This window comes from Theobroma cacao, chromosome 4 (genome assembly GCF_053813885.1).
Source record: "Theobroma cacao isolate CCN51 chromosome 4, ASM5381388v1, whole genome shotgun sequence".
NCBI lineage: Eukaryota > Viridiplantae > Streptophyta > Magnoliopsida > Malvales > Malvaceae > Theobroma > Theobroma cacao.
In genome coordinates this window covers 41,005,807-41,075,733 of record NC_142642.1, presented here as the reverse complement: position 1 = coordinate 41,075,733, position 69,927 = coordinate 41,005,807, and the positions used below count along the sequence as shown (strand labels likewise).

At 35.5% G+C, this 69,927-nt stretch overlaps 7 protein-coding genes across 17 annotated transcripts; 1 reads left to right on the top strand and 6 right to left on the bottom strand.

The window, feature by feature from the left end:
* Window positions 1-4,569: 4,569 nt before the first annotated feature.
* Window positions 4,570-5,440, bottom strand: LOC18603790 (SsrA-binding protein). Of its 2 annotated transcripts, none has more exons than XM_088805704.1 (2): window positions 5,245-5,440; window positions 4,570-5,104 (listed from the first exon to the last, which is right to left on the bottom strand). In XM_088805704.1, exons 1-2 carry the CDS (start codon window positions 5,333-5,335, stop codon window positions 4,983-4,985), a joined length of 213 nt encoding a protein of 70 aa, XP_088661830.1. In that variant the 5' UTR covers window positions 5,336-5,440; the 3' UTR covers window positions 4,570-4,982. The 2 variants fall into 2 exon arrangements, with proteins under 2 accessions (XP_088661830.1, XP_017974638.2); XM_018119149.2 differs by having other exon boundaries at window positions 4,570-5,125; window positions 5,245-5,438.
* A 29,656-nt stretch (window positions 5,441-35,096) lies between these two features.
* DHNAT1 (Thioesterase superfamily protein) lies at window positions 35,097-36,814 on the top strand. Its single transcript, XM_018118702.2, has 3 exons — window positions 35,097-35,377; window positions 35,500-35,691; window positions 36,472-36,814. Exons 1-3 carry the CDS (start codon window positions 35,246-35,248, stop codon window positions 36,622-36,624), a joined length of 477 nt encoding a protein of 158 aa, XP_017974191.2. The 5' UTR covers window positions 35,097-35,245; the 3' UTR covers window positions 36,625-36,814.
* A 4,942-nt stretch (window positions 36,815-41,756) lies between these two features.
* On the bottom strand, window positions 41,757-45,469 carry LOC18603786 (phytepsin-like). Of its 2 annotated transcripts, none has more exons than XM_007035961.3 (14): window positions 45,321-45,469; window positions 44,610-44,954; window positions 44,470-44,530; window positions 44,262-44,356; window positions 44,066-44,178; window positions 43,726-43,894; window positions 43,597-43,636; window positions 43,405-43,469; window positions 43,169-43,282; window positions 43,002-43,066; window positions 42,705-42,861; window positions 42,494-42,613; window positions 42,253-42,341; window positions 41,757-42,103 (listed from the first exon to the last, which is right to left on the bottom strand). In XM_007035961.3, the coding sequence occupies exons 2-14, from the start codon at window positions 44,934-44,936 to the stop codon at window positions 42,016-42,018; spliced, it is 1,503 nt and encodes a 500-aa protein (XP_007036023.3). In that variant the 5' UTR covers window positions 44,937-44,954; window positions 45,321-45,469; the 3' UTR covers window positions 41,757-42,015. The 2 variants fall into 2 exon arrangements, with proteins under 2 accessions (XP_007036023.3, XP_088662056.1); XM_088805930.1 differs by lacking the exon at window positions 45,321-45,469 and having other exon boundaries at window positions 44,610-44,649; window positions 44,748-44,904.
* Window positions 45,470-46,309: 840 nt separating this feature from the next.
* On the bottom strand, window positions 46,310-51,831 carry LOC18603785 (aspartic proteinase-like). 2 transcript variants are annotated; one of them, XM_018118656.2, is made up of 14 exons: window positions 51,672-51,831; window positions 50,638-51,002; window positions 50,490-50,550; window positions 50,282-50,376; window positions 50,081-50,193; window positions 49,776-49,944; window positions 49,652-49,691; window positions 49,276-49,340; window positions 47,937-48,050; window positions 47,781-47,845; window positions 47,542-47,698; window positions 47,337-47,456; window positions 46,803-46,891; window positions 46,310-46,651 (listed from the first exon to the last, which is right to left on the bottom strand). In XM_018118656.2, the coding sequence occupies exons 2-14, from the start codon at window positions 50,986-50,988 to the stop codon at window positions 46,567-46,569; spliced, it is 1,524 nt and encodes a 507-aa protein (XP_017974145.2). In that variant the 5' UTR covers window positions 50,989-51,002; window positions 51,672-51,831; the 3' UTR covers window positions 46,310-46,566. The 2 variants fall into 2 exon arrangements, with proteins under 2 accessions (XP_017974145.2, XP_088662062.1); XM_088805936.1 differs by lacking the exon at window positions 51,672-51,831 and adding an exon at window positions 51,370-51,512.
* Window positions 51,832-53,383: 1,552 nt separating this feature from the next.
* On the bottom strand, window positions 53,384-57,921 carry LOC18603784 (hydroxyproline-rich glycoprotein family protein). The gene is made up of 8 exons (XM_018120249.2): window positions 57,528-57,921; window positions 56,795-57,418; window positions 56,071-56,499; window positions 55,835-55,966; window positions 55,134-55,315; window positions 54,915-55,026; window positions 54,139-54,282; window positions 53,384-53,763 (listed from the first exon to the last, which is right to left on the bottom strand). The coding sequence occupies exons 2-8, from the start codon at window positions 57,374-57,376 to the stop codon at window positions 53,650-53,652; spliced, it is 1,695 nt and encodes a 564-aa protein (XP_017975738.2). The 5' UTR covers window positions 57,377-57,418; window positions 57,528-57,921; the 3' UTR covers window positions 53,384-53,649.
* Window positions 57,922-60,595: 2,674 nt separating this feature from the next.
* On the bottom strand, window positions 60,596-62,871 carry FTA (farnesyltransferase A). The gene is made up of 5 exons (XM_007035950.3): window positions 62,474-62,871; window positions 62,271-62,380; window positions 61,689-61,809; window positions 61,423-61,518; window positions 60,596-61,227 (listed from the first exon to the last, which is right to left on the bottom strand). Exons 1-5 carry the CDS (start codon window positions 62,777-62,779, stop codon window positions 60,796-60,798), a joined length of 1,065 nt encoding a protein of 354 aa, XP_007036012.3. The 5' UTR covers window positions 62,780-62,871; the 3' UTR covers window positions 60,596-60,795.
* Window positions 62,872-63,110: 239 nt separating this feature from the next.
* Window positions 63,111-69,503, bottom strand: LOC18603782 (HAD-superfamily hydrolase, subfamily IG, 5'-nucleotidase). Of its 8 annotated transcripts, none has more exons than XM_088805388.1 (18): window positions 68,883-69,486; window positions 68,539-68,636; window positions 68,049-68,168; window positions 67,828-67,917; window positions 67,567-67,682; window positions 67,144-67,243; window positions 66,559-66,630; window positions 66,430-66,477; window positions 66,277-66,354; window positions 66,066-66,185; window positions 65,635-65,740; window positions 64,982-65,145; window positions 64,566-64,700; window positions 63,974-64,104; window positions 63,663-63,725; window positions 63,513-63,591; window positions 63,372-63,419; window positions 63,111-63,207 (listed from the first exon to the last, which is right to left on the bottom strand). In XM_088805388.1, exons 1-17 carry the CDS (start codon window positions 69,118-69,120, stop codon window positions 63,384-63,386), a joined length of 1,794 nt encoding a protein of 597 aa, XP_088661514.1. In that variant the 5' UTR covers window positions 69,121-69,486; the 3' UTR covers window positions 63,111-63,207; window positions 63,372-63,383. The 8 variants fall into 8 exon arrangements, 6 of the variants coding, with proteins under 6 accessions (XP_088661514.1, XP_088661515.1, XP_017975232.1 ...); XM_088805389.1 differs by having other exon boundaries at window positions 63,111-63,175; XR_016025831.1 differs by lacking the exon at window positions 63,974-64,104 and having other exon boundaries at window positions 63,111-63,175; window positions 68,883-69,496.
* Window positions 69,504-69,927: the final 424 nt, after the last annotated feature.

The following is a 69,927-nucleotide window of genomic DNA, read 5'->3' as shown; positions in this document are numbered from 1 at the left end:
TCAAATTAAGTTCCTTCTGAGTGAGCAAATATTTTAAACTCTTGTGATCCGTAAATATCCGACAATGCTCACCATACAAGTAATGTCTCCTGATTTTTAAAGCAAACACCACTGCTGCTAACTCTAAATCATGGGTAGGATAATTTGCTTCATGCCTCTTTAGCTGTCTAGAAGCATAAGCCAAAACTTTTTCATCCTGCATCAGTACGCACCCCAACCCCAACTTTGAGGCATCACTACTGTAAAACCCAACCTTATAAATACATGTCATGATATACATGCACTGAGTAGCATGTTATTACGCTAGAAAAATCCTAAGAATAGACAAAACCCGGTATTGTACCTAACAGTACACTTGAGTTGATTTAACCTCGAACTAGTTTAAATAGGAATCGTATGATGAAATTTAATATTTTACAGTCCAGGAATGACTAAAAATGATTGTTCGGAGTTCGAGGGTTCATTAGGGGTAAAATTGAAAATTGTGATGTTTAAGGGTAAAATCGTCATTTTGCCACCTACGATAATAATTTGATAAGAGAGTGAAATTTTTTACCAAGATTAACTATTTGGAGTATAATTTAATGATAGGAAGTGAAAAAGTTTAATTATGGTGATTTCTGGAGTGTAGGGGCAAAATTGTAATTTTACCACTCGCGGATAAAATTTGAGATTTTGAGAGAATTTAGATCAAATTTTACAAATTGGAGAATGGTATGAGTATAAGGGATGAAAAATACGTCTATGGGCAATTTTTCAGTTTTTTGGGCAAAAATATAATTTTTCACTTTTACGGGGGTAAAAGTGTAAATTTCAAAACTTACTCCACCGAGACTTTGGATAAGTCTGAGAATTTTATCTAAGCTATGGATATGTGGGACAAGTGTATGGTGAAAATTTGGAAACAAATGGATGAAATTTTGAAAATGGGCCAATGGGAAAGTGACACGTGGCATTTTTTTAATGAAATAATATTATTTTAATGAAAAGTCAGCCCATTTAAACCTCATTTTAAGTGCTGCCCGGCCATAAGGGAGAACAAGAGAGAAAATAGAGAGGAAAGAAAGAAGAAAAGAAAAACCAAAGAGAAAAAAGAAAATTCAAAGGGGAATTCGCGTTTTTCGCCCGTTTACGCGTCTAACAGTAAGATTTTTCGACTTTAGCTTGATTTCTACATTTCTTATGCCTTTGTTTCCATTTAGCATGCTTGAGGAGAGAGATCAAAAAGTGATATCAAGGGCTGGACGAAATTCTAGGGGAGAGAAATTGAAATTTTTAGGTTTTGATTTTTAGTTAAATTGATAGTTTTAGTTAGTTAAATGTGTTTAGAAATTAAATTGGGTAAGAAAGCATTAAATTTTCACAATACCCACCCTTGGCTGAATCTGCAATGAGGTACAATGATGATGATCTGATTTTTATTCTAAGAGAAATGAAGAGAAAATGATGAAAAATGGTTAAATGTGATAGAAAAACAAAGTAAAAAATTAACCGAGTTAATGTCCCATTTTTGGCCGAATTTTCCAAAGAATAGAGTGAGCTGATTTTGGTGATTTTAGAGGAATATTGGCTGATAATTAATGGTTAGAAATGTTGGAGAGAGAATGGGACAATTTAGAGCTAAAATAGAGCGCGTTACCAATTTATCGAGTAAAGTGTCAAAAATAGGTTAATACCGCGTTTAAGCCATTTTTGGCTATTGCATTTCATACCATGCATTAGTATAAGATTTAAGTCAAATATATAGTGGTTTAGCATTAATGTAATGAATTGAGTAAATTTTTGCAATGTGTCTAGGATGAGAGCCTTTCGGTAAAGGCAAGGAAATCGTACTCGACAAGTAGTTATCGGGGCACCTAGAAAGCTTTTAGTTTGCACAAACGGTGAGTAAACCTATTATTATTGTGAATTATCTAGAGTTATTTTAAAAATGCTCTTTATGTATTTTATGAAACGAAAATGAGATTAAAACAGGATTTTTGATATTTTAGAAATAAATGTGACAAAAAAAAGATATATTGGGTTGATTATGAAATTGAGTAATTAGAGGCTGTTAACTGTCTTGAAAATTATATATTTTCCTATGAATGGCTTATGAGATAAGTATATGTGGCTATATTTTGTAAGTGCATTGAGAAATTTATGTAAGCTATTTTTACTATGCAGGCTGGATAAATAAATAAAAGCCACATTATATTATCGAAATTTTATTAAAATTGGTGGGTTAGTCACTGCAGTGACGAGTTTCCGTGGACTGCCTATTAGAGGGGCACGATAAACCCGGTTATATAGTTACTTCGGTAGTAGAGGCGAGGAGGGTAACTCCCGGGGTAGTATTAGAGCTCACTTCACGTCGAACCCCCACGTGAATGTGTAACTTGACCAAATATTAATATTTTAATATTATTTTATTTTGTCTCTTTGGTTCCCAAAGTTCCTTATTATGCCTCAATTCGCATCCGACCAACTTTATTTATCACCATATCAAAGTATGGGGCATTTCAAATCTGGACTTTAAAACAGAATCAACTTAGTCGACCAAGAAATAAGTTAGTCGACTAAGTCTACTAAAAGCATTCTGCTAGAAAATTTGAATCCTACATTAGATGACAAATTAATGGCTAGAACTGCAATAAAACTGTTTCCAACAGTCAGAAACTGTCTAACACACTTCAGAGCTAATTTTCTAAGTATAAAAAAGGGTTCCAATGGCTAAAAATGCATTAAAGGCTTCCAAAAACACAAAAAGAGCTGAAAAATCAGAAAATACTTGCTGCTCATTTACTGCACTCAACTCCTATCTTTATAATTGTGATATGCACTTCACTTTGTACCAATTAGATCAATTTTGTGATCATAGATACACTCTTATCACTTATCTCCTTGTATTCTTAGAGTGAGCGAGTCACTCTATGGGATTGATTCAAGCTAGGATTGCTTGATTGAGTATAGGTTCTAACTTAGCCTTGAAAAGTTAGGTGTTGAGTTTTAGTTGATCCCGATAAAAACTATTGTGAAAGGTTTTGGCTAAGCTTGATAAAAGCCATTGTAAAGCTTGGTGAAAGCTTGTAAATGTCACCATTCATAGTGGATTAGTTTGGAAAATCCTTGGTTGAATAATCAAGGTAGTGGATGTAGGTCTTGGATCGAACCACTGTAAATTTCTGCGCATTGTCTACTTTGTTTTTGTTTTCATTGCTTTTCAAATTAGTTTTTCATCTTGCTAAGAGCCAAAAAGTGCTATTCACCCCATTCTAGCACATTTAAACGGGACCAACATTAGCAACTCTTAGCATTTATTCATTATTCTAGCTTTGTTACCCTAATTTCAATTTTAAGTAATTTTCAAATTAGATTACTTGGATAAAATTAGAGTGTTGAATTTTAGTAATTAGAAAAAATTTAGATACGATTCCTTGTGGAGACGATCAGCCACTCATTACTATTTTACTTGTGTGACACGTATGCTTGTGTGTGTAAAATCATCAAGATGCAACTTCTGCATTATTCTTGAAACCTGTAGTTACCTATTTCTAGTAAAGCAGATGAATTCTAAATTCTCTTGGATTTCTCTATTTGGTTGCAGATTATGTGTTCAAGGCCGTTGATGCTCTACCTGTCTTAGCTCATCCAATGATCTAGTTTGCAACTAGTGTTATGGCACTCCAGGTTGATATATGTTCTAGACTTACATTCTCTTTTCATAACTATTATGTTCTGTAGTTAAACTTCTTTTTGTTCTTGTATGGTTATTAATGAATTTTGATTTTGCATAAGTTTAATTAAGTGAAGAAGTTAGAAGTTTTGGGTTATTTAGTTTCATTCATAAAAAATAAAAAGCAAGTCCTCATCCCCAATGTTTTTGTTGACTTGTTAATCATCTCATATTGGTGAGATGAACAAGATGACTTTTGACAGCAACTGTTCCACTTCAAAAGTCTACGAGCTCATTGTTTAAATGCATTCAATTTAAGTATTTTAATACATAAAACAAGCTGGGTTTCGACTAGTTTTTGGTTTGCTTAGGAATAATTCTCAATTAAGTAATGTTTATTAAAAAAATTATTTAACATAAGTGGGCTTAAAAATAAAAGAAGAAACCAAAGTTGCATAGGCAGGAGCCCACGATCCCCCTTTATCCTTAATGGGCTGCCCCTTTCCCCTCTCTTCTTCTTCTTCCCATTTTTTAATGGGTCTCTCTCTTATTTTCTTCTTCTTTCCATTTTTTACTTCCATTTGCTAGACTTCCCTTCTTCTTTTTAGCTTCTTTGCCAAAACGACGTATTCTTTCTTTTCCTAAAAACTAACCTCACCCTAGACATAAATGCCTATCTTTCCGCTGTTTTTCATAAATGTATCTCAGAAAGAGACGTACGATCAATCTGACACAGATGCATTTATCTCATTGACAATAGTAAAGAAAAGTTTATTTTATGGATGCACTAATGCTTCGTCCATCAAAATCTTTTCATTTGAGAGTATGCACAAATGATTACACTATGTCATAATTTTTTGGTTTGGCAACATACTATGATATCCTCATGCTGAATATCATTTCATCTGTATAAATAGACGAGATTAGCTTATCATCATTTAGAGGCATTCAACCTTGTTCAAATCCAATTCACCATCATTTAACAGTAAACATATTTTCTAATATAAAAACAATTTCAAATAAATATACAAAAGGCCATTAAAAATCTCTCCATTGATTTCATTTAATCACGGGGATTCCCTATAAAATAACATCTTAATTCTTCGACTCATAATTTCTAATTCCAACCTAATCCCTATTCAACTCAAAAGCATCCTACGATCGGCCGCCGACGCGATCTCTACTAGTCTCGTCCATCACTTGAACACGATGAGATGATCAATCCCGCCATGCACATCATATCTACAAATGTCAATACATGCAAAACACCATCGGCGGGAAGCGGGCCATATCATGGATGATGCGAAACTAATTGAACAAAAAAAATTCAGGAATTGATGTGGCAGGCTGTGGACTTGGACTTGCCGAGAATCGACCACATGACTTGGACATCCTCATAAGCACATGCCTGCACCTCCCCATGTAGATCCATAACACGGTTTTCATGCCCTGCACCCACAAAATAAGTACCTGTATATATATATATATATATGTAAGCTTGTGACTGATGCTGATGCAAATACATGGGAATGGATGGGGTGGACAACTGGAACCATAGCCAATTAATTATATACATAACACAGACATACCTCTTTGTGACTTCTTATCCCGTGGTTGCTGATTGAAGAAAGTGCAGGCTTTTTTGAACTGGGATGTGATGGTTTTCTTCCAAGAAGCCATAGATTCCTGCGTGCTAGTTTTACGAATGGGATTGTGCTTTTTGTTTTGCTTTCTGCTCCTTTCGGCAATATGACTGGATTTCACTCACTATTGGCCCTTTTTAATTTGGTCAAAGGCCATTATATAGGAAGGCGAGAGAGAGAGAGAGAGAGGGGCAAGATCCGTGAGATGAGCTAAGAGGAACATCACTCATTTTTTTATGTTTTTTCCTTATCTCAAAGGTTCTTCCATCTCCGCCGACCGCACCTAAGCACATGGTGCACGCTCCCAAACACAACTCTACACGTGAATGCCTTTATTTTTTTGAATGTCACGTCTAAAAGTGACCGCCACCCGCCCCCTTGATATGCCTCCCTTCCCTTAATTACCTGCCCTCTATGCTCGTTTGATGTGACAATAAGTTAGGGCATGCCATTGTTCTTATTGAAACGGGTACGCGGAGAGGCTGCTTCACGTACCCGTTAAGGAGAATGATCCTCTCACTCATCCAGGTTGCGCTCCCATTGGTTATCCAGCAAATAAAAATATACAAAGCTGTTATGGCGTGACTCGCATTTCAATATTGACTAACAGGAAATAACAGTATGCCTTTTCGCAAATGCCCCGGTCCTCAATTTCTTCAATGCTAGCCGCTACTGTGACCATGACTTTAGTTACTCCTCTTTTTTGAGATAAAAAATAAATCATGATCGTCTTCATCCTTTGCAAAGTGGAATTATTTCCCTAGATCCAGTTTTTGGGATGAAAACTGACAATTTTCTGCATGTCAATATGCATTCATTGTCCCCTGTAGTCCTGCTCATCCAATGCATACATATTGCCAAGAAGAGGCATTGAATATGAGTCACAAGCACTGCTGGTCGTCCATTTCCATGGGGGGAGGGGCAGGCAATGGGCATGTGATGTCCACATGTTTCAGTGGGAATGGTAAGACTCAGTAAGACACCCATATCAATGTGGGCCCAAACTTCAACAATATTAATTTACTATCCAATCCAAAATGTTATTTAACTCAAAGGTTCACACTTTTTTTTTCCTTGTTGGCCAATAAAAATTAATTCCTTAAGGGCAATAAGATTTAGCTATCATTAAACAAAAAATTTAAACTGATGTACAGTTTTTGGTACATTTAATAGAATTTAATGAGAAAATGAATATATATATATATATATATATTCGTGTAAAGAATTAATTAAAAATAATATATTTATACAAAATTAAATCAATCATTGTTGAAATTTTTTATAATATATAAATTACGACATTTATTTTAATATATATAACATTAGCATGTTTTCCGAGCTCGTTTAACGTCACAGATGCGGGTTCTTTAATTACCCATACATAATTAAGACCGTCCTCCTTTTCCATACATATTTAATGACAGTACATTAGTTCACAATGCTATTAACAATCATGTGAAACGACTCTGCATTATTAATTAAGGTTAATTCCCTTACTTTGATGCGGTGATAATAAACACTATGGTATGTGATATATAGTTATTTAAAAGTACATAATTAGGGTTCATCTTAAAGCAAGGCAAAGCTTATCCAGTTACGTCGGAGGCAATGGTTATATAATACAATAAGACATAATTAATACTTGATGTAATCTTTTGTCTTCAGCATCTCTCTGAAACGCAACAGTGAATCCCCTTTCTATCCTGCCTGCTTGCTTCTGTTATTTCTTGTTCCCACGCAACATATGCAAAACTCACAGCAGATCACTCATAAATCATTGTAATTTGTTATATAAACAAATAAATATGATTGGTAATATGCCTGAGTGCCAGTGGTTTCACATGTTTCAATAAAATTAACTATGGAATCCTCGACTCGATATCAAAGATTCCTTTGTTACTTTCAACCACCAAAGAGTTACTATAATAAGCAGAAAATGAAGACATCAATTTGATGGTCGGTTTCTTTATCGGTCCAAAGGGAAGTTTTTTCTTGTTTATGTATATATATATATATATATATAAACATACATACATGTTCAACCGGCCTTTTTAAGTTTGTTTTTTTTTTTTTCTGGGCAATTACCATGTAACTGAGTTTTCAGTACTTGATATATACTATGTTTCTTTGTTAGAATCTCATAGTGGTTTCTGTGATTCTGTGCGTGTACCTACTACATTCACGGCTAGCAACAGGCCTCCCATACATAAGGTACCACCAGAGGCGCTTCAGATAACCTACTCTCCCTCTTATCTTTTCATTCTTCCTTACCAGTAATACTAACTCGACCGTCCAACGGTTTGTTTGGAAACCTAGTGTCCTCATTGTCATCGTCTTTGCAGAGCCCATATATAGGTTGCTCAGTCTAGCAATCATCTCCCCCAGTTTTATCTTCCACAATACTATTCCTGAAAATTATCTCAGGCTCTTTGATGTTGAAAGATAAGAAAAAATAAATAAAAATTGTCTGTCGAAATATGGAGGAGGTGAGGGGATTGCACCCACTTGCAAGGAAAGTTATCACTCGAGAAATTTATTCAAGCTATATATGTGCATGTAAGCATACGGTCATTTTTTTAAAAAAAATGGAAAAAGTTGTAGTAAAATTTTTAGTCCTCTAGAATTTTTCATGTAATTGCTGAAGATTAACGTATTTGCGATTTCAATCTCATTTTTTACCCTACATGCAATGTTATGTTCACCAGCTCCATAATTAAATATGGGGCTTTTGTTTTTTTTTTTTTAAAATAACTATGAAGCTTTTACCTAAAGATGTAAAAACGGATCAATGCCAGTTGCTAAACACAAATAGATACTTATATGGAGTTTTAATATTTTGAAAAAAAATTCCCCTCATCATTGAAAGTTGAAATGAAGAATGTTAAGCCAAGTTGAAGTACCAAACGTACAAAGGATAAAAGAAGAGGAATAACAAAATAATAGATGAGATTATAAGCTACAGGATTGATCTAGCAACTAAACAGCAAGAGTTTGACGCTCGGGGTCGGAAACTCGAGTTCTGAATCTGTCAATGAACGCTGAGGCTTTGCGGTCGATACCTGGTTCTGCCGTCCAACGTCTTCCATCTTCATCGCTACGCCATATCCTTCTTACGTAGATACCCTCCTCGCTCATGTCGTCCCCTCCATTTGAACAACAGGATGTGAATATACTGAATATAGAGAAGGAAGAATGTTTTCTCTGCTTGGTGTAACCTGAACCCATCACTCTCTTCTCCTGGCTACTGGCTAGGTTGTCTTATTATTTGTTAAGGCAACAAAGTGGACTGTGGGCTGGTGGATCGAGCACTCACCTTTTTAAGTCTTTCACGCAGCTTCACTACTGCTCTTTAATTATGCAGGCGGGGTATGCCATGGCATGAGACATCTCTCTTGCATTTATACTAATTAAGAAGAAAGGAACCACTTACCTTACGCATTGGATGGGGACTCTCACGAAGTTGTTGGATGGTCGAGATTCACTGATTTGACGTGCTAATTAAGAATGCATATCATGGCTGTAAATCTTGAACAAAGCATATATGTTATAGTCCTCTGCTTTTGTATCGACCCAAACAGTTCTCTTTCTCTTTCTTTTTCTAATTTCTCTGGTTGGAATCGTATCCTCTACTAACTTTTACTACTTACTGCTATTTCTCTCCTTTCATTCATAGTTTAATCACAAAAAGCTCCCCCTAACTGTTTCTCTAAAGTATTCCCTACGGCTACCACACTTGCTTCCATCACTAGTTTATTACTTCTTTCTTTCTCCACTTCTCTGCTCAGTTTTCTTTCCTTTCCTTTCCTTTACTCCTTGTCTATTTATTCTTTTTTTTCTTAATTATGTGGTGGAAGTGGTTCACATAGAATTATATATTTAACTCGGTCATAGGAAACATGAAGGAAGCACATGAGACATGGCTAATTATGCAACCTGTTTGGACTTAATTTGGAGTACTCGGATCCCTTGTATTACCATACTGATTAGAGTACACATATGTATCTACTTTATGAGTTTGATTATTATATCAAAAGTAGATTTCGGAAACATCCACGAACTTGGATAATTTAACTGTAAAGAGCCCCAAGAGAAAATTTGCAAGGGTCTTGTATATATCGTGTGTCAAATTATTAACATAGCAAGGTAATAACCTGATTTTTTAAGATTTTCTCAAATTAACACCACTTTACTTCACAGTTCACCCTTATCTTAGCTATATATCAAACTCCTTAATATCATTGTATTACAACAACTTGCAAGTAAGAATTTGGCAAACAAGTTTAAACATAGGACATGTTTTATTTGGCATTTGATTTAAAGATCTCTTTTCCATTTTTTATTTTCTCCAACATATATGATTACAGCTAGTAACCCATACTTTTGTTTATTCTACTATTCAGCACATATGGACATGTTTGTAATAAAGTTCAGCCGGTACTTTGTACTTGGGGATATTTTTGGAAAGGAAGAGGAGGAGAGTTTTTAACATAAAAGATGGAATAACAAAATCCCAACAAACAAGCTTCTGGGTGTTCGGCAGATAGCTTTCTTCCTTTTTCTTAAAAGATAAAATAAAATAAAATAAAATTTGAACTGCACTTTTGGGATGGCACTGGCTGTAATGGCCAGGATGTTTCCATAGAAAGTTCTTGTCCCTTATCCCAGCAGTGCATTCAAGCTGTCTACCTTTTTGGCACCTGAAAATGCATCGGCTGGAGCCAGAGTTTGGTATGCATATCTAACATCTTATACATACTTTAATACAAGGCATAATAATATCCTTCTCTTTTCCTTTATTATCAGTTTAATCAGTAGCATTATACGATTTCTTGATGATCGCGTCTTTAATATATTATTTTCTTTTTTCTCTTCACCAGAACCAAAATCAAAGAAAAGCCCATCAGTGTTAGGTCCACGGCTAATCCACGAGGAAAATATCATAGGCGGTAGTGTACTCAAATAAAGTGCTTTAGTTGGATTTGGTGAATTATATAACGAAGGAGCATATATGGTAATAGACAGACGATTTGGTAAGCTTCCACTTGACTTAGGTAGGCACCAATGATTGTCCTCCACAGATTCTCTACAATTACGTGTGTCACATTATTGTACCTTGTCAAACTGATAATAAGCTCACAGGATTCGGCAGCCCATTTTAATTCATTATATCCAACCTTACTATTGAATTTGTTGATCAGGTTAATTTGTGACTTGTGAGGGGATTCGCTTGCGCTGAAACGAAGGGAAAATTCCTTTTTTTTTTTTTTTTCTAAACGAACAAAAAAAACCCTCCTCCTTATAAATATTAAAACACCAGAACTTCTACCCTGTTACTTGAAAGTAAATCTCTGTGTCGGGTCCATATGCCGCACTTATTCCATAAACTAACTTCTACCTTGTTACATTTCCCAAAAGAAAAAATAAATTTAATGAAAACAGAGCTGTAGTTCTGGCGCTTAAAAACAATTAGTTTACACTCCTAATTATTAAAACATTCTGCTCTTGCTTGGTTTGAGGTAGATACAAGGCTTCTGCTATATGAACTAGGAAAAGACAGTTTGAAGTATCATCATGAGGCTTACAAATTTAAGTTTATCCGGATCCTGCTGCGGAGCCAGAATGAAATAAAAATTAAAGACATAGAGTAGAGATCAGTTGCCTCACAAGCATGAAAAGGTTATGCTACAATTATTCAAGCGAATTTTATGAGCATGGGAAATTAAACACGGCCTACTCCAGATACTGTAAATGCATGGCACATGATCAAGTTGAATTCGGCAAACAGCAATATTCATACACGGGATTCGTGAAATCTCTTGATGAAGTCAGAAGCTCTCCTGTTAATGCCAGGTTCAACTTCCCAATAAATAATGCCTTGATAGTCACCCGCTGCATTCACAGCATCATCATCTGCTGTGTCATATGATGATCTCCTGCAGGAATTGAAGATGTTGAGGAAGATAAAGCAACATGATAGCTTTCTCCCTCTACAGCGCCTTGTGCTACTTCCCAGGGTAAAAGTATTGTGGATACTGCAACTTGCTAGCAAGTGCAGCTAGCTGTGGTTTGTGCGCTGTGAATGCCTTGCTCTCCGTTGTGGCCGCAATATATACAACGCATAAGGACAACCCTTGGGGGAATCCTTCTCAAAACAGCCCAAGCCATATACTTTAAAACAAGTTAATATTTGAAAATTCACAATTTTGTTTTTAACCAATTTAAGTTGCCACCTAAGAAAAGATTGCTTGCACGGCAAATGAAAAAGAGTTCTCCATTTATTTATCAATAATAGTGATTAGAAAATGTTAAAGTTAAAAACATGGGTAATCAAAACAGAAAAATTTTAATAAACTTAGAGTAGAGTAATCATTGATGTAATTTATTCAATATTTTGTTTTCTTAATCAAAAGCACCTTGAAAAGAAGCCAATAAAAATATTTAAAGTTGACAAGCCGAAGTAAATGTGGTTAATTAAAACGTGTCATTGAACAACACCAAATGCAACAAAATATTGGACACTGTTACCACAATTTTGTTAGATATATGTACAAGGATAATATAGGTGGAAACTACATTGAAAAGGTTTCCTTTGTCCATATGATTTGGCTACTATATTTACTGTGACTGGGCAGCCCATGCCCACTACCAAGAATGTCTAGTTTTCTGTTAGAGATAAAGAGTGAAGAAGACCCACATATGTGAAGCGTGTTGAAGTTAAGCACGTGATAAATTACGGACTTAAGTTAATTGGTCTAGTTAGTGCTTGTTTGGTTTGATTTTTTTTTCAACTTATTTACCTCTTAAAAACAAAAGTTAGGCCAAAGATAAATTTTGAAAAGTTCTTAAAAAAAGTAATTTTTTTTAAAAAATAAAATTTTGAAAAAAGAGCTTAAGGAAAAGCTCACGTAAATAACTTTTTCTTTTTTTCTTTTAAAAATATAAAAAAAAAATTATTTTTGTTTCAAAAATATTCACATTTGTTAAAAATAATTACAATATTACTCTCTAAAAAAAAAGAAATACCATTTATGATAATTTTAACTAAAATTATAACTTATAAAAAAAATTTAACAAACAACTTTAGTTTAATTTTAAAAGCTATTATTTTTTATAAAAACTTCATAATAGCTTTTAAATTAGAAAAAAATCAGACCAAACAGGCTCTTAGTCTCTAGTTAGTGTTACATCCTTATTAGCTACCCAGAGTTAGCATTTTGTTCTTGTATATTGAGCAACACTGTAACAAAATGGGTAATGAGATGAAATATCCCTTTTTTTAATATTACCTCTGTCACATTTTAAATTCAAAATTTTAAAATTTAAACGACATTATGTATACATGAGATGAATTTTATAAATATGTAAAGTAACAATACTATTCTAAACTAAATATAATATTTTCAAAATCTTCCAAATTTACACTTACAAGGCCGCACGTCCATGACAAGAAATCAGCCTGCAATCAATTTCCTCAACTCCACAATTTTGGGTAAGATTTTGGCATGCTAGTGAGGACTGTTGAATTTTGATGCATCAATAACTCTTATACGGAAAAACCCATTTTGGGAAGTAAATTTTTCCAACCTGATTCATCTGTCTCTTTCATAACAGTATAGTTTCGATTCAAATTATCAATTATCTTTGATAGGTGTCTAAAGAAGAAGACAAGAAAGGTTAAAGATTCATTTTAGGAATGGACATGTCAACTTAATTAAAATGCCACGCCAGCATTCTTAATAGTTAAATATAATAGTATTAGAGTTAGGGGTTAAAATTAATAAATTGACAAAGTATAAAAATTCAATTTATACAAATTATTATATAAGGACTAAATCCATACTTTTGTAAAGAACGGGGAACTAATTATACATACTATACCAAATCTAAATTCACATTGAAGTTAACTTTTAAGATGTGAAAACACAAAAAAGATATATCAACTCACTTACTTGATTTGATAAAAACAAAACAAAATGACAAGAATCAAAATCGTCCCTAAGCTTATTAATTCAAAATACTCAGAATTAGAAACCAACACAACTAACTTATCAAACAAACTATGACTCCCTGTTGGTCCTTTCAAATCCAATGCATTTAAGGTGTAGCACCTCTTTGGTTATTTAAAACTAATTTTAAAATATTTTTCAACATTTAGATTGCTTTTCTTTAATAATTTATAAATACATAAAATATTCAAAATTTAGAAACTATATAATTCAAATTCAGTAACAAATATGAGGTTTTGTGAAAATATATCAAATACTAATTAAAAACTTAAGACATAATATTTTAAAAAACCCCCTAAACTATTCAGAAAATTCAATAAGCATTTATATATTTATTGCATTCAATCAAGTTTTTATACTTTTATTTTGAGCTAAATAAGGTTTTATATTTTTATTTTGAATCAAATAAACCCTTAAGATTGATTATTACCTTAGTCAAAATGTCATTTGTCTATCTTTGTCGCGTAATGCTGACGTGAAATGTTAACATATCATAATTGATGATAATGTAATATGTCGATATATCATAACTAATGATAATATGACATTTTAATTTAACATCATGTGGCATTTTTCACCCTCCACATCAACGCTATATGGATATAAAATGACAAGTGGTATTTTAACAAATAATAATTAGTCAATTATTAGTTATAAGGGCTTATTTGACCCTAAATATAAGTATAGGGACTTGATTAAATACAATAAAAGAATAATGGCATATTTGAATTTTCTTTAACTTTTGCAAATTGTTAACAACTTTTTGGAAAAGTGTCAATTTAAAAATAATTTATTAATTAAATATTTATTCATGCAAAAATTTACAAAAATTCAAACAATTCAAATTTCTTAAGTTTCTATCAAAATAGGTTGACTATTGCTCAAAAATAATTTTCAAAATAATTAAAAATGAATTTTCATAAATTTTGAAATTTTAAATTTTCATGGTCATTTGGTCTAGTTTAAGCACTTATAACTTAAAACCCTAAGTTGAAACCAGAGGTGTAATTTGTACCAAATTGAACCTTACGTATCATAATTTAATGAACAAATTCATTTCAGTAGCAAAGATCATAAAAAACACAACTTTCAAAAGCCAAAATTCAAAAAATCATCATTGAAATACTCAAAATTTTTTAATTTCAATTTCAACTAGACAACTTTGAGCCTTTAATTCTCTTAACATCAAAAATGTCTAACTAAACCATTAAAACTAAAATGAAGAACACTTTTCATACTACAAAAACCCTCAAAGAATCAACTCAAAAAGTTACAAGAATGTGAAGTTCTAGTGATTTAAAGTTGGATTGTTTAAACTGTGAAAAAATAGATTTTTAATTAACTTAAAAAAATTTTATCTCCCAAACTACTCAACCAAATGAGGTACTACAAAAACTATAAGAAATATCTTTTCAAGACCTTTTCATTAGTACCCATCGTACTATTGAAAAATCATCAAAGTAATACTGATTTTGAACAAAAATTGAAGAAATATAAGCTCAACTTTCATATTCTTAAAAAAAATGGACTCTTTATGTTAAATCAAGCTAATTAAACTACCCTTACTATATATATATTTTATAATAAGTCCCTGATATAAAAATATTCTAATATAAGCCTAACTATTTATAAATGAATTCAATAATGAACTTATTGTCACATTTTGAGGTTTTATAGATGTTCTAATGGAATTGTATTTTGAGTTAGGGTATTACATGCTTTATCTTTGTTGGGTGTCAGTTCATTGTGAAATAAGGAAATTCATTTTTCCCTTTTTCTAGATTCCTTGGTTTTGATCTCCAGTTCTCTATTTCTGATCTTTCAGTTCATCAATTGATTCTTCAATGGTACATTCTACTTCAAAAGCTTCAACCTCACTAATAGAAGATATTCAATTGCGATACTACATCTATCATCTCGACCATCATTGTTCAATAATGATAAACCCTAAATTGACCTCATCAAACTATACATCCTAGAGCCATTCATTTCTTCTGGGCTTATCCATTCACAATAAATCGAGTTTTATAGATGGATCTATTTCTGTGTCTGATGAGCGGTTTGTCCCTTGGAGCAGATGTAATAATTTAATTGTAGCTTCGCTAGTTGAATCGCTATCACTAGCAATTGCAACGAATGTCTTCAACATGGACTCGGCACAGGAGATATGGGTGTAGACACTCAACTTTTAATAGACAATAAACCAAAAATTAATTGATTTGATAATTAAAATATATATAATAAAACCATTAATTAAAAAAAAAAAGATACTGGCAGGGATGCCCCTGCCAGTACCAAGCAAGCACTATAGTGCCAAACGTGAAAATCGCATCTGGCAACGTAGTGGGAGGACGCCTCTACTAGCACCAAACAACCACTACAGTGCCAGACGCGAAAATCGTGTCTAGCAAAATAGTGGGAGGACACCCTGCAAAAGCCAAAAAGTGTGAGTATAAAGCAGAGCCAAAAATCGACAATCGGGGGGGGGGGGGGGGGGGGGGGGTAGACAACAAAAAAAATCAAAAATCCTAACTTTCTAGGAACCTAAATACCTAGCCACAACAAATACCCTATATTCACTAGCAACCGGGGAATTTAGAACCAAAAAAAAGATACAAAAAAAGGGATTTTGAGGTTTGGGTTGTGTCGCTGGTCAGAGAGAGAGAGAGTTTGGGTTCTTTGTAATGTCTGTGGGGCGTTTAAGTCTGGGTTTTGCTGTCACCGGATAGGAGGCTTGGTTTGTTGTGCCACCGGTGAAAGGAAACCGACGTCGACAGTGAAGGAAAGAAAAGGATTCGGGTTTCTTAGATCTGAATCGCCGGCGGGGAAGAAAGTGATAGCTGAGTTTGGTTTGCCGTCGATCGGTCATTTCGGGGTAATCGATCTGAGTTCTGGTCATCGAGAGAGAGAGAGAGAGAGAGAGATTCGAACGGTGGGCATAGGAACAAAGAGAGGGAGAACCGGTTGGGCAAAGAAAGAATAGATCTAGGCGGCCGGCCGGCGAAGGGTTTTGGAGAGAGAAGCCGACACCGGTGGTGGGGTTCTTTTTAGAGTTAGGTTTGATTTTTAAAGAGAGAAAAGAGAGAGATCCGACGGTAGAGAGAGAAAGTGAGAGGGGAAAATGAAAAGGGAAGAAAGAAAAAAAGTTTAAATAGCTAGGGCTGAAGCATTAAATGGCGTCGTTTTGGCCAGTAAGAGGCAACTGAAGCAAGGCACTAAACGGTGCGTTTTGGTTGGAGGAGGAGTGGGCTTCTAGAGCTATTGTGGGCATCCGTGGGTTCAGTTTTGGGCTAGTCCAAGCCCGACCTTGGTATGTTCTGGGCTCTACAATTATTGGGCTTGAATCCTTGATGCCTATTGTGAATGCTTTGTCTTTTTTTTATTTTTATTTTATATATTTATTTATTTTAGTTATTTTTAAAAAAATGAAATTAAAATTTTATATACAAGAAATGGGATAAGGTAAAAATATAAGAATCTATACATTTAATTATATAATAGATAATAGCAAAATTTAGGTAAAAAAAAAAGAGAAGAGTTACATAGTTATAAAAATAGATCCAAAAATAAAAATGAGTAGGAAAATAAATGAACATTTAAGTAAAAAATAATAACAAGGTAAATAGGCTTAGAGGGATATTGTACATGGAAAAGAATAAGAAAAAATAATAAAATAATAGAAATAAAAAATATAGTATAATAAAATATGTAATTGTCAAAGTATTTAAAAAGATAGTTTCATAAATGAAAAAGAATGAGAATGGGACAAAGTGATGAGTTATTCGATAAGTAAACATTGCCGATGATGGGATAATCGATCGGGATACGAGAAGTCGCAATCCCAAGCCGATATTCCCTAGGTTCGGAATTCGAATCAAGACTCCAACAGTACGATAGGAGAGCCTCGATTTCAAGATTTTGAAATTCTTAATAAATAAAGAGTTTGACTATACCAAAAAAATTATTTGATAAAAATAATAAATAAATAATAAATGATAAAAATAATAATAATTCAAACATATAATAAATAATTAATTTGTGAAAATAAAATATACATGACATTAAATAAATAATAAAATAATAAAAAACAACTGATGTAAAATTAAGTATTGAATATTAAGTGGCATAAACTATAAAAAATGTAAAAATAAAATAAAAAATAAAAAAATAATAAATATATATATAAAATAAGATCTTAGGCATTAGGTTTGAATAAAAGATTGCTTATGAAAAATATAATAATAAAAATATAAAAATAAAAATAGTATAATAAAAAATATATAAAATTTTTGTTCACTAAAATAACATAGAATTATAAACAATTTGTCTAATTATAAATGAAAAACATAAGAACTTAGAACAAAAAATGTAAAGTATAAAAAATAATAATAAGAAATAAGAATAGAAAATATGATAATAAAAAATATAATAAAATAAAAATAATAATTAATTAATAATAACTAAAAAATATAGATAATTGCATTAGCATAGCATATATATATTGCATCAAACATATCATTGCATATAAATATTTCTATTTTCGAGTTTAAGCCCCGATGATGGGATCTTCCAAGGATCTTGCGAAGGCGGGTATTCCTTGAAAAGTTTCTTAGGTGAAAAGGTGTCCCCGGGTCCCACCAATATGATGAGAGGGCTCGAGAGACATCTTTAATAAAAGGCTTTCATTCGAATTAGGTTCATTATACACGAAAACATTATTTTTAAAGAAAAATGTACGATAACTCTGATGATGGAAATTATTCGTCAAATTTGCGAAGGTGAATTTCTCGGATAATTCCCTAAGTGAGAGAATACCCCGAGTCCCACCAGTATGATAGGCGGATTCGAGAAAATATCCTCGATAAAAAGTTATTCGTCTGGCATTTTTTTCACCCCATGCATCTTGCATCGCATTTGCATTCCATTTTAGGTCAAATATGAGATAAAAATAAGTGAATAATAACTAAGAAAATATAGCTAATTTAAAAATTAAAGCCTAATAGGATAATCTAATAATGGTACCGTTCATGGAACGAGCGTCCTAGGAGTGCTAATCTTTTCCCGAGCATAACTGTAATCCCGAGCCTAAATCTAGAAAATCGTAGGCCAGTTTAAGATTCTTTTCGGTGGGCTTAAAATTAATTTAAGTTTTCATCGATTAGAATCAAGTTAATAGGTGGCCAATTGCACCTAGTAAAAAAGATTGGTGGCGACTCCTAGTTAAATTTGTTAGTGAGTTTTCACATCGCGTCTGGCAGTCGAGTTACCGGACCCGCACGTTACGACAGATGGCGACTCCACTGGGGAATGCCGAGAGTCGAACCATTAAATAATAATAGGTTATCCAAGGCTTTAAATAATTCAATATTTCCTTAGTGTTAATGATTTGTTCTGTATATTTTGTTTAGTGCATTAGTTTATTTCGCATTTATTACTTTATTGCTTTTAATAATTGTGGGGATTTAGGATAGAGGGATGTGAGATTGTTACTCCAAACTCGATGTTTTCCTTCACACACATAGCACATTTTGTATTCATGCATAAACCCTTTACCCGGGTTATGTCCTTTTTAGGAGAGAGTTTAGTAGCTACGCTCTCGTGAGGTGATAACCTCCGCACGGGCTAGTGAAGACTCCCACTCAAATCGAACCTAGTCCGTTTGAAGCTTGTAATGGGTGAGGACCGGGGTGCCTTACTAGTCCGCGTGGACGACAATGAGGAACGATTTGGGAACCTTAGCTCTGTCTATAATCCCAACCCAGCATATAGAATACCGAGAGTAGTTTAATCCTAGGTAGGGCCATACCCGTGAGAGTATACCCTATAAATAGGTACACATGAAGGAATTTCTTCCACTCCCTCTATTTTAAATTTTGCCACTAGATAATAAAGTATCGTGGAGTAGACAATAATACCCATGATATTGCTTATTATTCTCTCATTATTTTTAACACTCTATTCTTTCTTTTTACCATACTAACTTAAGTTTATTTTGCTTGTCATGCGCATGTTACATGTTCATTTGCATGCATCGTAATTGCATATAGGAGAAATATTGGCTACACAACATTCAACCTAAGAGATCCCGGTTATATCCATGGCATCGTCATCGACAGGTCCGCTCAATATATACAGAAATGACTATGAGATAGAGTTACAGATGGGGCAGATCCAACAAGAAAAAGGAGACTGTTTGACCCAAGGACATGTCCCAACTTTACTCGAGAGAGTTCACTTGGACTTTCAGTAGAATGACTTCACAGAGATGATAGGAATTTGGGAACAGTGGAGACATGCTCACCGAGACAATTTTCAGAATAAGTATGGACACATTGCATGGCTCCTATATGTACCTGTTGATGACCAGATGCTCCGAGCCATCGTCCAGTTTTGGGATCCCTCATACCGTTGCTTTGTCTTTAACAAGGTGGACATGACCCCTACCATAGAAGAGTACTCCTCTCTACTCCAGATAGATCACATGCAGCCTGACAAGATCTATTGGAGGGCCCAAAAGACAGGACATCGACGAAAGTTGGCCAAGTTGTTAGGAATGACTACGGTAGAAGTGGATCAGCATTTGAAGAAGAAATGAGACACATAATGCCTTCCGTGGAGTTTCTTGAACGAATATATTAAAAAACACATGGAAGATGAACAAGGTCTCTTAGCTTTTGCGATGGCAATCTACAGCTTAGTGGTCTTTTCGAAGGTTCTAGGTCATGTGGAGGTGTCAGTCATAAACTTCTTTGATCAGGTGACGAGGAGCATTAACCCGGCCCCATTTATCTTAGCTGAAACCTTCAGATCCTTGAATTTCTATCGACGCAAAGGCGAAGGACGATTCATCGGATGTGCCCAACTCTTAACTATATGGGTCAAAAGCCATTTCGAATGTAAAGAGAGCAAATTCTGAAAGCCTTATCAGTCTGTAAGTTGCCCTATCCTCGAGTTCTTCGAAAGTGTATGGCCCGACTACAAGAGGAAAGAAGAGTGGGTCACGAATCTCCGGAGGTTAATGAGCGTTGAAGTAACTTGGAGAACTCCTTGGATGTCGTGAATGCAAGTGATGTATAAATGCAGAGACAAGCCGTGGGTACCGCTGATGGGACCATGGGGAGCCATTAGCTATGCACCGATAATGGTACGGAGATAGTTCGGATCTGAGCAATTCGTCCCCATGACTCACCAGCTCAACCAGTTAGAGTTTACATATGGAGAGCCGAAAACGCTAAAAAAAATTGAGAAAATTACACAAGATTGAAAGAAAACTTGCCGAGTGGATCAGAGAAGGGTTACTGATGAAGTCACCACAGGGTATCATACTTGGCACGACCAAAGGGTGAAAGATGTCATATGCCAGTCGAAAAATCCATCAAAACATCCCATAAACCCAGAACCTCAAGATGTCCTGCTGAAGAGTGAGTTGACAAGAAAGAAACTTGAAAAGGAGATGATGAATATGAAGCGGAGACATGAGGATGAGCTAGAAGAAGTGAAGAAAGAGACGGCAAGAAAGGTACGGATGGCTTTGGAAGAGCGAGATGAGTGGCAAAGCAAGTTTGAGGAAGTGAGCGTGGCAAATTCTTCTCTGATAGCCAGAATGCAAGAACTCTAAAGTGCCAACAATGCTTTGCAGCACGAGGTACAAAGACAAGAACAAACTATCCAAGGGTTGAAAAATGACTGTGGCTTGTTGGAAATTGCCATGGAAGGCTACAAGGCACAATACAAAGCAGTAAGGTAAGAATATTTCTAAATGAGGGAAAGAAATTATTTGTGCACACAAAGCCTTCAAAGGAAAGAAGCTGAAATGCGATGGATATTGAGATAGATGAGAGAAATGGCATTTATAGCTCGAGTGATGGCAGACAAGATCGAAGAACTCAGGCGAAAGATTCTTTCCAAGGATGAATTGAGTGAGCGGTTGATCGATCACCTCAAGATGGTTAGGGACCAATATGACAAAGTTGGTTTTTCGTTTTGATAGTTATGTAATGGTTTTAAACAATGATGTAATCGGATATTTAAGTTTTATGGATGCGGATTTTCTTATGGTAAATGTTGGATGGCCAATATTTTTCCTATTTTTTCTTTTCAATGCATTTCATTTGCATCATAATTGCATGATTTAAATGAAAGTAATAAATAATAATGCACTCAACATAAAATTCTAACTTATTCCTTGAACTAATAGAACAAAATTTTAGAAAAATAAATTCTCCACAGATACAATACAAGAGCCCATTCTAAGATCATGGGGGACGAGCATTCAGAGAGGATGGATAAGATTGAGAAGAAGCAAGAAGAAATCATGGGTCAATTATCAAAAATTTTGGAGTTAATATCTACAGATAAAGGGAAGAGAGTGGCAGGGAGTTCTGGTACACCAGAAGACATTCGACAGACAGAAACCATTACAGACCTTGTGTATCCACCAGGATTTACACCACCACCTGCAAGGAATGCGTCTATTCCCATGCCATCAATGAGTCAATATCCATTTTTTGGGATGCCAATAGGGCCACCACCGACCTATGCTGAACAAAGGCCAATTGGAGGGGGCAAGTCCATCAGATCCCATCTTTGTACCTGATCTGGATGATCCAAAAGAACAAGAAAAGCTCAAATATGGATCCATTGAATTGAAGGATAATCCCGATACCCATCAAAAATTTAACCTTTTTGAAGAAAGACTGCGCATGATAGAAGGAATGGGAATGTATTGTTCTATGGATGCAATTGAACTCTGTCTTGTCCCAGATGTGGTTATGCCCCCAAAATTCAAAGTTCCAAACTTTGAGAAGTACGATGGAACCAAGTGCCCGGTCACACACATCACCATGTATTGTAGAAAGATGGTCGTATATGCTCATGATGACAAACTCTTGATACATTGCTTCCAAGATAGCCTTACTGGTGCTGCAGCAAAGTGGTACGTCTAGCTGGACCGTAATCGAATCCACACGTAGAAAGACCTTGCTCGAGCGTTTGTAACTCAGTATAAGCATGTTACAATTATGGCTCCGAATCGCCTTTCTCTACAAAACATGGAGAAGAAACCAACTGAAAGCTTCAAAGAATATGCTCAGAGATGGAGGAATGTGGCCTTTCAAGTTCAGCCATCATTGACTGAGAAAAAGATCACTGTAATGTTTGTTAACACCCTGCGGGCCCCTTACTATGAACAATTGGTTGGTAGTGCCACAAAGAACTTTGCTGATATAGTGATCTCAGGAGAGACGATAGAGACTGCCGTTAAGCAAGAAAAGATAGAAGGAGGTGATGCGGCACACACAAAGAAAGGCGAAACTTTTAAGAAAAGGGAAGGAAAAGCCCAAGCCATCACTTCAAGACAACACCGAGGAGGAATATACAACCCTTACCAGCCATACCCACCATACCCCTATTACCCAGTTGTGAACAACACTTCACAAAGCCCATACCTATACCCACCCATGCCAAATGCCTTTTCTAACTTGTACCCATATACTCCCATCCAACGGACATCTTACCCCACAAATATTCACCCACCTACTTCCACACCCGTTACAGCTTCAACCACACAACAAAAAACACCTTCAAACAACCATACTGCCGGTGAATCAAGAGGATAGCGAAACAAGCAAGAAAAAGTACAGTTTGACCTAATCCCAATCCCATACGCCGAACTCTTTACTCAGTTAGTTGCAAACCATCTGGTGGCACCTTTATACATAAAGCCATTAAAACCTCCATTCTCGAGATGGTATGACGCTTTCGCCCACTGTGATTATCATTATGGAATCGAAGGTCACTCGATCGAGAATTCCACGACATTCAAGCATAAGGTGCAAGGGTTGATCAAGGCAGGAATCCTGAATTTTGAAAAAAAGCTAGAACAGAATATTAACAACAACCCATTGCCAAATCATGCTGGGGCAAGGTTAAATGCAATCGAAAGGGAGGTGCATGTTAAAATAAATATTCGGGAAGTGGAAACCCCCTTGGAGAAAGTATTCGAAGCCTTGGTAAGGGCTAATATGCTCGAGGATTGGCCGAAATGTTCTGATATGAATGATTCGGAAGGTATCCAAAGACCATATTGCTTGAATCACAAATGATGTGTGGGGCATTTAATCCAAGATTGTAGTTCTTTCCGGAAGGAAGTGCAAAGAATGATGGACGAATCAAGGATTGAGTTTTATGTGGAAGCTTTAAAGCCAGCAGTAAACATGATATCTAAGGAGTCCACGCACCCAATGAAGATAAAACCTTTAACCATTTTTTATGAACCAAGAAGAGAGTTTGTGGAGGACAGAACCCATGCCAAGATGACCATCGAAGTCCCTAAACCCTTCCCCTACAAAGATGACAAAGTTGTCCCATGGAACTACAACTGCAGTGTACAAGTTCCAAAAGCGGAGAAATGGATAGTTGAATCTCAAGATAATGCTACAAATATAACTGGTGTTGGAGGGATTACCTGCAGCAGACGTTGCTATTCACCGGAAGCATTGGAGAATCTCAAGAATGAAAAAGGAAAGGAAAAAGAGCAAAGTCCGAGAGAAGAAAAGGTATAACCTTCGAAAATGACAAATGGCTCAAAAGGCACGACGTCGAAAAAAGAAGCGACCGAGTTCCTCAAGTTCATCAAACATAGTGAGTACAATGTGGTCGAGCAATTGAACAAGTTGCCCGCTCATATTTCACTACTATCTTTGCTCCTCAGCTCGGAACCACATAAGAACTCTTTGATGAGGATTCTGAACCAAGCATATGTGGATCACGATATCTCAGTTGAAAATTTAGACTACATCATTGGGAACATTTTGGTAGGTAACATAATATCCTTTAGAGATGAAGAAATCCCTTCTAGAGGTAGAGAAAATTACAAAGCCTTGCATATCACTACCAAGTGTAAAGGTTGTACCGTCGCAAAGGTACTACTTGACAACGGATCGTCCTTAAATGTGATGCCCATGAGGACCTTGGCCCGTTTACCCATCAACATGTCCTACATGCGAAAGAGTCAAATGATCGTGAGAGCCTTCGACGAAATAAGGAGAGAAGTAGTAGGGGACATTGAGATACCGATAGAAATTAGCCCGTGTACCTTTACCATTGAATTTCAGGTTATGGATATCGCTCCTTCATACAATTATTTATTGGGAAGACCTTGGATCCATATGGTTGGGGCCATACCTTCATCTCTTCATCAGAAGGTCAAGTTCATCGTGGATGCAAAGATTGTCTGTGTTAACGGGGAAGAGGACCTACTCATAAGCAAGCCAGCAGATACTCTTTACGTAGAAGCGGCAGAAAAAGTGTCTGAATGTTCTTTCTAATCCTTCGAGTTTGTTAACACCACATATGTTGGAGAAGGAACCACACCGCCTATTTCGAGGCTTTTCAAAACCACTAAGATGGTTGTCAGTCAGATAGTAGGGAAAGGATACCGAGCAGGGGCAGGACTGGGAAGAGAACTACAAGGCATTAGAAGGCCCATACGTGCTACTAAAAATGAAGAAAGGTTTGGCTTGGGGTATAAGCCAACTAAGAAAGAAAGAGAAGAAATGATAGTCGAAAGAAGAAAGGAAAGGTTGGCTCGCTTTAAGAGGCATGAGTTGGAAATCCATGGAATGACATATCTTCATCTCTATGAGACATTTCGATTTAGAGGTTGCATCTTTCCTGAATCACTGACCGTTCGGAGCCGAGAATCAGTGTCAGCTTTAGGGGAAGTCTTTTTTGATTTATCAATATGTGCAACGGAGGAAGGTGAAGAACAGTCATGAAATGTGGATAGGATTCCTACTACGTACCTCGAGCCACCGAATCTAAAGTTGAGCAGCTGGACCACCATGAATTTACCAGTCACTTGTGATTTAATTTCAAAGTAATGCAAACTAAACATCCATGCTTATGTCCAAAAGCATTGGAATTTTATGTATCGGGCTTTTTTATCATTTATCATTCTAATAAATGGACATGCGTAGTGCATTTCTCATATCTCTTCTCATGATTAACCATTTCCATTCGTGTCATTTCATCCCTTTTATTTTAACTGTTTATCTATACAATAGCTCTACATATTTCAATCCCTTTTACCTTCCAAGATTCCAAATAATGAATGCGAAGATGATAATGACAATGGTTTTGAAGTTAATTTCGAAAAAGGTACAAGTGTCAGTGAACTTAACGATACAAAAAACGTGAAAGATTATGATTTAACTTCAGACTTGTTAAGACTAGTAGAACAGGATGGGAGACAAATTGTCCCACATCAAGAGACACTTGAAACGATAAATTTGGGAAATGAAGAAAATAAGAAAAAAGTTAGAATTGGTATGACGTTGGTGCCAATGGAAAAAGAAAAACTAATAAAGCTACTCCATGAATATGTAGATGTATTTGCATGGTCCTATCAAGATATGCCAGGACTTAATACAAACATTGTAGCCCATAAACTGCCTTTGAAACCCGAATGCAAACCGATTAAGCAGAAGTTGAGAAGAATGAAACCAAAAATGCCGTTGAAAATTAAAGAAGAGGTGAAAAAGTAGTTCAATGCAGGATTCTTGGAAGTAGCTAAGTACCCTGAATGGGTTGCAAATATTGTCCCCGTACCTAAAAAAGACGGAAAAGTGATAATGTGTGTGGATTATCGAGACTTGAATAGAGCTAGCCCAAAAAGATAATTTTCTTATTCCCCACATTGACACCCTTGTCGACAATACTGCCCGTCATTCCGTGTTTTCCTTTATGGATGGCTTTTCAGGGTATAACCAAATTAAGATGGCACCAGAGGATAGAGAGAAAACTACTTTCATAACTATGTCGGGGACATTTTATTATAAGGTAATGCCATTCAGTTTGAAAAATGCCGGGGCAACTTATCAGCGGGCTATGGTGACTCTCTTCCATGATATGATGCACAGAGAGGTTGAGGTGTATGTGGATGATATGATTGTAAAAGCTCGCAAAATAGAGGACCATGCGACCAATCTTGAAAGATTATTCAAGAGGTTATGAAAATTTCAGCTCAGATTAAATCTGACAAAGTGCACTTTTGAAGTCACTTCAGGAAAGCTATTGGGTTTCATCGTCAGTGAAAGAGGAATAGAAGTTGACCCGGATAAGGTTCAAGCAATTCGTAATTTGCCTCCTCCCAAAATGCAAAAAGAAGTTAGAGGATTTTTGGGAAGATTAAATTATATAGCCCGGTTCCTATCATAACTCACACTCAAATGTGACCCGATCTTCAAACTCTTTCGCAAACATAATCCTGAGGCATGGAATGAGGAGTGCCAAGTTACTTTTGACAAGGTTAAAGAATATCTGTTGAGTCCGCCAGTATTGGTACCACTTGTGGTCGGGAGACCCCTCTTCTTATACTTGACGGTAAATGAAAGATCCATGGGATGTGTGTTAAGACAGCATGATGAAACTGGTAAGAAAGAAAGGGCAGTTTACTACTTGAGTAAAAAGTTCACTGAATACGAGTCCAAGTATTCCTCGTTGGAAAAGATGTGTTGTGCTTTAGCATGGACGGCGCATCGACTCAGGCAGTACATGCTATATCATACCACTTGGCTCATTGCGAAGTTGGATCTTATTAAATACATTTTCGAGAAACCCTCTTTATCAGGTAGAGTGGCAAGATGGCAAGTGTTATTGTCTGAATATGATATTGTGTATGTGTCCCAAAAAGCTATCAAATGAAGTGCAATCGCAGATTTTCTTTCAGAAAGGGTGGAAGAGGATTATGAACCAATGGAGTTTGAGTTTCCGGATGAGGACTTGATGTCAATATGCCAAACAAGTGGGGAGGAATCGGAGAAAGAGAATTGAAAGATGTTTTTCGACGGAGCTTCGAATGCCTTGAGGCATGGCATAGGGGTCGTGTTAGTGTCACCAGAATGAGATCATTATCCCATCATAGCTAAACTCAACTTCTATTGCACCAATAATGTGGCTGAATATGAAGCTTGTGTCACGGGTCTTCAAGCAACAATCGAGAGGAGAATTCACATTTTGGAAGTGTATGGGGACTCTGCTTTGGTTATTTATCAGTTGTGAGGAGAATGGGAGACACGTGACTCGAAGTTAGTTCGATATCACAAGTATGTTTCAAAGCTAATTGAAAATTTTGTTAAGATTTGCTTCACCCATTTGCCCCAAGAGGAGAACCAAATGGCCGATGCATTAGCCACGCTGGCGGTAATGTTCAAAGTTGGTACCAATGTCAAGATTCAACCCATCATGATTAATCTTCGAGAGTGCCCCGCACATTGCTCCAGTGTAGAAGAAGAAATAGACGGGAAATCGTGGTACCATGATTTGTGCATTATCTCAAGTTTCAGCAGTACCCGGATCAAAGCTCAGAAATGATAAGAAAACTATTAGAAGGTTGGCAATGAATTTCTTCTTGGATGGGAACATCTTATACAAGAGAAGTAGGGATCAAACGCTTTTGAGATGCGTGGATTCAGCCGAAGCTAGGAGAATAGTTGAGGAAGTTCACGAAGGAATTTGTGGAGCACATGCAAGTGGACATAAGTTGGCAAGATAGGTCATGAAAGCAGGGTATTACTGGCTCATGTTGAAAACGGATTGTATAGATTTCGCTCGAAAGTGTCACAAGTGTCAGATATATGCGGACAGAATCCACACCCTTGCTAATTCACTGCATGTATTGACATCACTATGGCCATTCTCAATGTAGGGCATGGATGTGATTGGGTTGATAACCCCGAAGGCATCAAATGGGCATCGGTTTATTCTGGTGGCAATTAACTACTTCACTAAGTGGGTAGAAGCAGCATCTTATGCCAATGTGACCCAGAAAGTAGTATGTAAGTTCATCCAAAAAGAAATAGTATGCCGCTATGGTCTCTCGAAAAAGATCATCACGGATAACGCTAGTAACCTCAATGGTTTGATGATGAAAGAGGTTTGTGCCAAGTTCAAGTTCAAGCATCACAATTCAACGCCTTATCGCCCAAAGATGAATGGAGCGGTAGAAGCAGCCAACAAGAACATCAAAAGGATAATTGAAAAGATGACAGATGTATACAAAGATTAGCATGAGAAGTTACCTTTTGCTTTGCATGCTTATCACACAACAGTCCGAACTTCCACGAGAGCTACACCGTTCTCTTTGGTGTATGGGATGGAAGCAGTTTTGCCAATTGAAGTAGAAATCCTTTCCCTTCGGGTCCTCAAAGAAGTACAGTTGGAAGAAGCCGAATGGGTTAATGCTCGATATGAGCAATTGAATCTCATAGCAAAAAAAAGGTTGACGGCACTTTGCCATGGGCAGTTATATCAAAAGAGAATGATGAGGGCATATGGCAAGAAGGCACATCCTCAACAGTTCCGAGAAGGAGAATGAGTATTGAAAAGAATTCTCCCGAACTAGCATGATCCTCGCGGGAAATGGACACCGAATTAGGAAGGACCATTTGAGGTGAAAAAAGCTTTTTCATGAGGAGCACTAATTTTGGCGGAGATGGATAGAAGGGAGTTTTCCAACCCAGTGAATGCCGATGCTGTCAAGAAATATTTTGCATAAAAAAAAATTTCAAGTTAAAAACCTGAAAAGGCGGCTTGAATCTGGGAGTTTGTTTAGGGCGAAAACCCGAAAAGGCGGTCTAGACACGAAGGAGGTCCAAGTACTACAAAAAGCTTAACACAGAAGGGGTGAAGATCATGATCCGAGATGTTCATACAAAAGACAAGGGAGCTGACAAATGTGCCTATTTCAGGATAAAATTTCGAGATTACTGTCAATATCAATCGAAACAGTCATTACGAAAGAACTATATCCCTTTTGTATTAATCAATTTTCCCCTGTTCCTTGTCATTGTGCTTGATTGTAGAAACTCATCTTTTTTTTAATGAAAAGTAGCCTTTCTACTCCCAACAATGCCATCATTTCCATTCTGCCAAGAGAGGAGATATGAGTACATTACATTGCATTTGTCATAAAATTGGAATGATACTTAATAAAGAGCATGATAAAGTAAGAAATGTTTGCAATATTTTGAAAAAGGATCGTAATTGACAGGGAATGAAATGGAGTCTGGTAATGTAAGAAAAGAAAAGAGAAAAGACTAAGAAAAGAAAGAAAGAAATGGAAATAGCAATAAAATGGAGCACAGTAAAAATGTGAAGAATGATTAGACCATGCATATGATAGAGGAAGAAAACAGTTATGAGCAATGAATTAGGGAAGACGAAAGATCGGAAGCGTGATCGATTCATCCCCCATTGATCAAAGAGAAGGCTCTAAAAAACCTAAAAAAAATGGAAACTGATGAAGATGAATTGCGATGTTCAAAATTTTAAAACAATTGAAAAAGAGGAAAATTCATCTTTAAAATCATAGAACTTCAGATGAGGAGTTGATTATTTTTCACCATTCCAAAAAAAGAAAAAAGGTTTTGTTGCCTCAAATTTTGAGGAGTTCATTTTTAAAAGTTTTGTTGCCTTAGCTTTGAGGAGTTCACTTTTAAAAGTCTTGTTGCCTCAGCTTTGAGGAGTTCAATTTTTTAAAGTTTGGTTGCCTCAGTTTTGAGGAGTTCATTTTTTAAAGTTTCGTTGCCTCAGTTTTGAGGAGTTCATTTTCAAAGTCTCGTTGCCTCAGTTTTGAGGAGTTCACTTTTAAAAAGTCTCGTTGCCTCAGCTTTGAGGAGTTCATTTTTTTAAAGTTTCGTTGCCTCAGTTTTGAGGAGTTCATTTTTCAAAGTTTCGTTGCCTCAGTTTTGAAGAGTTCATTTTCAAAGTCTCGTTGCCTCAGTTTTGTGGATTTCATTTTCAAAGTTCCGTTGCCTCAGCTTTGAAGAGTTCGTTTTAAAAGTTCCATTGCCTCAGCTTTGAGGAGTTCATTTAAAAAAAAAAGTCTCGTTGTCTCAGCTTTGAGGAGTTTATTTTTAAAAGTCTCGTTGCCTCAGTTTTGAGAAGTTCATTTTTAAAAGTCTCATTGCTTCAGCTTTGAGAAGTTCATTTAAAAAAATAAAAAAAAATAAAAAAAAAGAGCTTTGATAAAAGAATTAATGAATCAGATCAAATACAGTGTCTACGTCTTTGCACTATTTTGGATTACCGAAATGTGCAAAGAGGGGCAACTGTAGACACTCAACTTTTAACATACAATAAACCAAAAATTAATTGATTTGATAATTAAAATATATATATAATAAAACCATTAATTAAAAAAAAAGGGTACTGGCAGGGATGCCCTTGCCAGTACCAAGCAAACACTACAGTGCCAAACGTGAAAATCGCGTCTGGCAACGTAGTGGGAGGACGCCTCTGCCAGCACCAAACAACCACTACAGTGCCAAACGTGAAAATCGCGTCTGGCAAAGTAGTGGGAGGACACCCTGCAAAAGCCAAAAAGTGTGAGTATAAAGCAGAGCGAAAAATCGACAATCGGGGGGAGAGGGGGGAGACAACAAAAAAAATCAAAAATCCTAACTTTCTAGCAACCCAAATACCTAGCCACAACAAATACCCTATATTCACTAGTAACCGGGGAATCCAGAACCAAAAAAAAGATACAAAAAAAAGGGATTTTGAGGTTTGGGTTGTGTCGCTGATCAGAGAGAGAGAGTTTGGGGTCTTTGTAATGTCTGTGGGGCGTTTAAGTCTAGGTTTTGCTATCACCGGATAGGAGGCTTGGTTTGTTGTGCCATCGGTGAAAGGAAACCGACGCCGACAGTGAAGGAAATAGAGGGATTAGGGTTTCTTAGATTTGAATCGCCGGCGGGGAAAAAAGTGAGAGTTGAGTTTGGTTTGCCGTCGGTCGATCATTTTGGGGTAATCAATTTGAGATCCGGTCATCAAGAGAGAAAGAGAGATTCAAACGGTGGGCATAGGAACAAAGAGAGGGAGAACCGATTGGGCAAAGAAAGAATAGATCTAGGCGACCGATCGGCGAAGGGTTTTGGAAAGAGAAGCCGGCGCCGGTGGTGGGGTTCTTTTTAAAGTTAGGTTTGATTTTTAGAGAGAGAAAAGAGAGAGATCCGACGATGGAGAGAGAAAGTGAGAGGGGAAAATGAAAAGGGAGGAAAGAAAAGAAGTTTAAATAGCTAAGGCTGAAGCATTAAACGGCGTCGTTTTGGCCAGTAAGAGGCAGCTGAAGCAAGGCACTAAATGGTGCGTTTTGGCTGGAGGAGGAGTGGGCTGTGAAGCTATTGTGGGCATCCGTGGGTTCAGTTTTAGGCTAGTCCAAGCCCGACCTTGGTATGTTCTAGGCTCTACAATTATTGGGCTTGAATCCTTGATGCCTATTATGAATGCTTTGTCTTTTTTTATTTTTTTTATATATTTATTTATTTTAGTTATTTTTAAAAAAAATGAAATTAAAATTTTATATACAAGAAATGGGATAAGGTAAAAATATAAGAATTTATACATTTAATTATATAATAGATAATAGCAAAATTTAGGTAAAAAAAAGAAGAAGGGTTACTTAGTTATAAAAATAGATCCAAAAATAAAAATGAGTAGGAAAATAAATGAACATTTAAGTAAAAAATAATAACATGGTAAATAGGCTTAGAGGGATATTGTACATGAAAAAGAATAAGAAAAAATAATAAAATAATAGAAATAGAAAATATAGTAGAATAAAATATGTAATTGTCAAAGTATTTAAAAAGATAGTTTCATAAATGAAAAAGAATGAGAATGGGACAAAGTGATGAGTTATTCGATAAGTAAACATTGCCAATGATGGGATAATCGGTCGGGATACGAGAAGTTGCAATCCCAGGCCGATATTCCCTAAGTTCGGAATCCGAATCAAGGTCCACCAGTACGATGGGAGAGCCTCGATTTCAAGATTTCAAAATTCTTAATAAATAAAGAGTTTGACTATACCAAAAAAATTACTTGGTAAAAATAATAAATAAATAATTAATAATAAATGATAAAAAATAATAATAATTCAAACATATAATAAATAATTAATTTGTGAAAATACAATATACATGACATTAAATAAATAAAAATAAATAAAATAATAATAAAAAACAACTAATGTAAAATTAAGTATTGAATATTAAGTGGCATAAACTATAAAAAATGTAAAAATAAAAAAAAATAATAAATATATATATAAAATAAGATCTTAGGCATTAGGTTTGAATAAAAGATTGCTTATGAAAAATATAATAATAAAAATATAAAAACAAAAATAGTATAATAAAAAAATATAAAATTTTTGTTCACTAAAATAACATAGAATTATAAACAATTTGTCTAATTATAAATGAAAAACATAAGAACTTAGAACAAAAAATGTAAAGTATAAAAAATAATAATAAGAAATAAGAATAGAAAATATGATAATAAAAAATATAATAAAATAAAAATAATAATTAATTAATAATAACTAAAAATATAGATAATTACATTAGCATAGCATATATATATTGCATCATACATATCATTGCATATAAATATTTCTATTTTCGAGTTTAAGCCCCGATGATGGGATCTTCCGAGGATTTTGCGAAGGCGAGTATTCCTCAGAAAGTTCCTTAGGTGAAAAGGTGTCTCCGGATCCCACCAGTATGATGGGAGGGCTCGAGAGACATCTTTAATAAAAGGTTTTCGCCCGAATTAGATTCATTATGCACGAAAACATTATTTTTAAAGAACAACGTACGATAACTCCGATGATGAGAATTATTCGTCAAATTTGCGAAGGCGAATTTCTCAGATAATTCCCTAGGTGAGAGAATACCCCGAGTCCCACCAGTATGGTGGGCAGATTCGAGAAAATATCCTCGAAAAAAAGTTATTCGTCCGGCATTTTTTTTCATGCCATGCATCTTGCATCACATTTGCATTCCATTTTAGGTCAAATAGGAGATAAAAATAAGTGAATAATAACTAAGAAAATATAGCTAATTTAAAAATTAAAGCCTAATAGGATAATCTAAGAATGGTACCGTTCAAGGAACGGGCGTACCGGGGGTGCTAATCCTTTCTCGGGCGTAACCGTACTCCCGAGCCTAGATCTAGAAAATCGTAGACCAGTTTAAGGTTCTTTTCGGTGGGCTTAAAATTAATTTAAGTTTTCATCGATTAGAATCGAGTCAATAAGTGGCCAATCGCACCTAGTAAAAAAGATTGGTGGCAACTACTAGTTAAATTTTTTAATGAGTTTTCACATCGTGTCTGGCGATCGGGTTACCGGACCCTCACGTTACGACAATGGGAGGCGTTGAAAAGCAGCTTTTCTCAACGAAATGATTCAAGGATTTGTAGTCTTTAGTTTCAGTTGGGCAACATCATGCAAGGCAGGCACGGGGTCGATAGATACTTGGTTGAGTTATATTCTATTTGGCAAGAATTAAGAAAATTCAGGCCCATACTCGTTGTAATTGTGGAGGTTGCAAGAATAACAGTATGCTGATGAATACAAAAATTAAGGATATTGACTTGTGTTTTCTCAATAGTGTGAATGATACTTTCTTAGCTTTAAGATCACAAATAGTGATGGTTATACCTTTCCCTAGCTTAGATCAAGCATACAATCGTGTAACTCGTGAAGAAACATAGAGGTCTGTATTCATTCAGTCACAACCTTTAATTGATGCTAGAGATAAATAGTGAAGAAGACCCACATATGTGAAGCGTGTTGTTGAAGACAAGCACGTGATAAATTGCTGACTTAATCTAGTTAGTGTTAGATCCTTGTTAGCTAACTAGAGTTAGCATTCTGTTGTTATATATAAATAGCAACATTGTAATTAACAGAATGGGCAATGAGATGAAATACCAGCTTTAATTTTAATTTTCCCTCTCTGTTTTTCACTTTCTTGTTAGTTCAGTTTCTCTCTCGCTTCTTTTCATTTTCCAAACTATGTATCACTTTAACGCAAGGTAGAAAAGAATGGAGTGGAGATGAGAGTGGTTTTAAAATTGATGATTACATTTACATTTGGATCTAACATTTATGTCAAACCTAATTTCAGCGGTCGGTCAATATTTGGCAGTTGAAGCAAACTAAGATTATTAAGGTGGAAAAGAAGAAAAGTGCCTTTGCTGTTTGGACTGGAGGCATAATTAATACAACTCCATGACAATGTAAATATTTTTCATTCTTTCGCTTTTTTTTCATTTTGCCAATAATTTGAGTTTTGATAACTTCTTATAAAAAGAACAAAAGAGCTTTTCCATAAAAAAAAAAAAGAATAAAGGAAAGCCTTTAATTGAAAGATAGAGCTAGGCATGGCAATAAAAAATATTTCTATCTCTTATTAATTGCGTGAAACATTTATAAGTATTACTAATTACTAACTTTCAAAAAAAAAAGTATTACTAATTACTACCACAGAACAAGAGCATATCGAATCTAGAAAAGAAACATTTTTCATTAATAGAATCTGAATTAACAAAAATTGATTTCATTGGTTAAATTGTTCATTTTGACAATAAATAATCTAGAATTCAAATCTTATTAATGAGTTAAAGTAATATTTAATATATTTATATCTTAACTTGACATTTAGAATCATGTATTTATGGCTTGAGCCACTAGGAAATGGGTCCAAGTTTGAAGCGTTAGCCGGTGGCAGGGGCGCCAAGTGACCCATTGCGATGGGATTGGAGCTACCTAACCAAACCCCCAATTTTGGCCTACAATATATGAACAATTCTTCATTTCCCACGAGGCACACCTACCACCACATAAGCAGCTATGCTAATATACCAAAACACCCCTTCTCTGCTCAACTCTCAGGCCTAATAAGAGCGATGAAAAACAGAAAGCAATGTCTAGTAGATGACAACAAATTCACACCAGCACCCGCACTTACCCAAGCCCAACCACACGCCACCATATCTTTTTCCAAAATCCTAGTTTCTCAGACACAAACGACCCAAGTTCTAACCCCTTAATTCTAACTATCTGTCCCTTGTGTGCTTACAGTTCACTGCTAATGGATGACCCATCATCTTCGGCAAAGACAGCTAATCTGGACGCTCCCCTGCATGTATTTGGGTTTGAATTACAAGATTTGTCCCCCACCAAAGTCACCGGACGCCTTCAAGTCACCCAAAAGTGCTGCCAGGTGAGTTCTCAGATTGTATATTTTTTGTCTTTTTGATGCCTCGATGGTTCCAACTTAGTAATCTTTTCCAGTTTAAAAAATTAATTAATTAATAATGTTGCGATTGGCTATTGCCAAAGCAGCCATTCAAGGTGTTGCACGGTGGAGTTTCGGCTCTGATAGCGGAGGCGCTGGCTAGCATCGGGGCTCACATGGCTAGCGGTTACCAAAGAGTGGCTGGAATCCACCTTAGCATCAATCATTTGAAGCGCGCCGAACTGGGGGACCTTATCTTCGCTGAGGCCACCCCGGTCAACGTTGGCAAGACCATTCAGGTAGGTGATCTTGAGTAGCCACTAGGTACCCAACTTTCTAACCACTATTACTACTTAATTTGCATATTCATTTACCATTTCCCAATGCTGCAATCTAGATGTAAATGTATAAATGCTCTGTAAATAGCTGGACGGTCTTCTATTATTACTTTATTAATATCAAATTTTACAATTTTAAAACATGCAAAACATTGGTCTTTCCACCCCATCACCAAAATATATATCACGTGATTGTCTGTAGATATTTGATTGCAGCTACTTAAAAACACAAATTCTTTGATTTCCTACACTATTGATCACTTTCCTTTTTTAACATATCATAATACAATAATTCCCATCGAGGTTGAAAATTTTTATGACCAAACCACAACCCTTTTGGTTGCCCAATCTGATAAGCTTCACGCTAAAATATGTGCATCATTCTATATATACTTGTGTTGTTTGCTCCCCATCCAACAACAACGAGGCATACGATGACAGTGTTTCACGGTTTCAGTTTTAAGTATCCCTTCCTTGTCCTTGCTGTTGATTCTTGCTAAGTCTCATTTACCAAATCAACTAATTGCCATTAATACCACTGAGCCAGATCTTTACATTTGCCAAAATGATAGAAAAAGCATGTTATAATTTCTAGTGGAAAAGCATTCAGATCGAAGATCAGTATGTACTGTTTTGGTCTTAAATGCCAATGCACCATGCCTTAAACAACGTTGTTGAAACTATAATTATGATACTAATCACGGCTGTTTCACAACGCTGCCAAATTGTAAATTTCAACAGGTATGGGAGGTTCGACTATGGAAAACAGACCCTTCAAGCTCAGGGAGCAGATCCTTGGTATCCTCATCGAGGGTTAGTCTTCTGTGCAACATGCCTGTGCCAGAGCATGCAAAGGATGCTGGAGAGAATCTCAAGAAGTTTGCCAAGCTATGATATTGGACTCGGTTCTGTATTTTTTTTTATTTTCTGAGATATACTTGGCTCTATATTTGCTGTAATGACAGCAACAACAAATTTAACAACGAATTCCAGATCACCTGTACACATGTACATCCCTTGGTTAATTGAACAACAATTTCTGCAATGTTATATATATCTAATCCATCATATATATTTGCTTAAATCCTAATCTTCTGCTTAGGTAAGTAAAAGAATATTGTAAGTCCGATCTGGTGGAAAAAAGTGGTGGCAATGATCAATTCAATTATGTGGAACATGATTATAAACGAGCTAACCATGAGTCCAGCTTCAGCAGAAGCATGTAATCAAGGAAAGGTGTATTCGAAATGGCCAGTTGTCGGTGGCTCAACATCAACAACAACCTCAAGTAAGACAAGAATTCTAGAAATCCATGATAATGATGACAGTAACTACAATTTTGTTTCCTTTTAGCTAGTTTACTAAGCGAATCCCCTCATCTAGCAGAAAAATAAAATGCTACGGGCTACAAAATCATAGAGCAACAGTTGTTATTTCCTGTCAATTGAACACCAACTCCATTTATCTTGAATTAAGGTATATATACTTGAGGTATTGAAAATAGTAATTACTACTAGAGTAAGATATCGATAAGCAGATAGCACATTGTAGACAGCAAGTGCAGGAATTTTGGCGGATTAATTCACGAGTCATACAAATGATACGAAATGCAGTCCTGAATAAACAGAGAAGTCAGTAGCAGTTGGCGCCAGTGGAAGGAGAGTGTTTGTTCGCAGGTGGAGTTGGGGAGACTTTTTGCCTGGTAAAGTGGAGATGGAGGATTAGAGATAGAATAAGAAATTGAAGATGTATTTGTTAGGCAATGTGATGAAGGATAAGTCCAGAAATCAGATTAAAAAGTAAAGAAGCCAAAATGCAAACTGATGAAGACAGCAAAACGCAGAAAGCTGGAAATGAAGGAAAGAATAAAACGCATCATTTTAACAGGATTTAAACGCACCGTTTCATTTAAGGCAGCATCAAAGCACAGCCGTTTCAAATCTACTGTTTAGGTGTTTCAATGTTAGTTGAACTTGTAATTAATTAGAATAAATTTAATCTTTTGATTTTGAGAATTGTATCAATTTAGTCCCTTCTCCTAACGGCATCCAATTTTATCATTAAAGAATTATGTCAGCGATGACATGTTATATCTTGATGATATAGCATGTCACATGGCATCGAGTGGTGACGTGGTAATGCCACGTGACACTATACGATGATGTGACAGTGCTGATGTAACACTGACATGATGTCGTGGTAATGTCACATGGCACTATATGATGATGTGGCAGTGTCACGTGGCAAATCAAAAAACTTTTGAAAAAAAATTCTACCATGTCATAAGAACTAAATTGAATAAAAATATATAGTACATAGATTATACTGAATAAAATTGAGATGTTGAGGAACTAAATTGAAAAAATATTTAAAAAGTACAAATCTTTAAGTAGATTATTGATATGCTTATCAATAAGCCAAATATTTAAGTGTAAAAGATTTTTAGTATTAAAAATATATATAAATATTTTATTATTGGATTATTTGATTCTATAATATGTAATTAATTTATCTTTTTTACAAAAATTAAGTTTGAATGGTCTTTCTATAAAAAAAATTTAAAAAAATTTCATACCTAGAGTCAAATTTAGATGAATAACTTGCTTTCGTTAAAATAAAATAATATAAAATGACTAAATATGTTGATTTAGTTATAACTTTCACAATTTACAAGTATACATTCTTTTGAAATTATTCAACTCTTACCTAATTTACCTTTTATTTAAATTTACTCAAATTAGCAAAATATATTGATTTAGTTACAACTTTCACAATTTACAAATACATATTCTTTTGCAATTATTCAACTCTTACCCAATTTATCTTTTTTACAAAAATTAAGTTTGAATGCTCCTTTTACAAAAAAATTTTAAAAAAATTTCATACCTAGAGTCAAATTTAGATGAATAACTTGCATTAGTTAAAATAAAATAATATAAAATGACTAAATATGTTGATTTAGTTACAACTTTCACAATTTACAAGTATACATTCTTTTGAAATTATTCAACTCTTACCTAATTTACCTTTTATTTAAATTTACTCAAATTAGCAAAATATGTTGATTTAATTACAACTTTCACAATTTACAAATACATATTCTTTTGCAATTATTCAACTCTTACCCAATTTACCTTTTATTTAAATTTACTCAAAATTTCTTATAAAACGATTTTATTTAAATTCAAATACCACAATCAAATTTTGCTAAATTTAAATTTAAATTATTAATTTGGATCTACAAAAAATTTGTTAATAAAATAAAATGGTGCAAATATTTATAGTTATATTTAACTTTATCAACTATAAATAAAGTCTTTAATCTAGGAAATTTCAACTTAAAAAATATAACTTGAAATATTAAACAAAATAAAAACATAAAAAATAAATAAAAAATTAGAAGCGTGGAGCTCAGATATTATGGTTGTAATAAGAGGTTTGTCATGTCCAAATTAAGCAAGTTAAAATGAAAAATTATTTTTATAATTATCACTAACTCCATATCTTCGTTTTTCATTTTTTAAAAAGAAAAAACTAAATCAACATATTTTGCTAATTTGACTTTGGCTCAAGTTAAAAACTAAGTTAACTAAATTTCAAATTTTTATACTATTACAAATAGAAGAAAAAATAATTTATTTAGTCATTTTATATTATTTTATGCTAATGTAATATAAGTTATTTATCTAAATTTGACTTCAGGTATAGAATTTTTTTCAAAATTTTTTTATAGGAGGAGTATTCAAACTTAATTTTTGTAAAAAATATAAATTAATTTACATATTCTAGAATCAAATAATCAAGTAAGAATATATATATATATATATATATATATATATATATTTAACATCATAAATCTTTTACACTTAAATATTTAGTTTATTAATAAGCATATCTAGGGATGTCAATGGGTAGGGTACCTATTAATTTCGAGGTCCTGAACCTTAACCCTATTAAAAATCAAATACTCTAAACCTATTAATTATCCGAATAATTTAAAAATTATTACCCTAACCCTAATCCTAATACATTCCCACTACCCTATAATTACCCAAACCCGTTTAAATACTCGATTAAATAAAAAAATTATTAAAATCTTCTTCATGGGTACCCAATTACCCAATTAACTTTTCTAATCTCATAACTTCCTTTTAGATTTATATGTTATAAGTTTATATAAACAAATATATATATATATACTGTAATTAATAATTTTATAAGTTATAATTTTTGCAATGTTAATACAAAATAAAAAGTAAATATATTTATATTTAAAGTATATATATATACACACACGCATACATAAAAAATATTTTAATATATAAAATAGTAATTATATTCCTCATAAATTAACACAATATATAAATTATATATATTAAAATACATTACAAGTTAATTAATAATAATAGTTTCATGAGTTAATTTAATTAATTATAAGGATTTGTTCTTAATTTCATGAAATTAAAAAAAAAACATTTAAGTTCCAAAACCATTCTAATCTCAAAAGCTTTCTTTAAGTATATTTATTATAAGATTATATAAATAATCGTATATATATTATAATTAATAATTTTATAAGTCATAATTTTTGTAATGTTAATACAAAATAGAAAGTAAATATATTTATATTAAAATTATATATATAATAGTAATTATATTCCTTTATAATATGAAATAATATTCAAATTATTGAAACATAATTAACAATCTAATAATTTTTATTTTAAATATATTAATGTCATCATATTAATAATTAGAGTAACCATACTTTTCATATATTTGTTAGTTTTTAACAAAAAAAATTGCTTGTAAAGTTGGTAAAAATTGTAAAATTTTAATTTAATTATTAAAATAATAATAAAATATTTATAAATAGTAATCAAGTTCGGGTAACAGGTACCCAAGGGGTGGTACCCGAACCCTACTCAAACTCGATTCAGATAGTGAAATCACTACCCAAACCCTACCCAAAACCGTTTATGGAGTACCCTAACCAAGTGTAACCGGATCAAGTACTCATGAGTACCCTATAATAAGGTACCCGTTAACATCCCCAAGCAAATCAATTATCTACTTAAAGATTTATATTTCTCAAATATTTTTTTTCAATTTAGTCCCTCAACATCTAAATTTTATTCAATTTAATCCATATATTATATATTTTTGTTCAATTTAGTTCCTATGATGTGATAAATTTTTTTTTTAATTTTTTTGATCTATCACGTGGCACTGACGTGTTAGCATGTCAGTGCCACGTTAGCACTGTCATGTCATTGTAGCGTGCCACGTGGCATGCCATGTCATCAAAATATGATATGTCAACGTTGATGTCATCGCTGACATCAATATTGATGTCATCCTTTAACGGTAAAATTGGATGCCGTTGAGAGGAGGGACTAAATTGACACAATTTTTAAAATTAAGAGACTAAATTACTTCTATTTTGAGTATAGATATTAAATTAAAAAAAATTAAAAGTACATGGACTGGAAGGGTCTTTTGACAGATAAGAATTCCCTATTTTCTTGATTAGTTGAAAAGCAACTGTATGTAAAAACCTTATACTCTTTATTCATTAATGAGAATGCACTAACATTCCCTTGTATTCTTTATGTTGTTTTCATCTTCTTCCGACCATATTTAAAATAAGAAGAGAAACTAATTTAGAATAAAAGGAGGAATTAATTGTAAAAACTGAAAGGGAAATGCGGTTATTGTTGTAATGACAGCAACAACAATTGGCATTAAATTACCGTTCTCTGTACATGAGGTAAATGGACACTTGGCATTATAATAAAAAGGTACCAATGGCCGTGGAGGGGGCAAAGGATTTCATCATCTTCGGACAGTATTTAGATTAAGAAGAGGAATCAATTGTGAAAACTGAAAGGGAAATGGGGTTATTGTTGTGATGATAGCAACAATAATTGGCATTAAAATAACGTTATGGCATTATAATAGAAAGGGATACCAATGGGCATTGCCTTTTAAGTAAGAAGATCATACGTCAATTAATGAGTCAAATATTCGAGTATAAAGAATGATACAAAATATTTTATTTTGTCATATATATATATATATATATATATAAATAATTTCATCCTTTTTTTATTGTTATATTATAGGAGAACTTATTTAAGTAGAACACTGACATATTAACCTTTACACAAGACATTTGAAGCAGAATGGGCAAATGCATATAGAATCTAACAAGTGATGCATCCTTGGTTATCCGTCTGTGGATTAACATGAGCAAATATGGAGGCTGGGGAAATCCAGTTAGGACTATTTTGCAGCTTTTGCAAATCCTACCCGCAGATTTCCGAAGTCAAACACTGTATGGTAAGCGCTCAGAAACGTATCTCCGAGTACCCTGCAGCATTCACCAGAGTGAATTAATAACACAGATTCAAGTAAATCTCCAAATGCAGAATCACGTTAGGAGCTAACTCATGTTTGTGGCATTTCTCAGCTACGGCTACACAGCAACCAGAAATAATCGAACAGAGAATGTCATCGTACCAGAGTGGACCTCGTGGGGGAGGCACATCGAAAGCAACAAAGCCACTGACACACACAGTAGAACATCTTTCTTCAACTTTAAGAATATACTATATGCCAACAGAAAAACACATTAAAATTCTGTGGTTAAGGCATATAGGGAGAGAAGAAATGCTGCAGTACAACTTGTTTTCGTTATCCAGATTCTCAATTTACATATGTTTGCATTGCAGCATCAACGACCATAACCACTGGATGTTACCTGTTGCGGAGTAAGAGGGAATGGATTGTTTCCGATGGTAAATGTAACGTCTGGCAGAGTTTCAAGGTCATCACAGTTGACAAATGATTTTCCAATAGGATTTGGAAGATTTTCACACAACTTTGACATAGAAAGAAAGAGTTATTAGTCCTGGGCCGTGCACATGTTTCGTCCATCTGATATTAGATAAAGATAAAATTATTGTCCGCACCTGATTCACATGTTTGAACACTTTTTCCTTTGTTTTCTGTTGTTTGAGCTGAACTTGGATCCAGAAAACAATCATCTCACAGAAAGTACACAGAGCAGTCTCACCAATTGGTGATCCTTCCCTAGTTTTATTTTCTACCACTGTCTTGACGCCACCACTGCACCAATTCAGGTTGAGTGCTCCTCCTTATACTAACTCAAAATAACCAGACCCCACTTTTCCCAAGTAACGGTTCCAATGATAAAGAAAGGAAAATTTGGGGGGTTTCAAGAGAGACGACAAGAATGAAACTGTTACCTCATATTCTGTGATCCATTATATGAACATAACCCAATATCAACACACACAATTTCAGGCCGTACCTGCAGAGAGAGGTAAACTTTAAGCTATATCCCTTCAACCAATTAAGTTTTAGGATTTTAAAAGACTAATAAAAAAAGATCTTAAATGGAAAAAGAACAAACCCCAGATATTAAGGAGTCCCACAAGGAATACCCATACTTGGAAACAACATTTTTGCATTCCAAGCTTACAATTCCTTCTGCTCCAATTCCACGGTTGATCTGTGCCACAATTTCCTGGAAATGACTGCTAGTAAGCCTTAAAGAATGATAACATTGAAAACAACCAATCAAGAAATTATAAAAATCAACTGCGATTATATTAGATTGATTAGAATGTGAATGTTATGAACAGATACAGTTGGCCCAGCAATTAAGGATGTCCCTGAATCCACAATGGCAGCGCAGCCATTCTTGCATAGTCCTGCCAAATAAACGTATTAAGGCTGCATTTCTTTTCATAAACCCAATTATAATCATCTAATGCTCTACAAACTTTTTGTTAGATAAAGTTTCATTGTTAATGACTAAACAGGGTTGATACAAGGTACCTGTTGAGTTGTTTTCTACTAATATATCTCCCACCTCAATCTGGAATGATGAATGAAACTATAGTTAAATATCAACCTTGATCATGAGAAGAAGCTCGAGAATTTAAGCAAATTATCGACTACAAAGACCTGCCAATAACCGCTTTTGGTAACCGGAACATAAGTGTGTTCACCTCTGAAGTGCCTCCAGTCAAGTCCTCCAAAGACAATTTCACCTCCTACCTCTGATGTTAAATCTCGATTTAGCCAGAGAGAGAAAATTTTCTGACTAACATGCCCTTGTTGCACCATATTAAACCTGAATATATAGTGCTGTGGACTATGATATATCTATTGCTAACAGTTAATTGAAAAAAGCAAAAATATATAGACATATAATAAACAAGAAAAAGGAAAAAAAAACACTAGGACTAAATCATCAAAATGAAGCTGCAAGGTTAACTTATTATAAATCATTTAAAAATTATACCACAGAGGAGTAGCTTGTTCCACAGAAATTTCCTGAAACCCAAGTCCTAGGATCCCATCGTATTTGGCAACTAGGAATGGTAGATAACCTTCCCTTGTAATCTCTATAAACTCCTGAAGGATAGTAGATGTTACACCATAACTCTTTTGAAACACAATCACTTAGAGCATATTATTTGACATGAATAGTAACTTACTTGATCTTTGACAGCAATATCTCCAACTTTAACATGATCTAGGCTAAAGAATCCAGAAATAGATCCAGAGCCATAGTGGATTTGGCAAGGTATCCCTGAAAGAATTTGAAGAATGTTGCAAAAAGGTGTTAAGGGAAGACATGCATACAAATGCAGAAAAAAAAAAGGGAAAAGAACTTGTCAAACATAATGAAGGCAGCAAAATTACCAATCTTGGTATAAGTTCTGGATAGCCTTGCCCAAAACTTGGAATGGAGATGACAAGCAATCTGCATAAAGTCACACTTCACAAAGTAGTTCCCATGGCTGAGCAACGGTAACACACTGAATATTCAAGGCGAGACTTACAGAAAAAAGGCATTTTGAAGATGGCACCCAAAGATTAGAGCTGCCAGTGTCAAAGACAACAGAAAAGCTCTGAGAGGGTGAACCTATGCCAATTTCTCCATAATATTGGGTATCTAGATAATTCTTTAGATATATTACATCTGCTTCCTGATCATTCACATTGCTTTCAAGCTCTAGTCCGGTGATCCTTGCAGCATTTATTCTTTTAAGGTCTAAAGGCTGCTTTTTCAGACTGATCCGCACTAGCTCATTAGATGAAGCAGTGAGAACCCAGGAGGCTATCCAATTCCATATACAGATTGTAGTCAGAACGAACTTAATGCCCATGCTGTATTATGTTCGGGCCTAAAATAAAATTAAGACAAGCTTTAGTAGAAAGCGTATAATAACAGAAGAAATTTACATGCCATGTAAAGCTTTTGCAGAAGGATGTACAATACAGAGGCTTCTCATTATTTATTTTAACAGCTTCAATTAATTGATTTAGTTAACTACACCTGGTAGCATTAGAACTCTTGGCCACTATTCATATTACACAGTAGCTTAGAGACAAAAGTAGAATGACACGGCATCTTAATGCAAGAGAGAGAATGCAAAATCATGAAGCGATAAATATAAGAATAAGATTAGAATAGCCTTGTTAACCCGAAGTATGTATATATTAATAAAAGGACGGTTTAGGGTTGTGAGAAATAATTAGGAAGTTCATACCTGAGGGTGATGAGAGTTTGGAAGGCAAATTCTGGTGAACAGATTCGCAAAATTCATTAAGCAGGGGAGGGGAGAGGAGGGAGTGAGCTGCCAAAATGTTTCTTTTTGTGGTTGCTGTTGCTCCTTTAAGTAGGAAGAGATGAGTTGTGACGGCAGTACTTGAAAGAAATAGTCCCTCATTCACGACCTTTCTGCTCTGCCCGCGAAACTACCACGTAGTTTCCAATAACTGCCATTATGAGTATGGGCTTGGCAAAGCAACATGCGTGCAGTGCAGAGCAGATAAGTGAGTTTGTACAAAATGGAAGATTGCCTTGTTCATCTTAATTTACAACAGGACAGTATTCAATTTTCGGAGGTCGCTGATGGCACAGCTTACAGCCATATTGCTCGTTCCGGGAACTCTTGATCTCCCTCCTTTTGCAGGTCCCCCCGTCGGCCCTCTTTGTATTCCTTGTACAAATATCCTGGGTCAACATGTATAAGCATTTGACTCTATTTCAGTTCAGTTTATGTTCAAGTTCCAACGTTGATATGGCCTTAACGCGAGTTGAGCACTTGATTCCTCATACGAACCAGGTAGCTAGTTACCTGATTGTAGATGGACGTATAGTTTGCCACTAGACAAGACAATCTAAAACTGGAGAAAATAAAAACTGCGTGTAGGTGAAGTTGGTCGATTTTTAAAGAGTATAAGCAGCTCAAGCAACCGGCTTTTAATTTAATTAATGTACAATCTTTGTCCGGCTATGAACTAACATCTCTAAATGCTGTTTTGGAAGAACTCTCTTGTCTTGTCAGCTGCTGTTTAGGTTTTTCTTAACCACCTTGAGCAAAGCAATACAATGACACTGACACTGACGACGCGGATGCTTCCTCTCTGGATCAACCACCATCTGATCATAGTCTCATTTGTTTGATTTACTGAACAAAATTTTTCAGTATAGAAATGTGATTGGAGGCTGAATGCTAAAGTCCAGGTGCCAATATGGCAATAAAGTTGCTGAGCAAAAATATAATAGATGGGGCAATAAAGTTGATATATCTATAAACTACCTCCTGAAAATCTTTTCCCTTCAATTTGGGATGCAGCAAGTAAAGGATAACACGTTGCCTAGCACATCAATACATTAATACAACATCACAAGTATAATATAGCAATTTATTATCCATTCATCGACGTCCATCATCTATTCATACTCAACCATTCATTCATCTTGCAAATTAAAGAGCGCTGGATCATTCTTTAAACAGCTTCTGCAAATCCTACCCGGAGATTACCAAAATCAAACACTGTATGATATGCTTCCATGAAGATTGCCCCGAGAATCCTACGCACAGATGAAATATGCATGAATGAAGAAACAATTAAAAACAATAACAATACTAATACTACAACAATTGTCAAAGCATTTATCATGTGAATTATTATTTTTCCAGTAATTCTAATGATGGCCAGATAGCCAAGGCATGAGAAGTTACCAGAGAGGACCCTGGCTAGGAGGAACGTCCAATGCAATAAAACCACTGATGCAGAAGGTAGAGAAATTTTGTTCCACTTTGAGGATGTACTGGTTCAGTGATGAAAAGACAATAAGAAGCAGAAGATGTTGTATTTCACATGAACTTCATGAAATAAAGAGAAATAAGTGAAAAATTAAGAGGCATCTTTGATTTGATTTTGGGAAATGTTTTCTCATCTCCCTAATTTCCACTTTTACTCTGAATATATATAATGAACAAATTAAGTAACAGTAGTTACTAAATGTCGAAATTTGAAAAATAAAAAACTCCAAACCTAGTTAAGTATTAACTAACTTCAGTGATCATATGAAGCAAACGTGGGGATGGAAAATGGAAAGCATTTTCTTAAAGAGTTCTATATTCTCCTCTTCATCTGAAAACTAACTCAAGTGTTTATTCCTTTCATTCACCTCCAATTTGAAACAGGCACTTCCAATTAGATGTATAGACTTTCCTTTATGAGGTCAGAGGAATTTAATGAACTAACCGTACCTGCTCCGGAGTGAGGTTGAATGATTTGTTCCCGATGATAAATGAAACAGGTGGCATAGTTGGTACTTTGTCACAATCAACAGCTAGTTCTCTCGTTGGATTTGGCAGGTTATCACACAACTTCATCAGAGTTAAATGAATATAATTAATTGTTAGTCTCACATTATGCAGAAATTTTTTAAGTAATAATGTATAGGTAGAGGACCTTGTTCACATATTCAATTACTCTTCCTTTAGTTTTATTTTCCATAAGCTCAGTCCGTATCCATGCTAGGATCAACTCACAAGCAGTGCATAGAAGGTCCTGGCCAACTTCTGTGTGCCTCTCTCTCTTTTGTTCTACCACCATTTCAATAGAATTGCTGTGCGGATTCATATTTTCATTTAGTACTTGGAAACTGAGTATTCAGCAGAGTATCGACAAAGAAAGAAGGGGTGCCTAACCTTAGTTGCCGAGTGCCATTGTTGAAACACACACCAATGTTCGAGCATAATTTGTCAGGCTGTAGCTGTAGAGGAAAGCATGAAATATAGACCTATAAAAGACATGATCTACAGTCATGATAATAGTACAATATGGAAAATTCAAGACAGACAAACCCCTGATAACAAGAGCTCCCACATCAGATCTCCATACTGAGCAGCTACTTTTTTACATTCCATGCTCACGAATCCTTTTGCTCCAATAGCATGGTTAATTTTTGTCACAGCAGCCTGAAATTGGTGATCTTGTTAAGCAAGCTTATAAAACAATACCTTTTGGTTCGCAGAATAGATAAGAATAAAATAAAATAATTATTTTGTGAAAATAAAATATTATGAGAATAAAATAAAATAGTTATTATTTAGTTTGATATGACGAATAGAAAATAGGAATAGCTATTATAATTTATTTTAATGTTTGGTTGTTAAAAATAACTTTGAAATTAAAAAGAATAGAAAATAAAAAGATAAAATATTTTTTATTATTTATATTATTATTTTTCATTTTATTTTTAAATATTAATATTTTATTTATAATTTAATGATTAATATTATAAAATATTAATATATTATTTATAATTTAAATGTTATTATGATTATTAATTTTTATTGTATTTTATTTTTAAATATTAATATTTTATAATTTATTTAAATATTAATAATTTGATAATATAAATATAAATATTTTATTTATAATTTAGTCATTAAAATTTTAACATATTAATATTTTATTTATAAATTAACTATAATTATAATTAAAATATTAATACTTTTAATTAATTTTTAAACTCAAAATATTTTTTAATGTATAATTGAAAACTTAAACTCTTTATTATAATAAGATTTATTTTCATCAAAAACAAAAATACTTTTTATATAATTTAGTAAAATTTATACCAAAAGATAAAATTAAGTAATTTTTTTCTTTTTTAATCATTTAATTTTTATTTTTATTAAACTTAAAATTTTAATAATTTAATAATTTATTGTTAAGTATTAGTCTAATTTTTATTTTTTTATTTTGTATTCTTTTAATTTATATTTTCACTTAAAAATTTTACAATTAATATTTTTAAAATATTAATATTTATTTATAATTAAAATATTAAAATATTAATGTTTTTAATTTTTTAATATAAAACATTAATTTTATAAGTTTAGATTTGTCATTTTTCAAAGAAAGTAAGGACATTTTAGTTTGAAATGTTTTGAATTCTATTCTTATGGGCATGGAATAGCTAATATCATGAGAAAATATGATATTAACTATTCCAAAGTTTAGGGTGATTTTGAAGAATAGCCATTCTTATTTCTTCCACTATAAACATACCAAACATAGAGAGAAAATTTTTGAAAGAATAGAGGTCATTCCCTTAACCAAACATGCTATTAGAGTCCGAAGAAGCTTCTTAAAAATTTAATTTTTGACTCTTGCTATAAAGATAGCTGCACATACTGTGGGGCCAGCAATGAAGGATGTGCCTGAATCCACTATTGCGGTGCAGTTACGAGTGCAAAATCCTGCAATAGTAATTTGGAATACTGTAAGGTTTGAATTTTAGGCATATTGGAGGATTTCCCTACCTGTGGTTTGCTTTAAATAGTCATAGCAAAGGCTCTATATGCACAATAACTAAAGGTTTTGCAGCTTGGATATAGTGATGCCTAGCTATCATTCAGAATGCAATGGACTCCTAAAACTGTGGTCATTATGCAACCACAATTCTACCCTGTTTTTTCCGTTATTTGTATTCAGACATTGGTGATTAACAACAATAATAAAAAGGAAACGACAACAATCCTACCATGATCAAACTGTACAGTAGCATTACCTGTGGAATGGTCTGCGATTAGAAAATCTGCCAAATCAATCTAGAAAAACAACCATTTTTCAATGAAAATTTTCTAGAGAGTTGATATAGAAATTCATGGAAAATTAAAAGATAGGAAGTGCACCTGCCAATAACCTTTCTGAGCGACCGGAACATAAGTATGCTTTCCCTTGAAGTGCTTCTGATCAACACCACCAAAGACAATCTCACCTCCCTCGCTGGCTGATGGATCTTTGTTGAACCAGAAGGAGAATACCTTCTGGACAACTAGGCTTTGTTGCATCATACTGTACCTGCATCAAAAGCATGAAAAACATTTATTCATAGTGACAAAAGCAAACATAGTGCAGAAGCGATATCCCCTGTCTAACACTTAATTGGAGGTAAAAATAAAACAATATTATGCTCGATTAGGGCCAAGAACTGCACCAAAGTGGCGCCACATTCCCCACAGACATGTCCTGAAACCCGAGTCCAAGTATCCCATCAAAACTTGCCAAAGAGAGAATAGCGCTTCCTTCTCTTATGGCTTCTGTAAATACCTGAAAGATGATAGGAGTATTAACAGTCTGACGTCAATTAAATAAAAGGGTATTAGCATGATAGAACTTGAGAAGAAAAGGCGCCTACTTGATTTTTGACAACAAGGTCCCCAACTCTTATATTATCTTCACTGAAGAAGCCCAAAATCGTTCCAGAACTATAATGAATTTTGCAAGGTTTCCCTGGATCAAAATTAATAAGAATCAGTTCTTGATTAGAAATCTGAAAAAGGGTTTCTCTCTCCCTCCATTGAATTGTAACACGGTATCTGGAGATCCTGCTCCATAATTATTACCGATCTCCGTGTATGTACTGGACTTGCTAGAGTTGTATCTAGAGTGAAAAAAGCAAGCAACCTGCATGGAGAAAGAGCTTAATATTCAAAGCAATGGAATAGCATCGCCGTTTCAACTTGAAAGGAACTTTTACAAAGTGAAACTCACTGAAAAGTAACAGTGTGAAGATGGGATCCATAGGTTGGAACTGCCAGTATCAAAGATGACAGTGAACTTCTGTGGTGGTGAACCAATTCCAATTTCTCCAAAATACTGAACATCCAAATAGTTCTTCAGGGAGACTGTATTCAGTGTTGAATCATCTGAGTCATGAGTGGTAGAGCCTTCTCCCTTAGCATACATACTGTCCTTCCCTTTAATTCTAGCAGCATTTATACTGTTAATGTCAAAGCGTTGTTTCTTTAGACCAACTCTTACTAGACCATCTGAGGAAGCAATAGCCACGTACAAGGTAGATGCCAATAAACACATCACCAGCAAAAAATTCTTATCCCCCATTTATACAAGGTATCCTGTGTCCATCGGGTAAGAAAACAACTCTACTATCAGACAAAGAAAATAGCATATACAAATTTTATTAAATCATGACATTCATACACGGAGTGTGTTGAAAGGTCATAGAAAAGGATGTAATAAAAGCCTGTGACATATTGTTGTAATCTCGTATTTCTAAATGAGGAAATTCTCTGTCATCCATTCCTGCCTGCTGGTGGGAGGAACTCTTATGTTGAACCATGTAAATTGTTTGTGTTCGTCTGCGTTTGATTTTGTTCTCTTTCATACTTAATTTTTTGTTGTATGAGTCACGGTTTCAGGGCTATTACACAACACTATCAAATGAAAACAAAAAGGATAAAAAAAAGAAGGTAAATTGGGTACCTCTTCTACAAGATCAATTCCCACTAAGTCCTATCCCAAACAGAACAAACATTCTGTGGCATGCAGTTAACAAGATGATGATATTTTGTAAGCTACGTCTAGGTTTGCCAGAGGTTACAAGTAGTCCCTATAAATAAAAACACAAGGAGCGCTCTGGAAGGCAAATAAACCCATAAATAGTTATTATCAAAAATAATCATATGACTTAGGTGGCTAACAAGATGTAGGCATTTTGTTTATTGTATCAGAGTACAAATTAACATATAGATAATGAATTGATAGCAAGGTTGTGGTGATGATACCTGAGACTAAGCAAGCTTAAGGAGGAAGCAGGATCAGCAAAGAGTATAGAAGAAAAGGCTTCAACGTAACAAAAGCTGAGGAAAAGACCGAAGATAAACAGTTTTGAGTGTAATGACTGATGAGCAACTCTCTTTTCTCGCCATTCAGCTCACCTTATTGACAGGAGTTGAGTGTACTGGGGGCGAATACTGACAAAGACAGAGGTTTCCAAAGTCATTCCCTCCTTCTGTTTTGGAACACTCCGCGAAATTTCTCGTGGTGCATGTGGTTCAAGATGGTGGGGCTCCAATGCCAAGGTGCTGGTTTTCAATGAATGCCCGGAGGAAACCCAGAGGGCGCTCATTTTTTCGCCTGTATATAGACTAGACTACAAAAAGCAAAAAGTAACCATAGGAAACAAGACAAGGATTTTTTTTTTTTTTGAAGATTCTATTGTCCTAAAAGAAGCAGGGTAGAACCTGTTACAGACTTAAGACACAAGCTGTACAACCAATATGACAACGTGCCATTATACAAATACAATTATCTACCTGTATTCTATATACAAGATTAATGATCTACAACATCCCAAGCAAGACCAGATTAAAGCAAAGCATTTCTATTTGTATAAGGAATGTATATAAGCACTCCAAGCATTCTGCAAGCAATCTCGAGAGTAGCAACTCTTAGTGATTTGCCTTTCAGAGAATTTAATAGAGCGAGGAATCTTTAAGAACTTTTACCCAAATTTGCTTGGTGTATCTGCAAGTATAAAATGAATGTCTCTAAGCTCATCCTCTTGGTGGCACAAGAAATAGTTATAAGCTAGAAAGACCAATCCCCCTGCTTTTAAGCCTTTGAAGAGTGGGAAGCTTAACTAATATAGTCATCCAAGCAACAAAGAACGTTGTGGAACCTAAGAAGCCTTTGCTAATCTACTTGACTTGCTGGTGCCTAATGGCATCCATTGTCGCAGAAGTATTTCAAGTTCCAGAACTAGAGATAATCCAAAGAAGTTCACCTAGTTTTATTCCATGTGCTAATTGCAAGATGAATTATATTGAAGCTCAATGATCTTTTACTTAGTAAATCAAATGTTGCAATGATTTTACTTGAAAATATATAATTGCCTGTTCAAGGTGGGATATAGATTTGGATTTTGAAATCTAATTAAGATTTACCTGAGAAGCTGAATTCATCTTGATGTTGGTGATAAATGATGCTAGGTAATACAGTTTGACATAAAAATGTTGTAAATTCTTGTTAAGAAATCAGAAGTCAGTTCGCTAAAAGGAACTCCTTGTATAGTGGCAAGAGAAGTTCCGTTTATATAGTTGCTTAAGCGTTGCTCTGCACTTGTCTGTGTTATGGTAATGTACTTTCTGTCTATTCTATCTTTCACTTGAAAAATGAAAATGAATATGGATTCAAAAGCATCAAAGGTACCAAGTATCAAAAACTTGCTAAACAACCAAATTTCAACTGCATTTTCCAAATTATAGTCAACTTATGTTAGTTAAACCCAACGGCCAATACAGCTAGAAATGCATGTAGATATGAACCCAGTTTCCGAATTAAGGTACCCTGATAATATGCTACATATATATTCTATACTCACATTCACGGCAGAGTAATATGCTACATCCTTCTGAATTCACATTCAATGCACCGTCTGTTTCTCCATCCATATTATCCCAGAGCTTTTTCTTTTCTTGCAGCTGTTGGAAAAATGTTTCCACAAATACCACTACTCATTCCACGGAGGACAACTGGTCATACACTTAATGTTCAACAAACCAAATCTATGTAGTAGCTATATAACTTTACATACACTTAGCTTCCCATTAGTAAATACTTTTACTATTTATATTTTTTATTTATTTTTATATAAAAAAATTAAAATGTAAATGGTAAAATCTTTCATTTTTACAACATGGAATCTACTGGAGCCAACAATTCTTTGGATTCAACTAAACTCACATTCCGATCAGTAAAACTTCATGGGGAGGCTATTCCGGCCAACAATTCTTTGGATCCTACCAGGTGTCTTGGAATGCACTGCCTAATCTCTTCAAAAGCACACAATGTTTCTGAATCAAGACCTCCAGCAAACTGCACACATAGCAGGAGCTAAATAAGGAATATTTTCAAACCACACTTTGTGATGCAACAACTGGATTTTGGACCATTAGTTCTTATTTAGCAGCACAAGCTGCTGTTCCGATCTACTCCTTGTATTGATTCAACAAAGAAAAAAGTTTTAAACTCTACTAAAAAGTCCACCACAAGATTTCATACCAAAGAAACCCTCTAGCACATGCTTGAATGTCATGATACAAGAAGAAAACATACAAATTATATTTCAGCAATCCAATTTCACTTCCAACAAAGGAAAGAAGGGAGCTTTTTGCCTTTTTCTTTATTCTTTTTAACAAGGCAGGGATTTTTTTTCAGGAGTGGGAGGGGGAGGGGGACTGAAAGGATTACCTGTTGAACCTTATGTGCAAAATGCATGACTTGAAGAAGCAGTGCCCCTTGAGCAGATTCCTTGTCTAAACTACGGACCAATTGAAGCTCCGTTGCCACCCTCTTTATGTACAACGTGGCCAGCTTCATAGAACCCTGCTTTATCTACAAAATTACAAATTCTTCACTGACAATGGTCGCTGTCTCACATGGTGAAAGATGTATAGCAGTTCAATCGAAGGTGAGAATTCAACTCACTTTAATATTTTTTTTTTCTTTTTTGACACTTCAAACTATTTTCACTGTATGGACAGTTACCAAAGGCCAAATACAGCATATTTAATTGTTCACACTGTTTTGATATAGCACTTAAAAAGAGGTTTCGGCTACTGGGAAACTCAGAAAAGTTTAAATTTCCAGGCCTACAAGACCCGTTTCTTATCACTCTGGCACTCCTAAACTAGTAGTAGTTGGTGACGAGTTCATGACCCCAAGTCTCAAGCCATAGTTCAAATTTCTTGAGGTATCTGGTAAGTATCATAACACACTGATTCAGTTACACACATGGCAGAAAAGGACCCATATTATTACTACCAATTCCCCGTTCTGAATAGGCCGATATTATAAAGCAAGAGACTTGAACTACGAAGGAGTAAAAATTATGAGGAAATTGCATCGGCCTCCCAGTCCCAATCGAATTCATTAGATTTGATTGCTTTGCTATGATGCTTTAAGATGAAATGGGGAAAATTACAAAAGGAAGAAGGAAAAAATGTATGAAACAATAAAGAGCTTACCTTACACGTGATTCCTGAATCAAGCATCCAATCAATTGGAATCTTATACTCTTGATAAGAATGCATTACTAAGTTTCTCAGTTTGATAAGCCTTTGCATGCTCTTTTCCGACCTATCATGATTACATGGGCGACTGAATCATTCAGTTTCCTCACTAAAACCCACATATGTCAGAATTAAGATTATGAAAATCTAGACTGCTGTTTATTCTGCCCTTACTTGTCTAGTAGGCCAGCCAGCCTCTTCAAGGCAGCTCCACACGGAATGCTAGTATCATCCTCATATGAAGAAATCTCATTTTCCAACAATTTTAGATCACGATATTCAATAGCAGCTTCTCGCATGGCATCAGCTTTCCTCTCTGGCCACTTAAAATGCTTTAACACTGCTCGCTCATCAGCCTGTAAAAACAGGATACAAGCAAATACAAATAACTCAAATGTACATCACCAATGTACAACTGCCTCAGACGACCAGCATATATCCATTGCTCTCTTCTTATCAAAATAAGATATCTTTTCATCCAACAGATATAATTCTGATTTCTTTTCCTTTCTCAGAAACTACAAGAAGATACTTTCTTGTGATAAAACATAATTTTCCACAATAATGAAAAACAAACTAAAACTCCTCTGTGATTTAAATTTCTTTCTGCAGATTCTGAGATGATCATTATTACTAACTTATATACTAGTTATGGAGTCCTAAAAAGGAGATTACCACTGCTATGTATTATTGGAACTGAGAACAGCCGACAGACTGTAGACTAATATCCCCTGTTTGCTATCTTTGGAGTAGGCGTAACCAGTAGTTGAAATACAGGTGGTGGCAATCGACTTAAGACTTATTGTGCAGAGTGACATGAATACGAATTAAGATCAATGGTAAAGCAAACAACCTAGAGAGATTTGAGACTTTACCAATGACGAAAGTTCGCTGTCAAGCCAATCCACAAATTTCAGGACATCTTCTATATCTGTATGAGCTGCAGCCAAGACTTTGTGGATGAGACTGTTGATGAATTCCCCTTTTGTTTCAACATCCGCTTTTATCTAGCAAAATATCATCAATTGATAACAGCTTAATCTTCAGGGACAACCAACAGAAAGAAAATCAAGCAGCTGTATATCTTTAACTCAAAATAATAGATGCTTACAGCCAGCAGATGAGCTGATCGATTTTGAATTTCACCAACTATGCTACTATGTGCGCTAATAACGGTGGGTTTGTTGTGATTCCATGCTGCTGCTGCTGGAGGATACTTTTTCCTTTCTTGCCTTGTCAATGACAATGAGTTGTAACATTGTAGAGGGACCACTACAGAGGAATCAGCCTTTGGAGTGGTAGTTGTTTTAGCAGGGGGCCGAGGTGGCGGTGGCGGTGGTGGCGGAGAGGAAACTGCTTTTGCACATGGCTCTGCACCGGCAAGTTTTGTTGTCAAACTAGCGGGTTGGGGTAATGGCGTTTGAACTGTTCTTATCTCCTTGATTGCCTCCCTTGTAATTTTTGGGTGTTCCAATTTGTTGGCAATGAATTCCTGAATGTCCTTGAATTTGAAGCTCTGGTCATCTCCATTTGATTCCCTCTTCATTCAATAGATGCGTATAGATGATGAAATTGTAGGACTGCAATTTGAGAAATCTAAACTAGGAGAGTACTAGTATTTTTCAAGAGACGTGTACTTTTTCAAACGATCTTTTTGGAAAATTAAATACCAAATCTTTTTTCCAGAAAGATAAATTTCTGATTAAAAAGACACTCCATATTTGAAAAAGTTACTTTCTTTCTTCTGAATTATAAGATGTTGTACAACTACTTATCAAAAGCAACAGATGATTGCAAATAACAGATTCATATGTAGTAAATATTAAGGATCTCACCTGCAGCTGGACCTTGTCACGGCTTGCAAGAGCTGCTATCTTTGCTTCAGCAGCGACAAGATCCTCGTTAAGCTTTCTGTTCAGAGACTCCAGCTCCATATTCAAGCTCCGTGCCCCATCCAATTCTGCCTTCAAACCCAGCACCTGAGTCCGCAAATCTTTAACCAAAGCCTCACTACAACTTAGCTTCTCTCTCAGCTCATCAATATTATTCTTCTCTATTGCGCTTCTGCTTTCTTCGCTCTTCTTAGTAAGATTAGCGTTAAGACGCCTAGGCCGCGCAAATTGGTCCACAACTCTACCCTTGTGATGAGATCCCACAACTTGTGGTTGGTCTCCAGATTTAGGCTTGTTCAGCAGCAGAGACTTACTGCTGTTCTTCGTGCTGTCCTTGACATGAGGAGTTGCAGTTTCGGGCCTTGCTTCCGCTTTTGCTGAATGATTTATAGGCTTGGAGTTGACTCTACACCGAGAAGGGGTTGTGCTCTGCAAGTGCGACATGGGTGTAAGCTTGCACGCTGCTGGTTTTAGGGTTGTTGGTGTTTCATGCTGCTTCATTGAGGTCAAACTTGGATCTTGCATTGCTTAATTGACTTAATTCTCAGGAAAGCCTGGTGACCATAACTGGAAACACAAGAAAGAATGCTAGTATTATAAGATAGGTTACGTAAACACTAAAACAGAGTTTAAGAAATATTAAGTGTTGTGTGTGTGTTGAACTTAAATCACAAACGGTGTCTCTCTGTCTGTCAAGTTGAGGTTGAAGAGTGTTATGTGAAACCCGTGGGGAGGTGTGTCAGCATCTGATCATCTGACTGACGATGGGGCAAATCTAATGGGGTCTGCCTGCCTGCCTATGACTAGCAGCAGCGGCTTTTGCCTTTTGCTGTATCTCCAATTCTCCACAAAACAACAAACATTTGATTATTCCATCCTTGGCACTTCATGTCTATGCCTTGACTCTTTTGGTTTTTTGCTGGTGAAAGAATGCAGATTTTTCACGGCTGCCGGTGGGGGATAGGAGTTTTTGGAACCAAGCGACCAAAAACTATAATTTACTTAAATCACTAGCTTTACCAATGAATACTTGAGGGGAAATCACACCACCAAACAGGGTACGCACGAATAAATCATTTTCTATCTGTCAATAGGGGTGGAGTCAAGATTAATTACATATAATAATAACTATCTTGAGATAAACAACGGGGATGGGTCCATTACAAGCACACCATTGAATGGGTTGAAAGTAACTACACTACAATCTGGACTTGTGTGCAGTACGTTGTACCTGTATACATCTCTATGACTATGCGTACACCCTAATCATGCTAAAATAAAATTTAGAATTGGGTTCAGGTTGTCTCATCACAATCTACAAAATGTTGGTTCGACGTTACGTTAGTGCAATGTAAGCCAGCCTCTCCTTTGGCCTTTAGGGTTGGTGCAACTGCCTTTCCCCTGAATGCTTTTCTTTCGTGGTTAATTATAATGAGGTCAGTTGAACAAGCGATTAATAGTAATTAGACAAAGCCAAGTTGGGTCATGAAGAAGAAACAAAATATCCAATTGGACAAACGGCAATTAACATGTTGTCTGTCTGTCGTCTCCCCATAGAGAAGAGAAGCAAAGCATTAAGGTATAGGCCATAAATTGAGACTAAGAAATGGAAAATGAGAGAATATCCGATTGTGGATGGATGGATACAAAATGACATTAAAATGTCAATGGAGGTTCCGAAAACAACACACCATATTGCCTGCCTTCAAATATATTAGTAAAACAAAATTAAAGCAGCATTCATATTCAATGCTCGCATGGCATGCCCAATTACACACTTTTTAATGTCCCGCATTCATAATCACCAAATAATAAAAGTATGACAGATTGACGTTAAGATGTCCTCAGCTGGATGCATCTATGTCTCTCTACCTTGAAAGCTGAAAGCAAGCCATTGCACTTTGGTCTCACCACACCTTATTAGGACCACCTTATCGGCTTATCCTCTCTCTCTCTCTCTCGGATGTGCCTGCCAATTACCTAGGCTTTGTTTCATTTGCTACTTTAAAAACTCTCCTCTTAAGCCTAAAAGTTATTTTTGTTCTCTTCTGATACAAGCTATCTTGTTTATTTTCATAAACTAATAATAAAAAAGCTTATAAATCATATCTGAAAAGAAAAAAGATCATTCAAATTCCAAAAGCAACAGTCACACTCACAATTTTTACAGGTTCTTGTGACATGACATGTACTTGACTCACAAATATATATATTTAAAAAAATTAACAATTATAAATAATTATCGTTAAATATGAGATAGACAGAGGGATGGATTAATTAATTTTTAAAACATTGTATTATATAAACTAATGCACAAGGACGGAGATTTCCTTGGAAGGGAGAACAGGGATAATGAAAAGGGTGTTGCTGTAGGTTAGTTGCCGTTTCGCATCACATCAGTTGTCATTCTGTTGGACTGATGGTGATTTGTGCAATGCATCCACATTGTGATATGTTAAAATCCTTACATTTAATCTGACAATAATTTTTTGGATGAGAATAGATATTTAAAGTCCTGAATTTCAAGGGCCATTTAGTTTGAAGCATACGTTGAAAATTATAAAGATGACATTGACATTATATATTATAAAAATGTATTCAAGTCATGCTAACATGGTGGGTGAAAGCAGCATAATTAACTTGCCGTTGAGCTAGTGATGATGACGATGATGATATACATACAGCAATGGAAGTCGTCATGGATTGCTGGCAAGTTTTTTGAGTTTATATATATATACATATACACATATATATATATATGTATATATGTATATGACCTCTTGCATTGATTAATCCCCATCTATCAAGTAACATCCAGTTGGTTTTAGTAATCATTTGACACTCATAAGCAAGTCCTCGTCAGCACAATTCTATTGAAAATCCACTAAATATGATGATTATGATACAAAGAGTAAAATATACTCCATCTCCTTCTCCCTCTAACAACAGACGACGCATGCATAATCTTACGGTGGGATCCTAAAAGTGGTTTATGACACCAGCCAGCCAGCCGGCCATACCATAACCATCTATGGAGTAAAAAGCACAGCTGGGAATTAATTAAGAAGATTTAGACATGTTGAACATAGATTTCGTACAGGCTTGCCATACAGGAAAGTAAGCAATACTCGGCTGGCTATGAGGAGAAATGGGCACATCAATCTTCCTGTTTTTTACACTTGCATAAATAAATTGCTGAAAGGGTTCTTTCAGACGTTGAAGCACCAACGCTCATCAACATTAAGACAGGGTCCAAATTTACAAATTGTTAGGACTGACAAATGACAAACGAACTCATCCTATGTTGCAGCACGAGGAGGAATAATGCCCAAGCCAAATCAAATACATTCAGTGAAACACAACTTATCAGAATCCGATACTCATCTCAAAATAGATGATTATATATTGACTGAAACGGCATTCACAACACATTAATCTAATCAACCCGACGTCTGTTATCTGGTGAAACTTGAAAAGCCCATAGTTCTCAAGAAATTGTAACTGGAAAATATGACCAACAAACAGTTCATCTCTCTTCATGTTAAGTAATTGAAAGTGTAAACATGTATGATCAAATTCATCTTTCATCAGAGATGGAAGAAATAACAAATAAATGAGCAAAAGCCGCCAACTCTGGTGCTTCTATCCTGTTGGCACAATGTTTGAGCGGGAGGATTTGAACCACTGCAGTTAAGCTAGTGGTGCCTTTTAAGTAATAATAACATGCCTTGAAAAGATTACCTCTAACTAAAATGCTATGTCAGATTCATTCAAGTTTTACATGCTTGACAAATGCACATCTGAGGAAACAGGGTACATGAAATCGCAATATCTGTAGTTTGCATGCATGGAACCATAGACTAAACCGAACAACACACACAGAAAGCATTTTCCACAATTAACAGAGATGGTTCAAATACTGTTCATCCAATTTTCGTTCATCATCAAGCTGCCAGAGGAAGCTTGCTTTTGCGCCACCTCCAATAGCTTGCTCTCAAAGAATCCACGTGCTCCAAGATGCAACAAACTGCTTTTGCCAGGTCAGAATCTAGTGGGTGATTGTCTGAAGTCCACAGAGCATCTACAGCATCTCTGAACTCTTCACTTGGTTGAAAACCATGACATAGAAGATCCAGAAGCATACTCAAAGCAAATACATAGTTGCTTTTGGCATTCATTACCTTCAAACACACTAAGGAGATCTGTGGATCATTAACCCAAACCTCAATGTTGTCCTTGTAAAGACCCCGGAGGTATCTCCATGGGCTCTCATTCTCTGGCTTGGCCAGAATGGCTTCCACAGTGTATCTCACTTCAGACTCTCTCATGGCTTTGAGGCCTCCCAAGAAAGGAGATCTAGTTATAACAAAATATCTCTGTTTCAAATAAGTAAATGAATGAATAAATGTAAATTGACATTATTAAATATGAAAGAAAAGAGACAAATAATGATTACAGTGCGAAGAAAGCAGTGATAGGCATTCACAAGAACCACGGCAGATGGTCTGGCATTGTCAGCATCATTATATGGTTAGGATCCATAGAGCAATAGCAGAACATTTCATCCATACCTGATTCCAAGCAGAATTATTAAAAATATCTTCTTCAAGGAGCTGCTGACAATAATCAAGTTCATCTTCCCATCCTCCTAGTGCCTGAAGCACCCACTGCATTTAGAGAGGGAAAAAAAAACCCTACTTTGTAACTTCAATTCTCACATAAACCATTAATAAATGCTACAAAGTTTAGCCACTACTCAACCAAAAAAAAAATCAAGGAATAAAAAAGGTCTCAAAGGGTTCTTTTAATTATAATCTACAATAGAGGGTTAACCAACCTGCCTATGTGACCAGGCATGATAATTTTTGGCATCAAGTGATAGTATCTTCTTAGTGAGTTGAAGTTCCTTGGCTCTAGCATCAATTCCCAATCTCTCAACAACCCACCGACGGTGATGCCTAAAGAATTTCATAGTAATTCTTACAGTTAAATGGGGTATGAGAAAGAAAACGAAAAGATTGTAGCACTTGAAATCAACCAAAAAGTTGACTAAAGACTTGAAAGTTCATGGTCTTGCAATAGGTATAGACAACAATCATATTGCTAAGGAATGATAGACACAACTTGCATTGACCAAGATTCAATGACTATTTCCATAGTAAATTGATTATACCATTAGCACATAACATGCATGTTTGCAAAGCTATGAATGGTGGAAGTCGGAGCACACCATTGCAAACATTAAGAGCATGCTTGGAAAAAATAAAATCCTAAAAATGTTGTAGAGTTCATTTGAAAATTCATAATTTAAATCAAGCCATAGTTTTTCACTTAAAAGATTTTGAAGTCATGATCCCATTACTGCTGTCACAAGTCTGATAAAAGATTCGCACAAAACGAGAGGAGAATGCATCGTTACCACAATTGATAGTTCTTAGAGTTAGAATTGGCAATCTGTTGAAGGAAATCCAGTTCCTCGTACAAATCGACATTAAGGGTTTGGAGTAGGAGTCGCCTAAAGTGCCACACCTTCACCCACAAACAAAAAGATATACAAAGTAGTTTAATAGAGGAGGAGTTAAAAACAAGAAACAAGACAGATATCACATAGTAATATCTTACGGTGTAATTGCCAGGATTGGCGACGATGGCTTGGCGAGTGAGACGGAAGGCACGAGGGGAGCGTTCATCAGCTTGGTAGATGGCTCGGAAGTAGTCCATGGTTTCGCGGAATTCTTCCTTGTAGGCTATGGGGACTACTGGGTTGGGACCATCATCTTGGGGGAGAGGGGTCACATCACACCACTCGACCCTCCTGCTCAGTGAGTGTCCGTCGGGTTCATCTGATTCCATCTTCAGTGTACGGTAGCTGCCTAGAGCTGGAGGGGGGAACAAGAGGGCAAGGAAGGATGGATGCCCATTGGCCATGGGCCAGTAAATAGCAGCCACGCACGTCCAAATTCCAACCCATGTTTGATGGGTCTACACCAAAGTGGGTTTAGGGTGTATTTCGGAATACGGATATCAAAGCAGTTGTGGGAGCCTTTTCTTTATTCGGAATTCGGGACTTCCTTTTGTTGATAATCACAGATTTGGACTTTGCTGCCCAATCCAAATATTGCTTTTAATTATTTTTATTGGAAACTCAACTAAGATTTCTTTTCTAGCGGTGGTACTAAGCTTAAGCTTTCCTTTCTTTCATTCATGTCTCCAGACTCCAATCCAGTACTATTAAGACAAGAGCAACAGACACAAGCAATGGAGTAGAAGCACTTCCACCCAGAATCCGTGAAGCGAACTTGAGTGGTGTTTATTCCGCATTCCCTGTACCAAGTCGGTTCCATGCTCAGGCACAGCTAAAAACACAACAGTTTACTCATTAACATAGAAACCACAACTCTTCTACTCACTGTTTACTGTTCACTACAATCACATAAACATAATTATTTATTATAAGATACACTCAATTTATCTTCCAAAACAATTTTATCATCATATCGCCGGTCTCCAATTTTCACACCTTGTTCTGCTGTCAACAGTGATGTGAATATGAATCGTGAGCAAGTGTCTGCAAACACACAAAGCAACGCCTCAATTTCACTTCTGCACATCTCATATCTATCTATATTTACCAATTCAATTCATTCAACACTCTCATTACCTGCTCCTGGGACCGGAAATACATGAAGGGCGTATAATTTAGAAAATTGGACACCCTAGATGTATATATATCAGCATACCTGAAATTACAATTCATTAATATAACTCTACATCAGACATCAAGACAGGATTTTGAGGCATAAGCACATACTTCTCTATTTGTCGCATCAAGTGGCTTTTGTCCCACAGACCCGCACGCGAAAGAAAGCCCCACCTAAAGCAAAAGATTTTAGACCATCTCAACTCCTTGCTCTAAGGTTTCCAATCCTACACAAATATGCATGCATGGATGCACACCCCCCATGAAGAAACACAGATGATCAACTAAACCCACTCTTTTTAACGAGTTGACTCCACACAAGTGAGCGTTCAGATTTTCAAAATATTCAAAATAAAGGAGAAGCCTTTTCTAGCTGATTGAAATAATCTCAAAAGATGTAACTTTCTCTCTCCTTATTTTACCTTTTATTAAACAACTCTCCGTCTGCGTCTAACATTGGAGCAATCTTCTCATCTAGTCTTTGCATTACAATAAGAAGCTTCTGCATGCTCTCTGTCAGTTCTTGGTCATCCATGTTAGTTGCAGCAAGTGTCTAAGATCATGGTGAGAAGGAATAAACAACTTTATCGTTTCACGATGCCAAACATTAGTTTTCTCTGAATACATGTTAAACCAATAAATTTGGCAACAGTTTATGAATACATTATGCGGGGCATGCTTTTTATGATGGCAAAATTTTAGTTGCAAGATTAGCATAAGCCAAATTTGAGCATGAATTCTAAATAAATACATGAAATTTATATTGCAAGAAGCTAGAGAGAGTGCGGATGTTACTGCCCCTTAGGAAGGTTATTAATGAAAGAAAACAGGTATAAAGTATGATATGCAAAGATATAACATCATTTCATAGAGATGAGACTGCAGTATGAAGAGTAAAAAGGTATCTTACATCAAATGTTTCACAATGGAAATTACACGTAATAGGGACCATACTGCAGCATGAAGAAGAAACAGGAATCTAACGTCCAATGAATATACAATAGGATCAATCACCTGTGCTGGACGTTCTTTGGTTCTCCGTTGCAGAGCCAGACGTAGTTGGTTGAAGAGATCTCCTACAATCTCCTTTTGATTTATAAGCTCTACCAGAGTTGCTCGATGACCCCGACTATGAATTAAAGCATTATACTGTAGTGCACGAATAGAGACCCTTTTCAGCACTCTCCATGGTCCAAATTAATTGTTCAAAAATGAACATTATTTTCAGAACCAACAGTGATTAATTAAGATTACTTCAAGCTCAATGATGCCCCTTTTGCTTTGCTCTATAGTTCTGATTATATCATCCTCAATAGACTACTCAGGAAAATCATTACAATAAATTATTGAAACAAGATAAAACAACTGAACTTTTAAAACACATAAAATTCTGCTTCCATGTAAGCACAATAGAAATAACATATTCATACCTCTTCCTCCAATTCTCGACAAATCAATGCTGTTCGCCATCGTAAATGCACTTTGGATTGACTTACATCAGTATAAATATGATCACCAACATAGAGAATCTCATCACCATGGATATTTAGGGAATTTTCAACCATCTGAGCACTTCCCCCAGAGTACAAACCTCCTGCAGAAGAATAGAAGATGATAAATCAGAATGCCAAATCATATGAGCAGCATTGTTATTTCTTCTTTCAGGCACACTGCATGACAGACAGAAAAAAATATTCTAAGATTAAATCTTTGGTCAGAGGGTGCTGGAAAAGCACTACCATCAAAAGCCAAAAAGTTCATATCATGGTGTGTAAATTCTCAGCATCCTCAAATATTGGTTGAGAGGATAGTTAGACCAATTTGAAGAAGTATCTATTTAAAAGGTTTTGCTATGGGAAATGCTGCAGATTATTACCATTACAAGCTTTCAAATACCCAAGCATATATTCACTCAATGGTTTTCTCTCTCTCAACCCCAAAATTTCTCCTATATGCTGTCATCAACGATAACCAAGAAACAGGATCAAAATAGCTTAGTGAATGGTTTATCTCTCTCAATCTCTTAGTTTCGTCTATAGGCATGTTCCACCACAAAGAAACATAGGCTTCAAGCACAGATCACCTGTTTGAGCCTTGAAGCATGGACGCATTAAACCCTCACCCGTCACTACCTCATATAATGGGTGTGACATTTGAAAGAACTCTGGCTTCCTTGCTGAGACGATCACCTATACAAATTTAGACCAGCAAGAAACAAACACATCAATAGGTTATACCTGTATTGCTATCATATCTAACATTCATATGTCCATCCATTGAAGGTATTTCATCATTTATGAGAAAACCAATTGCAAGAAGTTGTGCGAAGAGAAGACAGATGAGAATGTGATGAAGCTCTTCTTTTCTGGTATACAAAGAGAAGCAACAGTTCACAATTTCCAGGTTGCCAGGTCATCAGTTTCTATAATTTGACTTGAAGAAAGAAATTTACAAATAAGTATCCTGCTAAAAACAATAATCATAAGGTAAGCATGCAGCACAAATTATACTTACCATGTCAAAAAGATCTCGCCAACCCATGTCATTGGGCAGAAATTTATTAAAAGAATGCCGCATCATTTTGTCTGTATAATGGTAATCTGAGTTTGTAATAAGCAGCAACCTTTTACCAGCCTGATGCATGTAATGTCCAAGTAAATAATAAAGAACATAATAGTTTTACATGTCATACCAGGATGAGAAGGTAAAACTGTAAAAGAGATACCTCCTTTTGATCCAAAAGTGCTAAAGGTAGCTCTGGATCAGGCTCCACAAAAAGCTCAGGTTTGGACATTATCTCACTCTGTATAATGCGACCTATCAGTATGCACTTGTGGATCACAACACTGAACAGTCAAACTTTCCTAGTTATATTTACCTTAAGTTGGCCTTCTACATGTGCCCTGAATAGAGCCTTTCCAACAGCCTTAAACCAAGCAGAGAGTTATAAATAAGCACATATTCATCTTAGAGCTGATTGAATACTAAATATACTGCAATAATTTACCTTGTAAAGTCCTTTGCAGTCCAGTGGACCAAGATCTACTGGAATTGCTCCTTCATCCAATCTGTCCACCATCTGGACATAAAGCCATATGATATTAACATAGGTTAAAATGGTGTTGACAGAAAAGGTAAAACAAATAAGTAATCTAAACAAAGAATCAGAATACTACGACTTTAAATAAGAAGAGTATGAGAGGCTGAAAATATTAACACCATAACAATCTAATGTAGCAAATTGTTGGCAAAAAAGCAAGGCAGAACAAAGATAAGGTGATTTGGCGTTTAAAGGTTTTTGCATCACAGGATGATAGCAGGAAACAAATGCGGATTTCGAGGTCTTACAACCACGACACAAGTGCCAATGTAGACACATAACAAGGAAAATTGTTGACTACACCAGGAACATGAGGAAAGTGATAAAATTGCACAGGTATGTCATAAATGCTAATTATATTCAAGAAGAAACGGGAAGGAACTCAGTTGTTAGAATTTCACAATGAAGTGCAAGTGGCCTAAAATAATTTTTACATTTCTAGGGAAAAATAGTGAGTTGTTTCTTTTGTAGTTTTAAATAGCAAGAGGCTACCTGCATGTATGCAACAGCTTCTGAAACAGAAAACAGTGTATTAAGGAACTCCCATCGACTCTCCTTCCGCAGGTCCACCAGTTCCCTCCCATACATCTCACTTCCATGCATAGAAAGTTAAGCACCACAATTGAAGATATGCCGCAAATGATGCAACAAAATATGAAATGCCAAGAAAGAGATGATAAAGAAATGAAATAGATTGCCAGAGAGCCATCCATCAAAACAGAAAATGTAATGCACATACAAGTTAATATATGAAGGAACAGCAGTGATATCCAAGGCAAATTGATCTACTACAATTGGTCTACATAATGTGTCCACTACAAGATGGTTTGTACACTAGAGTCTGTAGCCACACATTCACAACAAAATGCTGCATTATAGTTAACAATAGCTAAAGTTGCAAGGCTCAATCGATACCTAACAGCTCGAGTAGATAGCATTTTTGTGCCATGCATGGCCCTTTTTACATAGCCAAACCGATCAGCCTTAACCAGATTGCCTTTCTCTTTATCTATGACAAGACCTCTAATTACCTGCCGAAAACCAGGACAGAAAAAGCATGTTTTGGGCCATGAAATTTGTATGAGAGAGAGAGAGAGAGAGAGAGAGAAATTCAATAAAATGCGCAAAAGCAATTAAATAAGAAGTCATGAGTGTTCTCAGAAATGAAGACATTACCAAATCAGGGTCGAAGGCAAGTCCCTCAACTGGAAAACCCATATTCTTTAAATTGTCCATGCAGTAATCATAGGCCCGCCCTTCCCAAGCCTGCAAAGGAATCACTCCATGTCATACAAATCTAAATTGTTCACAAAGAGAGATGAATCCAATTATGCTGATAAAAGCAGTATCTATATCACAGTGATTTCCATTCATACAGAATAGCAACAGATATTCACCATCACATTATATTGTATCAAAGTGTAGTCCATGTCGTATCCTATGGCACTTATTGACCTAAGATTTAGAGTCCGACTACAAAATATACCACGAGGAGAAAGTCTCACTGCTGAAGGACTCTGCAGATTGAAAATGAGACTTGTGAGATTGACAAAAACAGCATAATTTGGCTTAAACAATCAATTCAACTGATTCTGTCGCAACTGAGAAGAAGAAATGGATCCACCTTCGAAAATAAATACAAACAACTAACTCCTTTCAGCTGTCTGCTTAAGTAATGAAATTAAGTACCATAAGGTGTCACATGCGGTAAGTGGAAGTAAGCACACTAGAAACTACAGAATTTCTTACCACCAACGGGCAACAACAAAGTGCTTGAGTAGATAAACATGTAAGAATACGGGATAATATAAGGCACAAGAAACCAAGAGTTTATAAAATGTGAAAGAACCAAAAAAATAAAAAAAAAAAGGGATGGATTTGCAGCACCGGGATACCCAAGTCTCTGAGTAATCCCTCAGCCTCCTCAGTCTCCATCCTAGCTACTTGTTCAATTGGACCTTCTAAAGTGGCCTGGCCGTCAAGCCCTACATTGGAATGCCATGAACATAAGTTTGTATAAAGCAAAAGCCAGCAAAATACGGTATAATTATCACCACTGTTTAAAGTAGAGAGAAAAAAGGATTCTGGAAAAGTGCCGTGAACAGGCCATTCAATGTTCATGCTCAGTCGTAGAATGGAATACATGATGGAGGAACTCAAGGACAGATGCCCTGAAACAAAATTCATTACCAAGAATTAAGTGGGGAATCGTAAAATGAGAGAGAAGATACCGAAAGCCTCGAGATGCTCCAAATTGACGTTTAAATCGCCTTTGGTGCTCTGTCCCAGATAGTCGACATCATATTTGCTGGAAGAAGTGAGGGAGAAAACATCCTCCTGTCCACTGCTACCGCTGCTGCTGCACCCACACTTGAACACCATTCTGGGAGCTCCGATCACTAAACATGTAGGAGAAATGGTGGGTCTTGGGAATAGGTTTTGGAGATATTGGAGGTTGGTCGTAGCCATTGCAAGCCACTGCAAATTTGGCCAAGATAGATGAACCAAAAAAACCTCTCCCTCTTAGACTCAAAACTGAAAGGCCAAAGGACCGACTTCTTAAATTGTGGTACTAAAATTTAAAAAGGAAAATGCTTTCTCGCTTGCTTGGTTCTTCTCCTGCTCCAGAGCTGACAGCGGACAATCTTTTGGTCAAGCCAGCCTTTTCTGTCCATAAAATCCTTTCCTACAGCTATAGACAATCAATATCAAAGCTTTACTTAGGCATGTTTGTTCTTTTTCTAATCATCATTTAGATAAGTTTTACTTATTCAACTTATGAAAAGAAAACAAATAGTACTAGTACAACAGTACTACGACTAGCAAGAAGAACGTAAGCCGTGAGACTGAGCCATAACCCCATATGCTGAATTGAGAATAGGAACATTTGTGGGCTTGTGCTAACTATAACACTGCCTTTGCCTTCCGCCAACTCACCACGGTCACTGCTCACTTGCACTTCTTATACACGGATAAAAGAAAAGAAAATGGTCGCTTTCACGTTTCCTACCAACAATTCTTGCTTTTGAGAATTTTACCAACTTTTTTACTCTAATTTTCTTACAATTTTTTTATTCTTTTTGGTCTATGCTCTGTAGGATAAATTTTTTCTTGCATACAAATAAAGTAAAAAATGCTATAAATAGGACTGTTACACTTTGAGTGGAAGTATCTACCAAGTTCAGACACAACTTCGAGTTTCAACCCAGCAAGCAGCTATCATATCCATGAATAAATAGAAAGCTTCACTCCACTAGGTTCAATCAGACCTCCACA

Excerpts from the sequence above, each read along its gene's own strand:
- LOC18603790 (XM_018119149.2), bottom strand. The coding sequence starts at position 5,335 with ATGGCTTCTTGGAAGAAAACCATCACATCCCAGTTCAAAAAAGCCTGC. Across the intron at positions 5,126-5,244 it reads GGATAAGAAGTCACAAAGAG|GTACTTATTTTGTGGGTGCA; the intron begins GTATGTCTGTGT and ends ATATATATACAG.
- DHNAT1 (XM_018118702.2), top strand. The coding sequence starts at position 35,246 with ATGGATGACCCATCATCTTCGGCAAAGACAGCTAATCTGGACGCTCCC. Across the intron at positions 35,378-35,499 it reads TCACCCAAAAGTGCTGCCAG|CCATTCAAGGTGTTGCACGG; the intron begins GTGAGTTCTCAG and ends TTGCCAAAGCAG. Across the intron at positions 35,692-36,471 it reads ACGTTGGCAAGACCATTCAG|GTATGGGAGGTTCGACTATG; the intron begins GTAGGTGATCTT and ends AAATTTCAACAG.
- LOC18603786 (XM_007035961.3), bottom strand. The coding sequence starts at position 44,936 with ATGGGCATTAAGTTCGTTCTGACTACAATCTGTATATGGAATTGGATA. Across the intron at positions 43,283-43,404 it reads CCTTAATTGCTGGGCCAACT|GAAATTGTGGCACAGATCAA; the intron begins GTATCTGTTCAT and ends AGTCATTTCCAG. Across the intron at positions 42,614-42,704 it reads TGTTCAAACATGTGAATCAG|TTGTGTGAAAATCTTCCAAA; the intron begins GTGCGGACAATA and ends TCTATGTCAAAG.
- LOC18603785 (XM_018118656.2), bottom strand. The coding sequence starts at position 50,988 with ATGGGGGATAAGAATTTTTTGCTGGTGATGTGTTTATTGGCATCTACC. Across the intron at positions 49,945-50,080 it reads GGGAATGTGGCGCCACTTTG|GTACAGTATGATGCAACAAA; the intron begins GTGCAGTTCTTG and ends CTTTTGATGCAG. Across the intron at positions 46,892-47,336 it reads TCAACCTCACTCCGGAGCAG|TACATCCTCAAAGTGGAACA; the intron begins GTACGGTTAGTT and ends TCACTGAACCAG.
- LOC18603784 (XM_018120249.2), bottom strand. The coding sequence starts at position 57,376 with ATGCAAGATCCAAGTTTGACCTCAATGAAGCAGCATGAAACACCAACA. Across the intron at positions 55,316-55,834 it reads ACAGCGAACTTTCGTCATTG|GCTGATGAGCGAGCAGTGTT; the intron begins GTAAAGTCTCAA and ends CTGTTTTTACAG. Across the intron at positions 55,027-55,133 it reads CTGGCTGGCCTACTAGACAA|GTCGGAAAAGAGCATGCAAA; the intron begins GTAAGGGCAGAA and ends TAATCATGATAG.
- FTA (XM_007035950.3), bottom strand. The coding sequence starts at position 62,779 with ATGGCCAATGGGCATCCATCCTTCCTTGCCCTCTTGTTCCCCCCTCCA. Across the intron at positions 62,381-62,473 it reads CCAATCCTGGCAATTACACC|GTGTGGCACTTTAGGCGACT; the intron begins GTAAGATATTAC and ends TTGTGGGTGAAG. Across the intron at positions 61,228-61,422 it reads ATAATTCTGCTTGGAATCAG|AGATATTTTGTTATAACTAG; the intron begins GTATGGATGAAA and ends TATTTGAAACAG.
- LOC18603782 (XM_088805388.1), bottom strand. The coding sequence starts at position 69,120 with ATGGCTACGACCAACCTCCAATATCTCCAAAACCTATTCCCAAGACCC. Across the intron at positions 67,683-67,827 it reads TTGCCTTCGACCCTGATTTG|GTAATTAGAGGTCTTGTCAT; the intron begins GTAATGTCTTCA and ends GGTTTTCGGCAG. Across the intron at positions 65,741-66,065 it reads GGCGAGATCTTTTTGACATG|GTGATCGTCTCAGCAAGGAA; the intron begins GTAAGTATAATT and ends AAATTTGTATAG.